The 59,126-nt window shown below is 36.5% G+C and overlaps 1 protein-coding gene and 1 non-coding gene across 2 annotated transcripts; both read left to right on the top strand.

The window, feature by feature from the left end:
• The first annotated feature begins 6,490 nt into the window (after positions 1 to 6,490).
• Positions 6,491 to 58,687, top strand: IPO7 (importin 7). Its single transcript, XM_087868048.1, has 25 exons — positions 6,491 to 6,742; positions 22,348 to 22,429; positions 26,059 to 26,212; positions 26,965 to 27,123; positions 30,996 to 31,152; positions 32,723 to 32,812; positions 35,284 to 35,378; positions 35,494 to 35,578; positions 38,120 to 38,254; positions 38,897 to 38,996; positions 39,739 to 39,815; positions 39,977 to 40,093; positions 42,733 to 42,822; positions 43,237 to 43,402; positions 43,588 to 43,748; positions 45,619 to 45,747; positions 48,608 to 48,674; positions 48,758 to 48,883; positions 49,335 to 49,432; positions 51,018 to 51,113; positions 51,778 to 51,998; positions 52,099 to 52,304; positions 53,292 to 53,498; positions 54,923 to 55,039; positions 55,899 to 58,687. Exons 1-25 carry the CDS (start codon positions 6,659 to 6,661, stop codon positions 55,994 to 55,996), a joined length of 3,117 nt encoding a protein of 1,038 aa, XP_087724174.1. The 5' UTR covers positions 6,491 to 6,658; the 3' UTR covers positions 55,997 to 58,687.
• LOC123786586 (small nucleolar RNA SNORA23) lies at positions 42,974 to 43,155 on the top strand. The gene has a single exon (XR_006778003.1). It is a non-coding gene; the product is annotated as a small nucleolar RNA SNORA23 (small nucleolar RNA).
• Positions 58,688 to 59,126: the final 439 nt, after the last annotated feature.

Below are 59,126 nucleotides of genomic sequence, written 5' to 3'. Positions count from 1 at the left end.
GACACTTAACTGACTGAACCACCCAGGCATCCTGAGAACACTAATTTTAAAAGATATATGCACCCCTATTTTTTTGTTATCTTGTTTTTATTTTGTTTTTTAAAGATTTATTTATTTATGTATTTGTCAGAGAGAGAGAGAGAGCACAAGCAGGGAGAGCAGCAGGCAGAGGGAGAAGCAGGCTCCTCCCTGAGCAAGGAGCCCAAGGCAAGACTTGATCCCAAGACCCTGGGATCATGACCTGAGCCGAAGTCAGATGCTTAAATGACTGAGCCACCCAGGTGTCCCTACACCCCTGTGTTTATTGCAGCATTATTTACAATAGCCAAGATAGGGAAGCAACCCAAGTGTTTGCTGATAGATGAATGGATAAAGAAGATGTGTACATAGGGGCGCCTGGGTGGCACAGCGGTTAAGCGTCTGCCTTCGGCTCAGGGCGTGATCCTGGCGTTATGGGATCAAGCCCCACATCAGGCTCCTCCGCTATGAGCCTGCTTCTTCCTCTCCCACTCCCCCTGCTTGTGTTCCCTCTCTCGCTGGCTGTCTCTATCTCTGTTGAATAAATAAATAAAATCTTAAAAAAAAAAAAAGAAGATGTGTACATAAATATATCTCAAAGGAACTGTACTCAGCCGTGAAAAAGAGGTGAGCACTATTGCCCTTTGCAACAGTGTGGATGGATCTGGGGGTATAATGCTAAGTGAGATAAGTCCGTCAGAGAAAGACAAATAACAGGATTTTGCTCATTGGTGGAATTTAAGAAACAGAACAAATGAACAAAGAAAAAAGGAGACAAAAAAGCAGACTCTTCAATTTAGAGAACAAGCTGGTGGTTACCAGATTGGAAGTGGGCGGGGCAGTGGGGAATGGGTGAAATAGGTGAAGGGGATTAAGAGTACACTTATTGTGATGAGCACCTGATAATGTACAGAACTACATTATCATAATTATCAACTACATAATGTTGCATCGCTGTATTGTACACCTGAAACTAATATAACTCTGTTCATTAATTAAAAAATAGTGCAGAAAAATCCTGTGTACCCTACACTCAGTTTCCCTGTTATATCCTAAGTAGCACAATATTAAAACCAGGACAGTGATGTACGTGCGTCGTTCTATGTCACATTATCACCTGAGTAGATTTGTGTAACCACCACTGCAATCAGGATATTTTTATCACCACATCTCCATTGTGCTACTCCCTTTATAGTTACCCAACTTTTTTTTTTAAAGATTATTTATTTATTTATTTGACAGAGAGAGAGAGACAGCCAGCGAGAGAGGGAACACAAGCAGGGGGAGTGGGAGAGGAAGAAGCAGGCTCATAGCAGAGGAGCCTGATGTGGGGCTCGATCCCATAACGCCGGGATCACGCCCTGAGCTGAAGGCAGACGCTTAACAGCTGTGCCACCCAGGCGCCCCTAGTTACCCAACTTCTTTTCCCCCTTCTCCATTACCATCTCTAACCCTTGATAACCACCAATTTGTTCTCCACTTATATAATTTTATCATTTTACCACTATTGATATAAATGCTAAAACTATAAAATTTCTAGAAGAAAACATAGTAGAAAATCTTTTTTTCTTTTTTTTTTAAGATTTTTTTTTTTAATTTGACAGAGAGAGAGAAGGCATGAGAGAGCACGCACGCACAGCAGGGGGGTAGCAGGCAGAGGGAGAGGGAGAAGCAGGCTCCCTGAGGAGCAGGGACCCTGACATGGGGCTCCATCCCAGGGCCCTGAGATCATGACCTGAGCCAAAGGTGGACTCTTAACCAAATGAGCCACCCAGCACCCGCGTAGGAGAAAATCTTTACAATCTTGAGGTGGGAAAGATTTCTTATATAGAAAACAAAAGGTGCGATTACAGAAGAAACAATAGATGAATTAGCCTTTATCAAAATGGGAAACTGCTTTTTGAAAGATAAATTAAGAAAATGAAAAGACACAGATTAAAAGAAGATATTCACAATACAGAAATCTGACCAAAAATATTGTGCACCCCCCAAAAAAAAGACAGAGTATCTTACAACTCAAGAGAAGTAAGGCAACAACCCAATTTAAAAAATGGGTGAAACACTTTCCAAAGATGATACAAATAGTTAATAGCATATGAAAAGATGCTCAATATTATTAATCATCAGAGAAATGCATACAGTGCATAATGTGCATAATGACATAACCACTACACATCCACTCTATTATATACACTTTAAAAGACTGAGCATTCAAACTGTTGTTGGAGATGTGGACAATGGAATGCCTATAAATTGCTGGTGGGAATGTAAAATTGTACAACCAATTTGAGAAGTGATTCGGCAGTTTCTTATAAAGTTACATATACGCTTACAATACAAACCAACCATTCCATTCTTAGCTATTTACCAGAGAAATGAAAACATATATCCACATTCAGATTTGTACATGAATGTACATATCGGCTTAATTCACAATAGTGAAAAACTATAAATGACCCGAATGTCCACCAACAGATACATGGAAAATTGTTGTACATCAGGTAACAGACTGCCATTTAGCAACAAGGAGGGAACTACTGATACCCTCAACATAATGGAAATAAAAACCAGACACAAAAGTACTTACTGCATGACTCCATTTATAGGAAACAGTAGGAAAGGCAAATCTAATTGATAGTGACAGAAAGCACATCAGTGGGTGTACGTGGCACGGAGCCGAACACCTAAGGTTTAACCGGGAAGGGCTGATGGAGATCACCTGTATGTTGGTTGTGCTAGTGTGACCTGAGTGTATAACTTTGAGAACACTCACTGAATTGTATGTAAATTATATGTTGATGAAGTTGATCTTTAAATTTGCTTATATGGTTTAGGGCATGAACTCCAATTTTGTGTAAGTCAGTGTACTTAAAAGAAATGCAATAAAGAATGGTCTTCATTTGACAATTTCGGTATGAGATTGTCTTTTACCTTTTCTTGCACATACTAAGCTTTACACACATTTATACCAAGCTGCTGAACGTGCAGAATTATAGCTGTTAGGAAGGATGCTCTGTAGAAAGTCCTCATTTCGTCACCTTCCGTAACTCTCCTTCCTTGCCCTCTGACTTTCCTTTCTTCTCAGCCCTTCCCTTAAAATACCAATAACAATTTACTTTTGTTCTGAGCTTTATAATTACAAAGCACTTCCCAACCTCATTTGATTCTCAGAATAATTTTGGGAGCCTAGGTAGGATTATTTACTCATTTTACAGGTGGAAACAAAAAATGAGTGCCAGTGAGACAAAAGTTTTACCCAAGGCAGCGTAGTTTGCACAGGCCTCAGAACATAATCAATCACTCTTTCTTTTTTAGCTTCCTTGTCTTTTCTTTAACCCCCATTTTTCCCCCATTGTGGTCCCAGGAGTGAGCAGACACCCGGGAAAGGATATTGCACAAGAAAGCTTAGTTTATTTATTTATTTTTAAAGTAAACTCTACCCCCAATGTCAGGCTTGAACTCACGACCCCAAGATCAAGAGTATCACGCTCTACCTGCCGACTGAGCCAGCCAGGCACCCCTAACCCCTACATTTTGAATTGTTTAGGGTAAAAATCTTGCCAAGGTATAAAAATGAATTTCATTAGCTACAAGTGTAATGATTACCATTATTGAAAACACTAGATTTCATAAAAATTTTGTCTAAAATGTTTTGGATATCTGAAATAGGCCTAACATAGGATGTATTGAATGTGGGGCTTCAGTGATTATGGAATGTCTTGGCAAAATCCAGTCACCTCAGACAGATCAGTCTAGGTCTTAAGATACTTTTGGGTGCTAGGTGTTTATCGTCGAGGCCTTATCGCTGGTGTTCACCCACAACAGCCTCCAATGGAGGTTTGTAAAGGGAAAATTGATTCTTTTTCTTCCTTTATATTGTAGCTGTATGGTCATTCCCTGAACCCCCCTTTTCTTTCATATCTGCAGAAGACATGTTTTGTGTTTGAACATGAGAACCATCATTTAGAAGATTAGTCAACTGAGTCACCCGTGCATTGTTCCGTATCTCTATTTTTGTCCAATTCCATTCTAGCTCAAAGTCAGCTCTGAAACCTTGCACTTTATACTTTTCTGAATTCCTCGGACTAATCTTGCCCAAGAAGGCATTATATCTATATTGGCTCTAGAGGTACTAGGAATTGGAATTGAGCAATGAGATAAAAAGTTTATATGTTTATGTTTACACTGGCCTAACGTAGCACTTTTTTTCTTTAATCTTCACACATTTATTTATTGAGCACATGTTCATTTCTGTGTTTGCCACAAAGAGATGGACATGGTCCCTGCCCTGGAGGAGCTCACACCTAAATTTCCAGTCGTATAGTCACATTCTCTGTGTCATCGGCTTGACAAAAAATAATAAACCTACAAATAAGTTGGGTGTACTAATCACACGCAGCTAAGCTTCTGAAGGGTCCTGGAGCCAAGCTCCTTGTGTGGATAAAGGAACTCTGGCTCCCCAGATGGTATCTAGCATCCTATGAGCTCTATTCTCTCTGAAGCGTGAGACATAGGCCCCACTTCAGCTTTAGCTCTGCAAAACTTGCTGGTTCTCAGTTCCCAGTACTGTAGCTTATAAACCCCATTTTCCACCACACTTCTCCCTTTCAGTTTCAGGGAAAGGGAATTAACACTTCCGGGGTAACTTTTATGTATCAGGTCTTTTACATACATTGTGCTATGCTATAATTGTCACAATTTCATAATGTACAAGTCAATTCTGGAATTTAATATAGATACATACTAGTGCAAAGAGGACTGCCTTTGGAATCATGAAGATTGAGGTTTCAATTCTGGCTCAGCCACCAAGTCATTAATAGGTCGTTCATTCCTTTCTTCATTTATTCTCTAAAATATTTATTGAACTCTTAGCAGACATTTAAGCTTCCAGGTAGAACATAAGGATACAAAAGTGAATAAAACATAATCCTTAATTTTTTTTAAGGCTCTCACAATTGAGGGATGGGTAGGGAGAGGAAATTCCTTTTTTTTTTTTTTTAAGTTTATTTATTTTTTAAGTAATCTCTAGGTGTTGACTCAATGTGGGGCCTGAACTCAGGACCCCAAGATCAATAGTTCATGACACCAAGATCAAGAGTTGCATGTTCTTGCTACTAAGCCAGTCAGAAGCCTTAGGGAGAGGAAATTATTAAACAGATTGTATCAGTACACTAATAGAGCTAACAACAGGTTGTATTATGGAAATTTTATGATCTTTTACAATTTAAGTAGCTCATGTGAGCCTTGGATTCTTCTTTTTTAAATTAGGAATAATTATATTTAAATTAGATTTAAATTTAATAAATTTAAATTATCGCTTAAATTATATTTAAATTTGATATATTTAAATTATATTGAAATTATCACTTCCAGGCACAATGGTTGGCATATAAGAGATATTAATATTGCAAAGTCCACTATTCCAGGGAAAGACCTTCGTGCCCCCCTTTCTCCTTTCTGCAAACTGAAAACAATAAGTGATCTTTTAACAAGTTGCATTTGAAGACTTATGATTCATTTTAAGTAAATATGTTTACATAACTTTATTACAAGGGTAACAAATATAAAAGGAAATTACTCAAAATCTCACCATCCTAGAAAATCAATTGATTTCATTTGCCCGCTTTGTTTCCCAGTTTTTGTCCATTTTACAAAGCCATAGCCTCACATAACTGTTTTTGTGTTGTTACAATGTATATAATATTGTCATTTTTAATGGCTGTGAAATATTTGATTGAATTCTTTTAATTTGCTTAACAATCCCCATATGGACATTTCTCTTGAAAGGCAGAGTGATTGAGTGAAGAGAATGAGAACTTCCAAAACAGGAACAATCTAGGATTTGAAATCCTAGGTTAACTTCTTACCAAGTGAACTTGGGCTACTTATTTAACCTTTCTGAAACTGTTTCTTTAACTGTTTTAAAGAAGGTGGGATTCTAATAGGGATTATGTCTTATTCTGCATTTACAGGTGATTTATATAAAGTTCCTACCAAAATTTGGATACTCAATAAAAACCCTATTTTTAGTATTTGGTAATCATAAATATGTAATGTTATAATACCTTTCACACGTAAAGCTCACTTAATCTTTTGTGTCATTTCCTGAGGGTACAGTCTCATGAATGGGAATTCTTGGGACAAAGATTATGAACATTTTTCTGGTATTTAGAAACACATCCCAAACTGCTTTTCAAAAGATTATCTTCAATTACAAAGCTGCTAGCAATGGATCGCATCACACATGGCATCAGATTCACCTCACGGTCACCATAGGTATATTACTATGGGAAATTTTTGCGTTTGATTGTTTTAAATTTTTTCTGCGCTGTTTGAACATTTTCCCTTTCTGAAAAGCAAGACTTGTCTGTAGGAGCGACAGTTCACGGCCACGTGGGCTGCGGAATGCTCTCGCGGACTACATCTCCCAAGGTGCCCCGCGCGCGCGCCGACAGGAAGTGGCTGGAGCATCTCCCGCCTCCACGCCGAGGAGAAGAGGTTCTATCCGGGGCCTTGGCGCTTCTCTTTCCTTTCGCGCCGGTTGCCGCTGCGGAGCGCGGCGGGTCCATGTGCGCAGTGAGCGGCGCTATTCCTGGCCCAGTAGCACCCGAGCCCCGGGTTTGACCGAGTCCGCGCTGCGATGGACCCCAACACCATTATCGAGGCCCTGCGGGGCACCATGGACCCAGCCCTGCGTGAGGCCGCGGAGCGCCAGCTCAATGAAGTAAGGACGCCGGGCGGGCGGCTGACGGTGGCAGGCCGAGCCCTCTGGGCCTGGCCAGAGGCGCGGACGGCGTCGCTGAGGGGCCCAGCTGGAGGGGTGGGGCGGGGACCTGACTGCGAGTGCCACGCCAGGGCGCCTCAGGCTGCGGCGGCGGTGGTGGCGGCCAAGGCAGCCTTCGCGTCGGATCCTGAGCTGGGCCTCTGGCTGCGGTCACGGCACGAGGAGCCGGCTGAGGCGAGGCGGGCGTGACGGGCTGGACACATGGCTGGCTCGGGCGGCCGGCCGCCCTCTGGCTCATTCCCAGCTCGTTCCTCGCGCCCAGGAGGGGGCGAGACTCGCTGGGAGGGTTTTCAGACGTTTCCGGGAGCAGTCTCGCTGGCGCCGGGTTCGGAGGGGCTCCTGGGAATGCAGCGCTGGCCTTTCGGGGGCCGCGCCTGTCAGCTTGTCACTTCACTGGGCTGATCGGCGATCGGCACAACTTTCTTCCTGCGCTGAGCGGCTGGAGGAAGCTTTCGGAGGCAAGCCCCCGCCTCTCCGGCAGGACGAGGGTAGTGTGGGCTCCCCAGTCAGTCTGATGCACTGTTCGACTCTGCTGATGCCTCATTCGGGGAGGCCGGGCATGTGCTAGTAAGTGTCAGGTGAAGTGCGCCCTTCTAGGTAGAGCCGAACCACTCATTTTCTTGACTGACCTTGGGCAAGTCGCTTAACCTTTTGATGCTGAGTTTCTCCCATTCATAAAATTAGGCCGCAAGGTTGCTGTGACGATCGAGTGGGACAGTGTAGGGCAGGGTGCCTTGAAACGTGCCAAGCTCCTTATCAACTCGTGGAGGATTGGTTCCCTTTTTCCCCTTTATTTTCGGGGGACCACCGAAAATAAACAGCCTTAATATGTGGGTATATTATTGTACTATCTTCAGTTTCATTATTTGTTTCTAAATTTCTGCAACTTTTTATATTTTAGTGAGTATTTTAAAGGCTTAAAAGGACCCCTGTAATTTCCTATGCCAGTTAATAATTGTCTTTTGGTATCCCACTGAGTCTGCAAGCTTTAGTGAAGTTCAGTGTACATTTATTTTTAAACGGAGAAAGAAGTCCCTCTTTAAAGTAGAACTTCATTTTATGCTCCTCTTAGCTGGTAGGAAACTCATTTAAAAACATTATTTATATTGACTTTACAAAAAGCAGCCACAGGACTATTCCTAATTGGACATCTTCAATGTACAATGCTCTTTTTAGAGATCTCTGCCCTCAAGGAACTTAAATTTTAAGACGACTACCCACAGAGTTTAGACAAATCAAGTGTAAAATTATTTTAAAATAAAAAAGTTAAATCTTGTATATATAAGTGCGACCGTCATTAGATCATACCAAGAGTGATGTTCAAAAAAATTTTTTTAAAGATTTTATGATTAAGTAACCTCTGCACCCAACGTGGGGCTCCCGCCCACAATTCCAGGATCATGAGCCCCAGCTCCACCCACTGAACCAGCCAGACCCCAGCCCCCCAGCCCCCATGCTCAAATTTTTAGGCTCAAAGTCACCTTGGGAGGAGTTTAGATTTCTTTTGGGTATAAAATAATGCACTGAAACAAATTCCCATTTTGAACCATTATGAAACTGTGGAGGAAGTTATGGGTCACTTTTTATTTTGATTTGTTTTGTGATAGACACAGGTTAAGATGAACATTATTTTGTTTATGAAGTATTAATACATGTGTAAGTTTAGGCACCCTGAAAGTTTAGTTACACTGATTTCTACAATGATTTTATTATTCGGACTAAACATGCCTTGTGTAATTATTAATTTTAAAAAATATTGAAAAAAAGAGTTGGTTCCCTTACAGAAAAATTTGAAATTCATTCATTCCTCAAGCAGGTATTGAATGTCTAGTTATATACACTGACATCTTGTAATTGAGACCGGGAATAAATATTTCACAAGCTGATTTTTAGAAGATGAATAATCAAAATAGTATTCATAGCATTTTTTACTTAACTCTTAAGCTTCCGTTAGGGTTTTGGAATACTCTGGAATAGTGAACGCTGCTTTTCTGTTAAAGAAAATTGGTGGTCTATCCTGTATTTTTGTGATTGTTAGCTATTTACATTTTGCAAATTTCTTTCAATTATTCCATCTTAATTTTTTAGTAATTCTCCTAAGGTAACTTTTCTCAGCTCTAGTCTTCATTCCATTTTAATGAAGTGCTTCCATTTGAATACTTACTTGCTTTGACTTTTTTTGTGGCAGAACCTTGATTTAGGAAATAGATCCCAGATAAGTCTTGATGAAGAAGCTTGACTGTAGTAAGAATGAGGAAGTAACATTTTATTTCCATCAGGCTCTTCTCACTTTGGATAAGACAGGATGAAGCAATCATTCCGTACTGTTTTTATTCAACTGAATTATATTTTGGTTCATTTAGTTAAAAGAAAAAGATGATTGACGTTTGAGTGAATCTCTTCAGCTAAGTGAAGTAATCACTAACTGTAAAAATTGTAAATGTTATCAAAGTATTATAGTGCAGATAGTTAAAAACAGAGTGCTCTTGCCTCACAGTGATTGCACTTAACTGTTCCATCTGCTTGGATCCGCTTTTACTCAGTGATCTCCCAGACTTGATCTCGCACTTCTGTCATCGTTCAGCTGTCTCCATATCACTGACGAGTTCCCCTGACTACAACACTCCAGACACTCTATATCTCCCTTCATTTAATTTTCTCTATAGCACTGGTTTATCATAAATATTTTATTTATTCTCACCAGTATAATTTTTGAGTTTCACAAGGTAAGGGATTTTTGTCTTTTGTTACTGCAATTCTTTGATTTGTCAGTATTAAGCTTTACTTAATTATAGCATATAATAATATAGCCTTTAGCTCTGTTATACCACCCCCAAATCAGGGATTTTTAGAGCATTTTTATATTTTTTATATTACATATAGATAAGGAAGTTCCATTAGACTGCTAGAGACCACAGTAAAGACTCTTTTTGGCAGATATTTTTGAGATAAATTTTAGTATTAGGGCGCCTGGGTGGCTCAGTCGGTTAAATGTCTGCTTTCAGCTCTGGTCAGGGTCCCAGGGTCCCAGGGTCCTGGGATCAAGCCTTGCATCGGGCTCCCTGCTCATCGGGGAGCTTGCTTCTCCCTCTCACTCTGCCTGCTGCTACCCGTGCTTCTGCCCCCCCTCAAGTAAATAAATAAAATCTTTTTAAAAAAAAAAAAAAAAGATTAACTTTGGTATTCCCCACTGACTTACTCTGTAGCATGGCACAAATTTTGATCCTTTTTTTTCCTAATTGCTGTTACATTTTTTTGATCACATTGTATTTCCCAATTTGAAATATCTTCATATAACAATCTTTGCCTCAAAGACTGGAGAAGACCAATAAAAAGTACAAGCTCTCTTGGAAATATAATTGAAAACCTCCATGGTTATTTGATTTTTTCTTTTTTTATGTAACTATGAAGCCTTCTGTACTAGCTGGGGATGTTAGGAAAGTTATTTAACTTGTAAGCATCATTTTCCTTATGTACAAAATAAAAGTAGTAATAGTATATATGTCATAGTGTCATGTGGGTTGGGTGAAATGATGCATGTAAAAAATTCAGGAAGGTATTTGGCACGTCCTAAGTTCTCTTCAGGTTATTTGAATTACTGCATAAGTGCCAATTGATTAACCCGTCTACCATGTCGTACCTTTTATTCCCTGTCTCAGTCTAACTATAGTAGTTGTATATTTCAGTGGAAAATGATCAGCAGTAATGGAGAAGGAATACAAGTGCCTATTTGAACACTGAGATCATTAGTAGATAGATTATTGTAATGTGAAAATTGGCACAATTATAAGCACAGTGCCTGGCACACTATGGACTCTGAGTAAATGCTTGTTGTATGCAAAGAGAAGAACTTACGTAATCGAAATGTCTTTCAGTCTTTAAAGTTGATGTGTGTGCAGGAATCTCATTTGTCATTTAAATTATATACTTTGAGATCAGTTGACTTCTGTATATCTAGAAGTACAGTTTTAAAATTTTTGGTTTTTGGGGCGCCTGGGTGGTTCAGTTTGGTTAAGTGTCTGCCTTCGGCTTGGGTCATGATCCCCGGGTCCTGGAATTGAACCCCGTGTTGGGCTCCCTGCTCAGCAGGAGAGTTTGCTTCTCCCTTTCCCTCTGCTCCTGTCCCTGCTTGTGCCCTTTCTCTTGCTCACTCTCTTTCTCAAGTAAATAAAATCTTTTAAAAAAAATTTTTTTAAGGAAATCTAAAATATATGATATTTGGTATTCATTCATTCAACATTGTTTATTATGTTTCCAGAGACTGCTACTTCCTACTCTCACTCACTCAGAAATACTTGTTTCTTCATTTATAAGATAAAGTTAAGACATCTCTGAAGGTTTTTGGCAGATTATTGTAATAGACAATAGTCTCTGCATTCTTCCTGATTTCGCTGCCAGTGTTTCACTGCCAGTATTCTTCAGGGGAAACCTTTCTATACAAACCTTTGCTCATGCTCCCCCCCCCCCTCCTTAAGCTCTTACCACCTAAAACTAAAAGTTTTCCTATTCACAAATCTCATTAATCCCATCTTAAATGCCATTTTTTCCTACTCTGACCTTCTGTGATACTTTGTAAACTGAAAACTCACCTTTTTAACACCTAGTTTTATGTATTCTTCCTTAGATTTTAACTATTTTTATTTGAACTAGGTGATTGCTGTCTCTTCTCTAAAAGTTCATGGACTTTGAACTTTTCTCCAATGGGAATAAAATCTGTAGATGAAGGGTTTTTTTTTTTTAATCTTGGAGTATTTGCTGAGAATGCACACTCAACAGCTAATTGTTTCTTGATTGTTTTCGGATATTTTCAAAACATTTGCCTGTCATGTGGCAAAATCTGTCTTTATACTGGGGATCTGATACTGTACACAAGACAGAGTCCTCTCACTTATGAAGCTTACGTTTGAACTAAAGTTTTCAAAATGTAATGTCAGGAGAGGCACCTGGGTGGCTCAGTCAGTTAAGCATCTGTCTTCGGCTCAGGTTATGAGCCCTGCATGGGGCTCCCTGCTCAGTGGGGAGTCTGCTTCTTCCTCTTCATGTCCTTTTGCTCCTCCACCCCCACTTGTGCACTCTCTCTCTCACTCTCAAATAAATAAATAAGCTATTTAAAAAAAAAATGTAATGTCGGGTGCCTGGGTGGTTCAGCTGGTTAAGTGTCTGACTTCAGCTCGGGTAGTGATCCCACAGTCCTGGGATCAAGCCCCACATGCTTTTCCCTCTCCCTCTGCCGCTCCCCCTGCTTGTGCTCTCTCTCTGTCTCAAATAAATAAAATCTTTAAATAAAAATAAATAAATAAAATGTAATGTCAGGGAAATTTTTTTGAAATGTTTATTCTGAATAACAGTTCCCAATCTGTTTTTTGTTTTTTTTTTTTAATTTTAGAGAAAGAGACAGAGAGCAAGGGAGGGGCAGAGGGAGAGAGACTCTTAAATTGACTGGTGCTCAGCGCAGAGCCTGATCCGGGATTCAATCTAATGACCCTGAGATCACCACCTGATCCAAAACCAAGAGTCGGCATTTCACCAACTGCACCACCCAGGCCCCCTTGGTTCATTTAATAGCAAATGTCTTTATGATAGGCACTGAGCTGAGTGGTTGATAAAAAGAAATTTATGATTTCCTGCCTTTCTGGAGTTTCAAAGTCAACACAGCCATCACAGATGCATGTGGTTGGGAGTTATAATAAAGCTATGTCTAAGTTTTGGGTACGGAGGCTATTAAATCTGACTTTGCTTAAGGCAGATGTGATCTCAGCATCAGTATTCCTTCCCCTCATATACTTGTAGCAAGAAAAATGCCCTAAGTAGAATTAGAAGGCTTATTACCTAGGAGCCTTTTTAAACCTTCAGTTCCTCAACTTAATGTGCTATAAAATGGTTATGTAGGTAGAAATGATGCTTTCTCAAATGCTTTATGTAGGGCACAAGGGAAAAGTAAGTGGACTTAGCTTTGCTAAGTTTCTTGATACTTGGTGTTTACCTTTTAAATTCATAAACTACCTAAATCACTTCTAGGATCTTCACAGATGATTACAATTACTGCTATAAGTGATATGTTTTATTTATAAGTGGTGAGTTTGATTTTGTTCTATTAAAGGACCTATGAAATGTTCAATTAATGAAAATGTTAGGTCTGAAAAAGTACAAAATGATGGCATGTTTATAGTACAATTTAGCATGTCTAGAAATTCGGTAAAATATTTATGAGAATATAATGTATATTTTTGGAAGACAGAATATTCTGTGGTCTGAGCAGGTAACGTTCCTTAATTAGGAATCTTTCTAAGTAGAGATTTTGTTTTGAATTTGGGAGAGGGAAAGTCCCTGGATACTTTGGCTGTTACACAGGAATTTATTCAGTGACAAAGCATGTTAAAGATCTGAAAGGTAACACCAGATTAACATAAGAAAATTTCTTTTTCAGATATAGTAGATGTATATATTATTTTACTTATTGTTTGTTTCTATCAGTGGCATATTAATGATGAGTTTCATTTAAAGTGGGCCTTTTCTTTTGGTTACTAAAGTAATTTGTAATTAAGTTATTTTAAACTCCTTGATTGAAAAATATTTATGTATTACCGCTATTTAAAGAAAAGCTGGAAGACATGAAGAGCCGCTGTGAAACAATTAAAAAAAAAAAAAAAGTTCCACATACTAGATCTTGATGTGGTCACAATTTACCTATTAGTTTTTGTCTTTCATTGTTGTCGTTCATTCTCTTACTAATCTTTTTAATATAACCCATACTTCCGGACCGAAGCCTGGGAGGCTCAGTCGGTTAAGCATCTATCTGCCTTTGACTCAGGTCATGTTCCCAGGGTCCTGGGACCAAATCCCACATCAGGCTCCTTGCTCAGCAGGGACCCTGCTTCTCCCTCTGCCTGCCACTGCCCCTGCTTGTGCTCTCTCTGACAAATAAGTCAAAGCAAATCTTAAAAAATATATCCCATACTTCTTTTTCCTTAAAAAAAATCTTTTCTCCCCATCTCTGTGGGCTTAAATCCTTTAGGACCTAACTCAAAATTTTACCGGTTAGTCCAATTAGAATTAGTAATACTCCAAGCTATCTTACAGTGATCTTTTATCTCTGTAGTGTCTGACACGTTTTAAGTACCGGAAGGTGGAGTGGAGGTAAAGGAAAGGCAGATGTAGTTGTAGCTGTTGAAGAATTTTGATGAAATGGATTAAGGGTGAATGTTGAATTATCTAGGTTAATGACAAATAATGAGAAGGTAAGAAGTTGTCTAGAAAGGTAGTTTTGTGTTGTGGTTAGCAGCCTTTAAACTTGAGTATTAGCAATTTTAGCTCTACTTAATGATGTATAATGACCCATTTGTTGCTTCATTTCTCCTGGTTTTCTGATTGCTGGAAACCAGGAACTGGAAGAAGGGCCTGTAATTAGTGTCAACATCTAGAGTGTACATTTATACTCTTAACTCATACTCTAAAAGATTTATTATAGCATCTTGAGGTCTATGTCAGTGTTTGCCAAACTGTTGGGAATAATACCATAATTACTCAGTTTTTTAGGAGTTTTTGTGATAAAGATGATGCTAAAGATATTTTTACTTACATTTATCTTTTAAATTACTCCAAAACGTGAAGGTCTTTTCAACGTGATAATAAATTTAATAGTTAATATGTGATAGAAATTCTTTTAAATATGTTATAGTTTGCTATACCCAAGAATGCCATAAAGTTATTAGAGATAACCTAGTGCTTAAAAGGATAAGTTTTCCTGTTTGAACAGCTAATGTGTATCTTTATTTGATCTGTTTTATAATTGTACCGATTCATGGTCTTTTTTTCTTCATTTTAAAACTTTATTTGCATGCCATAAAATATACCTGTTTTAAGTGAAACTCAGTGATTTTTAGTAGATCTAGCAAATTGCACCACAATTTAGTTTTTTATTTTTTAAGGTTTTATTTATTTATTTGTCGGAGAGAGAGAGAGAGTACATGCAGGGGGAGCAGCAGGCAGAGGGAGAAGCAGGCTCCCTGCTGAGCAAGGAGTTGGGTGCAGGACTTGATCCCAGAACCCTGGGATCATGACCTGAGTCAAAGCCAGACTCTTAACCCAACCCACTGAGCCACCCAGGCATCCCCACAATCTAGTTTTGTAATATTTATTTTCATTATCCCAGTAAGATCCCTCCTTCTAGTTTATTTTTTAATTTTTATTTATTAGAGAGAGTGAGAGCATGAGTCAGGGTGCAGAGGGAGAGGGAGAAGCAGGCTCCCCACTGAGCAGGGAGCCCAATGCGGGACTTGATCCCAGGACGCTGGGATCATGACCTGAGCTGAAGGCAGACACTTAACTGGTTGAGCCACCCACGTGCACTAATCCCTCCTTACAGTTTAATCTCATATCCCAGGCCTAGGTGATTGCTAATCTACTTTTCCTCAGAATTTTCTTGAGAATCTCATGTCTGATATTTAGTATTACTTTATGTCCATTTGTTACTTTCTTTGGGAGAATAGAAGGCATTAGGGATTTCAGCTGGATGGAAATTTGTATGGGGCAAGTAGATAGATACCCCAGGTTGAATTTACTTGTGTGATTTCTTTTTTCTTTTCTTTTTTTTTAAGATTTTATTTATTTATTTGACAGAGAGACAGCCAGTGAGAGAGGGAACACAGCAGGGGGAGTGTGAGAGGAAGAAGCAGGCTCCTAGCGGAGGAGGAGCCTCATGTGGGGCTCGATCCCAGAATGCTGGGATCATGCCCTGAGCCAAAGGCAGACGCTTAACGACTGCGCCACCCAGGCGCCCCTGCTTGTATGATTTCTTATGTCAGAAACATCCTTTCTTTCTTACCCCTTGATCTAGCTCAGCTGTCTGAAAGTAACATTTTTTCCTCAGTTGCACTTTTTAAATTTGTACTTGCGTATTTTTGAAGGCAAAGTGATTTAGAAGAGTAGCAAAATAAGTACTTATTTTCATAGTTCAGGGTTTTTTTTATAACTTTATTGAAATCAACCACTTAAAGTATCCAGTTTAGTGTTTTGTTTGTTTGTTTGTTTGTTTAAGATTTTATTGGGCATCTGGGTGACTCAGTCGATTAAACATCTGCCTTTGGCTCAGGTCATGATCCCAGGGTCCTGGGATGAGTCCTGTGTCTGCGTCCTTGCTCAGCAGGGAGCCTGCTTCTCCCTCTCCCTCTGCCTGCCACTCGCTGCTTGTGTGCTCTCTCTCTCTGGCTCGCTGTCAAATAAATAAAAATAATACAAAAAAAGATTGTATTTATTTGAGAGAGAGCATGAGAGCCTGGGTGCACAAGCTGGGGGCAGGGGCAGAGGGAGAAGCAGAGTCCCTGCTGAGGAGGGAGCCTGATGTGGTTCTCCATCCTGGGACCCTGGGATCATGACCTTGAGCCAAAGGCAGATGTTTAACTCACTGGTGCTCCCTCCAATTCAGTGGTTTTTAGTATATTCAGTTATGCGGCTATCACCACAAACTTTAGAACATTTTCATCACCCCAAAAAGAAACCCCATACCTGTTAGCAGTCCCCCTCTCTGCCCTCTGCACATCCCCAGTCCTTGAGTACTGGCTTCTTTCACATAGTGTATTTTTAAGGTTCACACATGTTGTAGCATCTATCAGTACTTCATTCTTTTTACTACAAAATAATATTTCATCGTGTGTATGGATATGCCACATTTTGCTTATCCAGTCGTCGGTTGGTGCACTTGGTGGGTTGTTTCCACTTTTGGGCTATTATGAATAATGCTGCTGTTAATGTTCAGGTAAAAGTAGTCTTGTTGATTTTTTTTTTTAATTGAGGGATAATTTACATATGATATGAAGCTCAAATATACGTACAGCTCAGTCCATTTTTACCTAGGTACCATTATCCAGATAAAAATTTTTTTTAAGATTTTTATTTATTAGAGAGAGATTGAGAGAACGAGTGGGAGGAAGGGCAGAGGGAGAAGCAGACCCCCCCCCCCACCCCGGAGCAGGGAGCCCAAGGCAGCACTCGATCCCAGGACCCCAGGACCATGACCCGAGCCAAAGGCATACGCTTAACTGACTGAGCCACCCAGGTGCCCCAGATGAAAATTTATATAACATCTCTATTGGCTTAGAACTTTCCCATGAGACTCTTCCCAATTAATACCTTTCCTCCTTCAGGTTACTGTTATTCTGACTTCTGTTAACTATAGATGAGATAGATTTGCCTGTCTTTGAACTTCATATATATAGGATCACATGGTATGTAGCCAAGTAGTCTAGCTTCTTAACATGTTTTTGAAATCCATATTATTGCTTGATTCCATAGTTAGGCTTTATTTTTTTTAAGTTATTGTATAGTATTTCACTGTGTGAATTGTACCACAGTTTATTTATACATTCACTTGTCAGTGGACAGGTATTACTGTGGACACAAGCACTTTTCTTACATATATAAAGCTGAAATTGCTAGGTTGTAAGGTAGGTGCATATTTGAAAATGCCAGTTTTCCAATATGGTTGTTCAGTTTTATGCATCTTCCAGCACTGTGTATGAGTTCCATAGTTTTCACATCCTCACTAGCACTTTGATGTATTGCGTACATTGTTTTCGGGTAGGACTATCTGCTTGTACTGATTGTTTTGTAATTTGCCTGCATGTATTTGCTAATTTTTGTTTTGGGGTGATTTTAACTCTTCCTCAGATGTTGCAGATATTTTCCTTTTTTTTTTTTTTAACACTTTATACTGATGGGGTGTGGAGCATTTACAATTTTTACTTTATCTACTTGAGACAAAAAACTATTTTATGGCTTTCAGTCTTTGGTGTCATGCTTAGGTTTTTTTCCAACAAGATGATAAAAATATTTACCGTGGTTTCCTTCAAGTACTATTGGGATTTTATTTATTTATTTTTTAAAAAATTTGATTTATTTATTGGAGAAGGGGAGAGAGCATGGGGCGGGGAGGGAGAACCAGACTCCCACTGAGCAGGGAGCCTGACATAGGGCTGGATCCCAGGATCCTGAGATCCTGACTTGAGCCAGAGGCAGATGCTTAACTGACTGAGCCACCCAGGTGCCCCTGGGGTTTTATTTTTTATTTTAAACCTTAAGTTAGAAATTGAAAAAGGTCCTTTGTTAATGTAATATTCATGGAGTACCTTTGTGCTTGTAGGAAGATATAGTTAGTGGCACATGCTCATTTTTAACTCATTTGTGGCTATATATGTGGCTAGCCAACAAAAACGGTGGTTGTGGTGGTTTTTGTTTTTGTTTTTTTTAAAGATTTTATTTATTTATTTGACAGAGAGACAGCCAGCGAGAGAGGGAACACAGCAGGGGGGAGTGGGAGAGGAAGAAGCAGGCTCCCAGCGGAGGAGCTCGATGTGGAGCTCGATGTGGGACTCGATCCCGGAACGCCGGGATCACGCCCTGAGCTGAAGGCAGACGCTTAACGACTGCGCCACCCGGGCGCCCCTGGTTTTTGTTATTTTAACATGACCCCTAAACATAATCCAACAACTTCATTTGTGGTTCCAATCATAGAAAGCAGTTCTTTTCAACTCAGAAGGAAAAACTGTGGTACTGGGACCTTGAGAGAACACTGTATATACAAAAAACACAAATGTTGTATTTTATAGGAGATTTAAAGAACTAAAGAACCATTTGGCAATATTCAGTTTATGTCCTACGTACTTTAGAACATACTCTGAGAAAGATGAGATTCTACTGTGTATGGAGATAAAAACAACATAACATTTGTTTTTTTTTTTAAGATTTTATTTATTCATTCGACAGAGAGAGACACAGCCAGTGAGAGAGGGAACACAAGCAGGGGGAGTGGGAGAGGAAGAAGCAGGCTCCCAGTGGAGGAGCCTGACGTGGGGCTCGATCCCAGAACGGCGGGACCACGCCCTGAGCCGAAGGCAGACGCTTAACCGCTGTGCCACCCAGGCGCCCCAACATAACATTTGTTATATCTGGACATTTACTATAATATTTTATATATTTCACTCCTATATTTTTTAAGATTTTATTTATTTATTTGAGAGAGAGAGCCAGTGAGAGCTAGAGAGCACAAGCTGGGGGGAGGGGCAGAAGGAGAGGGAGAAACAGACTCCCCACTGAGCAGGGAGCCCAACATTGGGCTCCATCCCAGGACCTTGGGATCATGACCCGAGCCACAGCAGATGCTCAACCGACTGAGCCATCCAGGTGCCTCTTTCACTTACTCCTTATAGCCATCCTATGAAGCAGATTTTGTTAAACTAATTTTGTAATTAAATGTTAGGTTTACTGAAGCAACTTGCTCAAGAGTTAAAAATGTCGAAAGTAACATCACTTGTATTTATCACTTGTCTGATTTTTGCTGTCCATTCCAGGGATTCATAATTTGATGCAGGAGATAAGATATATACTATAATATAAATGGCCTAAAAAGTGCCATACTAGTAGTGTGGATAGTAGTGTCCTTTGTGGGCTCATCTGTCTCTCCCTTTAATACAAATACTCTTTTATACTACACTACTCCTAGGTGATCACTGCTGCTTCCAAGGCATTTTTTTGTTGACTCATTTCAGTTCTTCATTTAATAAATTTGTTGAATACCTTAAATACCTAGCATCACGAGGAACTGGGTATACAAATAGTATAGTTCCTATCAGTGAAGCTTAAAATCTAATTAACAGAAGAGGCAGACATAAACCAGTCTATAAATATAATAATTACAAATATGTAATAAATGTTATGGGGAAAAAAACCCTGGAGATTATGAGCGTAATAGGGAGCTCTCCTTTAGCTTGAATGATCAGTCAGGAAAGCCTTCTCTAAATGTTTAATTAAGTGGAGACTCAAAGAATGTGAAGCTGTGAATCAGTTAACTCTGGTGGAGCACTGGAGAGAAGAGTGTTATAGGTAGACAGTCACAGCATGGACTGTGGAGTAATCATGTTTGTTGTTGAAAGAACTTAAAGGTGGCTGGTAAGGTGGGACAGTAGGAAGCAAGAAAGTTTCTTTAAATGAGACTGATGAAATAGGCACGGGCAAACTAATACAGGCCCTTCCTTATATAGCCTTTGGGAAGTAGTGTAGAAAGCTATCGGGACGCGTGGGTCGCTCAGTCAGTTAAGCATCTGCCTTCAGCTCAGGTTATGATCCCAGGATCCTGGGATCAAGTCCCACATAGGGCTCCTTGCTCAGCGGGGAGCCTGCTTCTTCCTCTGTCTGCAGCTCCCCCTGCTTTGTGTGCTCTCACTCTCTCTCTCTGACAAACAAATAAAATCTTTTTTTTTTGAAGCTTTTAAAAGTTGTTTTTTTTTTTTTAAGGGGATTGGTTTACAATTTTGAAGACCTTTGGCTGCTAAATGGAGAATGGTGGGGGTAGGGAATACTTACATTAAGAAAGATAATAGTCATTTGGGCTAGATTGATGTTAGTGGGAATGGAGAAAGTGGGTATATTATATAAGTATTTTGGTTATAGAATTGACAGGTCTTGACACATTGAATTGGGGTAAAAAAGAGGGAAGTATTAAAGATGTCATTCAGGTATTAAACGTAAGTGAGGATAGTGATGAAAAAGGTGGGGAGAAGTGGTATAAGAAAGTAGAAACCTAAGTTTTAGGGGAGAAGATACTTTGAACATAATAAATTTGAGAAGCCTGTGAAGGTAGGGATGTTAAAATAGGTCTCCTAAGAGTGACGTGAACTGGAAGTAATGTATCTGGCAAATAGTATTTAAAGATCCCGGTTGGATGAAATCAGCTGGGGAGTGTAAAAGATGACCTCTGACTGAGCAGTTATAATTTAAATAGGCTAAGAAACCAGCAAAGGAATCTGAGAAGGAAAAGTGGTCTGTGAATTGTGCAGTTGGAAGGATGTTTCAAGAAAGTGATAGTGGTTAATTGTGTTTAGAATACCAGAAAAGGCAAATACCTGCCTTCGATCCACTTAACTACTCCCATTCAGGTCTTAAATTTAAGTGTTATTTCTAGGTTAGAAGATTCTCCTTTTGATTCTCCCATGGTGTCTCTACCTCTTCTACTGTACTTTATTGTAATTACTTGTTTGATTATCTTCACTATCCTTTACATTAAACTCTTAAGTTTCCATGAGGTCATGGAACCTTATTGTTTGGTTTCAACCTTTTTTTTTTTTTTTAAGATTTTATTTATTCATTTGACAGAGATAGAGACAGCCAGCAAGAGAGGGAACACAAGCAGGGGGAGTGGGAGAGGAAGAAGCAGGCTCATAGCAGAGGAGCCTGATGTGGGGCTCGATCCCATAACGCCGGGATCACGCCCTGAGCCCAAGGCAGACGCTCAACCGCTGTGCCACCCAGGCGCCCCTGGTTTCAACCTTCTATTCTCAGCTCCTGGCATGGTGTCATGTACCAGGAACATTTAAATAATTTTTGGGGTAACAGAATTCCAGGTTCTGATGTAGAAGAAATTTTTTATATACGAAAGGAAATTTTTCTGTTTCTAAGAACGTATGGAATATTTGGTGTGAGAGGAAGTCTGTAAAGAAGAAACTAAAATAGGGGCCTGCTTCTTCCTCTCCCACTCCCCCTGCTTGTGTTCCCTCTCTCGCTGGCTGTCTCTGTCCTGTCGAATAAATAAATAAAATCTTAAAAAAAAAAAAAAAGAAGAAACTAAAATAAACTATTGTCCATGTGAACTTGTGCAGAAAAAATACTTAAACTTGGGCTGAAAGGACGAGATGACATAGATGGTAGTGGTATTGGGGGAGAGGAAATGCAACTGTGAAAGCATTCAAGAAGGGACACAGTTGTTTTTTTAAAAAAACCAGAAGCAAATATGACAAATTTAGGAATCATTAAGTAACTTTTTTATACTGTTAATGAAAGTGTCTGGGGTCTGTAGTATAAACTGGAAAGTAGAAAATGTGTGAAGAATAGCTCCTTTATAATCCCACCGCCCAAGAGATAACTATATTAACATTTTGGGTATATTTCATTATTTTCTGTATATGCTGCATGGGAATTTCATATAAATGTATTATCATATAGTTTGTATCCTACTTTTATTGTATGTTCAAAGCTATTGATTTTGAATTTTCTATTTAAATGTAACATACATACAGAATAGTCATTGTAAGGGTACAGTTGATTGATTTTCACAAACTGAACACCCTTTGGTAAAATAGCCATATTCAGAAATAAAACATTATTAGCACCTTGGAAACCACTTCCCAGGCTATTAATTTTTACTGATTTAGTTTGTTAGGTCACTTGGTAGAACATCTCTATGGAGAAATTATTACTAAATTGGGGCTAAATGGGTATTAAAGAGGATATTGTTCTTGAGCTGTTGGTGTAGGTTAAGAATGCTAGTTGGGATAAATGGGAAGTGGAGCAGTATGAAGGCAAATGCAAACATGCAAAGTATTTTAGAAGTTAGGTTATTAATTTTTTTTTTTTTTTATTTCATTGTTGGTGAGTGATGGGAAATAAGGCTGGGACCAACTTGAGGGTGGATAGCCTTTTGTGCCAGTCAAACAGTGGAACAGAGTACTGAGAATATTTATTTGCAGAAATTTAAAACCTATTTTTTTTGTTTGTAGGCACACAAGTCTCTGAATTTTGTTTCAACACTGCTTCAGATTACTATGTCGGAACAACTGGATTTACCTGTGAGACAGGCAGGCAAGTTACTGAATTCTTTTCTTGGGTTTATGTAAATCAGTTATTTAAAAGGTTCATAGTTGAATAGCAAAGGTATGTTGGGGTGGCCCTTCAGTGATTTTCTTCCCTGAAAATCCATTTGCCCTCATGTGTTTACTACAGATAGCTAGTGCTTTGTTATTGGTGGCAGAGTTAAAGGAATGTGGTATTTCGTTGAAAAGAGAAATTGATAGGGATTATTAAAAAATTCTGTGTGTTCTCTGTTTCCCTGCCCAGTGGATGATTCTAAGATACAAACCCCTGTGCAGTTGCTCCTTACAGCTTGTGCATTCACTGTTTTTAACCATTTAAAAAGTACTACAGTAGTCTCCCCCATCCATGACTGATAGATTTTAAGACCCTCAGTGGATGCCTGAAACTGTGCATAGTACCATGCTATATATACTATGTTTTTTCGTATACATACATACTTAAGATGAAATTTAATTTGTAAATTAGGCAAGTAAGAGTTTAACCACAGTAATTAATAATAAATTAGAACAAGTATAACTATACTGTAATAAGAGGTATGTGAACATGGTCTCTCTTAAAATATTTTACTGTACTCACCCTTGCGATGATATGAAGATCAAATGCCTGTGTAATGAGATGAGGGTGAGGTAAATGATGTAGGCATTTTGACATGGTGCTAGGCTACTGTTGACCTCTGATCATAGGTCAGAAAAGATCATCTGCTTCCTGACTGTGGGTGACCACGGGTAACTGAAACCACGAAAAGTGAAACAGTGCATGAGTGGGGAACTACTGTATTTCTTAGTTCCAGTTTCAACAAGATATTGAGCAATTCTCTCACTACCAAATGGTCTGTGAAAATGTGGTGGGTTACTTCTGATATTATCTGTTGGTCTGCAAAATAATGGAATTCATATCCTTAGTGTCCTGTTACTTAATTTATTTGCAGGTGTATTAATTTTGTTATAGGAAATATAAAGTAGTAATAATTTCACCATTCTAGAAAAACCAGTTATGTTCTGGTATTATTTCTTGCTGTTCTTTTTCCCTACATCAATTTTGTTAAAAAATTTTTTTTTCATTTAATGTGTAGTAAGTTCATCCCTTTTCTTTACATAGTGTTAGTATTAAAATTTCAGTGATTAAATACCATATATGGCATATATGAAGTGAACCATTTCCCAATTGTTAGCATTTAATCTTAGATTTGTTTCATTAACAGTTGTATTCACAGTACCTAAAATATTGCCTGACACACCAAATGTACTCTGTAAATAAATGAATGCATGTAAGTTTATTATTTTTCAAGATACTGGTATATAAATAAGTAGCACAATATTGGAATATTTTTTGGGCCTATAAAATATAGTAATTTCACTGGACACTGGTCAGCAGTAAATCTTTTTTTTTTTTTCTTTTCTAATTAAGTAGAAAAAAGTTGCTTTTATTATTTTAACTGTCATATCTCTTTTACTAATGAAGTTGGCATTTTCCCATTTGGTAATTTTGTAGATAAGAATCTTCGCCTCAAAGAGACAAATACCACATGATTTCACTCATATGTGGAATTTAAAAAACAAGACAGATGAACATTGAGGAAGGGAAGGAAAAATAAGATGAAAATTGAGAGGGAGGCAAACCATAAGAGGCACTGAACTCTAAGAACAAACTGAGGGTTGCTGGAGGGAGGTGCATGAGGGGAAGGGATAATTGGGTGATGGGCATTAAGGAGGGCTCTTGATGTAATGAGCACTGGGTGTTATTTACAACTGATGAGTCACTAGATTCTACCTCTGAAACTAAAAAGAATCTTTGCCTTTAAATCTCCAATTTTTACTAAGATGTTGAAAGTGGCATTTAGGAGGGACCTTAACATTTTGAGGCTTGATTATGTGCATTAGCAAAATTAAATTGTACTAGAAAGTTGTATGGTTAGTATGTGCAAAACCAGAAGCAGCCAAACTGTGGAATTAGTCAAAAATTTTAAAATCCAACCATTACTAAAAATTATATTATTTTAATAATTGAATGATGCTCTTTAGTGTATGGCATATGGTGATTTCATCTGCTAGACTTGAGAGAGGCATTCGGTCTTTGTAGCAGAGTCCAAGCATCCTGGATGGAATAGAATATGAATCACAATATTCTTACAGTGCAGTTCTCACTTGTTAATGTGTTTTGTAGACCAAACAACTGAAAATACTGAATCATAATTATACAAATAAAAATATATACCCATTCTTTTATGCATTACTATAGAAGGAAATACTCAAGAGTCTCAATGCAGAGGACTTAGGACTGTATCAAGGCTTAATTTTAATCTTTTCTGTTTTGGAGCTAAAGAATCAAAATTCTGGAAATAGTACTAATTTAAAATATGTTACATACACTGAGTCAGTGTTCTTTACTGTAGAGGTAGTTTTTCTTAAAACTTTTGTTGAAGGGTATTTTAACGTGTAGTCAATCTTTTTTGAAATACTGTAAGGTGGAGTATTATTTTAATTCCTGAGATAGAGCAAAGTAGAATATAAAAATCATAGATATATCAGTTATCCTTATTCATATAGGTGTAATATTCCAGGTAAGAGTTAATTACTAATCAGAGAAGGGCTGGTGTTTTGTAGAATTTAGTAATTGATTAATTTTGAATAATTTCCATTTCCTGTACATCATATACATTTGTGGTTGAGGGTTCTCCTTCTCATTTGGGGGTAGAGGACTGGATAAAAAACATTGTTAGCAATCTAGTTCATACTGTGTTAACTAGCAGTGTTCAAGATAGCAGTGTGATAGCTAACAGAAAATAGTAATCTGTAATTTTTGAACACACCACAATCTCCCATAAAATAACATGAATTTGAAGGAGTGTGATTGTGTTATATTAGTGACATGCTTAAATTTATAGACTAAAAATTTTTATGCTGTAATTTTTCTATGATAAAAATAACAGCTTTTGTGCACAAGTCTTAGTCAGTTTGGGTTCCTATAACAGAATATCATAGACTGAATGGTAGAAATATATTCCTCACAGTTCTGGAGGTTGAAAAGTCCAAAATCAAGAAGCAAGCAGAGTTGGTGTCTGATGGGGACCCACTTTCTGGTTCTTAGAACCCAACATGTTGGGAGGGGAGGAACCTTTTCAGGGTCTCTTCTGTGAAGACATTAATCACCTATGAAAGACCTCACCCCTGATGCCATCAACCTGGGGGTTTGGATTTCAATATGAATTTGAGGGGGCCACAAATATTCATTCTACAGTAGTGTTATTAATTGTGGGAGCAGTATCGGTATGTGTATGTGGTTTTGTCTTTAGAGACTTCATTTGGAAAATTGATATGAAAAAATTAATCCAAATAGTTTTCCTATAGAAAGCAAGATAAAAAGTATAAATGTGATATAAAAAGCCTTAATAGTTTTGTTTGTATAGTGTGTTTATTTGTACAGTTTCTTAGGCTGTGTGTTTAATAATAACTTCAGGGGTGATTACTGTAGCTAAGAATTAAACTTGTGTTTTGATTATCAACTTCGAAAATAATAGAATGCGCAGTATTTTAAATGTAGGTGTGAACAAACTTACAAGGGGTATTCACAGTGCTTTCACAGTAAATGCTCTTTTGTCAAATTGATCTACATTTTAGGTGTTATCTATTTGAAAAATATGATAACACAGTATTGGCCTGATCGGGAAACAGCACCGGGAGATATATCCCCTTATACTATTCCAGAAGAAGATCGACATTGTATTCGAGAAAATATTGTAGAAGCTATTATCCACTCTCCTGAGCTCATCAGGTATATGTATATTTTAAAACTTACCCATCGTTTCAGGTACATAGTTTGTGGAGTTTGGGAGGGGACAGCGCAGTGGGTCTTTTCAGAACATAAAAACCTGTCGTTTTTATAGCAGTAAATTTAATACATGCTGTTACTGGCAAATTCCTTTTATTTTCTTACTGCAGTTTTTACATTTATAAAAACTAAAAACTTCTAAACTTCATGTAAAATTTGTGAAACCGTATGATCAGGTGAAAGGGGGTAAAGAAAACTGTAGAATGCTGTTGTATACTTTGTATTATATGGTCTTGATATTTAAAAGTTCTTATTTTTATATGATTTTGTAGAATTTTTTTTAAAAGATTGTATTTATTTTAGATAGAGAGCAGAGGGGGAGGGAGGGACAAGCAGACTCTGCTGAACGTGAGCCTGATGGAGGGCTCAGTCTCAAAACTCCGAGATTATGACCTGACCCAAAATCAAGAGTCAGATGCATAACTGACTGAGCCACCCTAGCGCCCCTGATTTTGCAGAATTTTTAATGAAAATAGCTGTGTTCTAAATAAAACTCATCAGTTAATGATGGGGATGAAAAAATAAGGAAAAATAAAATCACCTACGTTTATAATATTTGTTGGGTTTCTTTTAAATCAGTAGGGACAGGTAGTTTTTTCTCAGTGACTTATTTATTTTTGTCTAAGCATTTTCTTTGTATGAGCAGAATTTTATCTAGGTAACAGTTCTTCCTTCTTATTATTTTTGACTTTCAGGGTACAGCTTACTACATGCATTCACCATATCATCAAACATGATTATCCAAGCCGCTGGACCGCCATTGTGGACAAAATTGGCTTCTATCTTCAGTCTGATAACAGTGCTTGTTGGCTAGGAATTCTTCTTTGCCTTTATCAGCTTGTGAAAAATTATGAGTAAGTGTCTCTCAATTCCTACAGAGATTTGAGAAGTAGGAAAAGTTTGGAAATTTAGGTATTTTATTTGAACATCTAAAATTACATTTGGTATATAAAAATTAATGAATTATATGTTGATTTTAATTCAGTATTTTCTTTTTAAAATAGCATTCTTTCTTTAATTCTGCAGTCGCTTCTGTTGATTCAACTGAGAAACTCGTTTTACCGTTTTTTCTTAATATCTGATCCCTATTAAAAACTGGGTTATCTCTAATTCCTCAATATGGGCTCCTCAATTTGTGCTGATAAAAGGCCTAAACATGAGCTTTTTTAAAATGTGAAGGGTATCAGAGTACTTTGAGCATTAGAGCTCTTTATTTAACTTCTGGCTTTCTGTGAATTTTTTATCTTAATTTGGGGTCTTGATAAGTTTCAAGAACCTACCTATAATTATTTAAAAAGGATATGTTGAAATTTCATATGATCATTTTTAATCATTGTGTTTTGAGGGATTCATAGTCACCTGTTTCAGTGTTTGCATATTTGAGCAAATCATAGTTCATATAACTAATTAGTATCAGTAAGAAAGATTTTAGGCCAAGGGATCATTTTAGATTTGGGTTTAGGAATGAGAAAAAAGACGTAACCTTGGAAGTTGAGGTATAGCATTAAGAGTGGTAAGCCATACATTGAAGGGATTATCTCAAGTGTGTAGTGAAAGTAATGAAATTTGTAGGCACTTGAAAGTTTTGATAACAGAAAATTTTGAGGAAGGCATGAGGAACGCTTACACCATGATGGTGGCTTTATTTCCAGTCCTACAGCTGCACAGATGCCATTGTGAGCCCTCTAATTCTGGGGCCTGTAGTTAGCCTCCGATACCCTTTTTGGGTCCCAACTGAAAGTAGCTGATGAACTGCTGCTTTTCTTCTGAGCAGGAGAGAAATATACCATTTACAGCATTGGTACTGGTGTTTTCTTGTGTTCCCACCAGCTACCCATCTTCCTGCTAAGGAATGTTCCAGCTGTTGCTCCAACTTCTATCAGAGTGCCAGTTGTTGTAGTTCTGGTAAGTGAGTGACTAAAATGAGAGAGAATAACAATAATAAGCTGTTATTGTCATTGAGGAGGTTAAGTCTCTCCTGTCCTATAATCTTAGCAGGAGAGAGTGTGACAGAGATTTTTTAAATGGGAGGCATAGGAGGCTGCTACAATATTGGAATTCCAGTTCATTTTCAGCCAGTGTTCGATTGTGGAGCACAAGGTGTTCACAAGGGATCTGTGTGGACTGAAGCAGTTCTAAGAAAATTCATGGAGAAATTGGAAGTTGTGGTGGTCTTCAGGAGCATAGATCCTCAGGAAATGCTTGTCAGTTGAAGGAGCACAGAAGGAGCATTTGAAGAGGAAGGCATGTCACACCATACGGAGTAGTATGAACAAAGAAAGAAAGGTACAGAGGTGGAAATGAGATCCTGTCTTTAGTGGGTAGTGAGGAGACCATTAAATGGTATGGATAATTTCTGTTTAGAGGTGGGGGATAAATTTGGACTGGTAAATTGGGACCATGTTAAAGAGGGTTTTGAATGCCACGATGGAGAATTTGGATGTAACCTTTTAGATACTAATATACCATTGAAGATGTTTTTGGTTTTTTAACAGTCAAATGATGGGCTAGTACTTAGGATTTCCTGTGAGCACGGCTCACCAGATTGGCACATTGTAGCCTTGTGGTAGTCCGCTTTTATTAGTGTCACATTTTCATGCTTTCAGGAACTTTCAGGTCTTATGGGTTAGAAATTTGTTTCCTACCGTAATTACTTTCATATACCAATTAGCGTAGATTAGCAACTAGTACCACTTAATTTCGAGTCCTTTCCTCAACGTAGAGAGGGAGCTGGAAAGAAGAATGTATAATATGGAATAGGTACTCAAGCCCTCTTAATGTGGGTAATCATCTGGGTTGGGTAAATGGAGAGAAGTGCATAATATAGTTGTACCTTTATTGTTAAAAGGAAATATTGTCTATAATCATTGTAGTTTATATAATCAGATTGGAGACTGCAAATGGCTTCCTTTCATAAGTTGTTAATTGTTTTTACTGACTGAAAGAACTGTACAGATTATTTTAATATGTATGCTAGGTGTAATTTCTCAGCACATTAAAACAGTATTTAAAATAATCTGTTACTTAATTGTCTAATAGTCTCGATCATTATTAGCACATTTGTCTTGGTGTTTTTTATTCTTGGCAATTTACTTCGGTTCTGATTTCACCTAGTAGGGAAAAAGAATCTAGTCTTTACCCTTTTTTTTTTTTTTTAAGATTTTACTTATTTTAGAGGGGGTGGGGGGGCGGGGGGCAGAGGGAGAGGGAGAGAATCTCAAGCAGACTCCTGCTGAGTGCAGAGCCAGACTTGGGGCTTGATCTCAGAACTCTGAGATCATGACCCAAGCTGAAATCAAGAGTCAGATGCTTAACCGACTGAGCCATCCAGGTGCCCCTTACCTTTACCTTTTAAAAATGTGCTCAGATACTCAATTCTTTTTCTTCCTTCAAGAAGGCTACCAGTAGATAAAACCGGAGTCTGGTAGGAAAAACAAGTTAAAAAACAGTCTAATCTAAAAAGATAAATTTTGTTTTTTAGAATAATGACTTAACCACTAGTCTGTATTTTTGTAAAGCTTTTCTGCCTATTGATAATGGAAGGTGGGTCATTCCTATAGTTCTTTTCTTTTTTCAAAGATTTTATTTATTTGAGAGAGAGAAGCAGGCTCCCTGCTGAGCAGGAAGCAGGGCCCCGGGTCCTGGGACAGGTGGGCTCTGTCCCAGGACCTGGAGCTCATGACCCGAGCCAAAGGCAGACGCTTAACCAACTGAGCCACCCAGGTGTCCCCCTGTAGTTCTAATCTGTTAATTCAGTTGTTTAAAGTTTTTTTTTCATTGAAACATAGTTGATAATGTGTTTTTTAAATTGAAGTACAGTTTAATTTAAAAAAATCAACAGACCTCTTTAAATAGTACTGTTAAAATGCTGAAGTGTATATGTGGAAATTTCTCACTTAGGTTAGCAATTCTTTACCCCCATCCTTGGAGCAAATGTGATTCAGAATTCAGGATTTTTTGGATTTTAGAAAGATAATAAGGTTCACATAATTCATGTTAAACACTCCTGTTGAAATTGAACCAGCATCCAGTAGTCAGACACATATTATCATATCTGCTACAAAATATGTGAATATCCACTCCAGATGGGATAAGTGAAGACCATAAATAGCCTGTTGAAGTCAGGTTTTGTTGCCAAATAGGTTACAAAAGAACTTCCCGTTTATAAAGTGCTTATTTTCTGCTTTCTAGATGCCACTTCTGCCTTAATGCTTTTGGTATATAAATAACTTAAGGATGGTAATATATAATCAATTTTATATCAATCAGCTGCCTTTATTTAAAAGCCAACTCATTGTAGCTCCTCAGTTGTTAAGTATGCACAATTAGAGACTGTGTAGTGAAGTGGTTAAGAGGGCAGACCTTGGATCTTGACTGCCGAAATTCATACCTAGATGAGTATGCTGGGAAAGATAACTTCTGTGCCTCAGTTTCCTCAAACTATTGAAGTGAGGATACTAATGGAGCCTTGAGGATTATTGACTTCATAATGAATGCTCAGAAAATTTTAGATGTTTTGTTATTTGAGGTTTTTCTTAAGTTGTTTTTGCTATGATTTGGTCCAATTGAATTTGCTTTTCTTTTTCTTTCTTGGAATCTAAAGTTGCTTAGGAAGTGTTTCCTTACTTTTATGTGAACAAACAAGCAGTTTAATTTTGTATCTCATACGTATAAATAAAATTGTGAAGTAAATTCTTACAGAATTAGTTTGTATTCCTACCCAAAGGTACAAGAAACCAGAGGAACGGAGTCCACTGGTAGCAGCAATGCAGCATTTCTTGCCAGTTCTAAAGGACCGCTTTATCCAGCTTCTTTCTGATCAGTCTGATCAATCTGTCCTCATCCAGAAACAGATTTTCAAGATCTTCTATGCTCTTGTTCAGGTAATTTTTATAAAGCAGTTTTTATATATGTGTCTGTCATTTGCTACATTGAAAGATAACAAAGAATTTCTGTGTCTTAATAATTTCATTTGAAAATCTAGATTAAATGGATGATTTGCTAGTCAAATATAAATTGCCAAAATTATAAGTGCATTAAAAGTCTAACCAAGCACACTTCCCTAAATACACAAACAGTCCCGATAAATCTTTATTATAACTGGTCAGTCTGAAGTTCTCTTAAACCATCTAACACTATTATGCCTTTCACCTTAAGAATTCACAAGTCTGAAAAACAATTACTGAAATAACAGTTTATATCTAGCATGAACCTGATTTGCCAAATATATGTGGATTGTCTCAGTAATTACAAAACCTATTCCTAAGCTTAACACAAAAATACTAATAACTGTGGCTTGACTGGCACACAATAATGGGCTTCATCATTTTTACATATTCTAAATCTTCCTGGGATAAAAGATATCTATTAAAAGGAAATGATTAATGATTTTAAAGTATTGAAATGATTGTGTGTTTTTCTTAGCGGGATGTAATTACTTATATGAAACAGTTTTTGATCAGGATTAAAATTCTAGTTCTTTTTGTGGCATATAGCCATAGAAGGATTCATCTCATCTGTTAGAACCTTCGGTCTTATTCATACCCTTATTTGACTTTAAAATCTCGTTTAAATAGACCTGTGACTCCCACTAAGATTGTAACTGGTTCACCACATTGGTTGGATTTTGCGTGTCTTTGCTAGATCAGTAAAGACAATCTATCATCTCCCAGTCTGAACCAAAGGGCACTTTAATGCTGTTCCATTGACTTCTTACAGAGCTTTTAAAAGTGATTTGGGTATATAATAGCTATACTGTTTTTGTTTGTTTTCTAATTAGTAAGATTATAACTTTTAGATTAAGTTATTTTTGTACATTGTTCTAGGGCATAGGGCAAAATATTTATCTTCCCAACTAATTTTTTGATGCTAGCGTACCCTGATAACAAATATAGCCCGGTCTCACTTATGAAAATAGATATCCTAAAATCCTGAAGAGGATATTGATTTTATGAGCCTATTAAGAGAGGATTTATCCAAGAAATGCAAGAGTGGATCAGTGGTAAGAGATCAGTTTCTGTAATTAACTCTTATATGAAAAAAAAGACCTGTAACGATCTCCAAGGATGCCAGATAAAACATTTGATAAGATTTAATAACCATTCCCACTTTAAAAAACAAAAACAAAAACAAAAAACAAACTAAGAGTCCTGGAATAGAAATTTTCTTCACTTGGTAACAGACGTTCACTAGAAGTCCACAGAATCACTCTTAAAGTAAAAATAAGATATATGCCCAGTAATTTGGGAATAGGAGAAGGATGTTCATTGTCAGTGCCACATTCCTCCATTGTAGGTAACTGACCAAATCAGCCAGATAAGAAATTTGCTTGTGTACAAAAATCGGGAAATGTGGATTGAATGAAATACTTTTTGTAGGTTTTGTGAGGAGTTAAAGGAAGTGGGATTTTCTTTTGTAAGGATTTTAAAGTATTGATTCTTGATTTTCATTTAGTATACACTACCGCTGGAGCTGATAAACCAACAGAACCTGACGGAATGGATAGAAATTTTAAAAACTGTTGTGAACAGAGATGTACCTAATGTAAGTCTCTGTGTGTTCTTATTTTACTAAAATATCTAATTATCTTTTGAATTTTAACTGATATTTTCTATAATATTTTTATGTGTTTATATAATTCGTGAGGCAAACTATTCTGAAGAGACCATTTTGTTTACATATTTGTGATATTAATAAAAAATTGTGCAGGGTTTTTAGGTACTTATATCTATCTCTTTATCCTAATGCTTCTGTTTCTTCTCAGTATGTATGTATGTATTTATTTATTAAGATTTTACTTATTTGAGAGAGAGAGAACGCATATGAGCGGGGGAGTGGAGGAAGCAGGCTCCCCAGTGAGCAAGGAGCCTATCGCAGGCCTGAGATCATGACCTGAGCCGAAGGCAGACATTCAACCAACTGAGCCACCCAGGGACCCCTTTATTTAAATTTTTGTTTAATTTTAAGATTTTATTTATTTATTTGAGAGAGAGAGGGAGCAGGGAGGACAGGGAGTTCCCTGCTGAGCAGGGATCCCAACGTGGGGCTTGATCCCAGGACCTCGGGACCATGACCTGAGCTAAAGGCAGATGCTCAACGAACTGAGCCACCCAAGTGCCCCTAAAAAAAAATTTTTTTTTTAAGTTTTATATATTTAAGTCATCTCTACACCTAACGTGGGGCTCAAATTCATGATCCCGATATCAAGAGTCATGCTTTTCTAACTGAGCCAGCCAGGCACACCCCATCTTATTGTCTTAGTTTTTAAATAATAGTTTGTAACATATATCACCTCACATAGTTACAAAATTCTTCTCTTATGATGAGAAGGTTTTTAAAAGATTTATTTATTTAATTTAGAGAAAGAGAAAAGGTGTGAATGGGTGAGCAGGGGGAGGACCAGAGTGGGGGAGAGAGAGAATTCTCAAGCAGGCTGCCCGCTGAGCATGGAGGCCCACGCAGGGCTCCATCTCAGGACCCTGGGATCATAACCTGAGCTGAAGGCAGCCGCTTAACTGACTGAGCCACCCAGGTATCCCTGAACTTATTTTAAATAGAGACATAGACGGGTTATATAATTTATCCCAAAAGTTTTATTAGTGGCATAAGTGAGACCAACCTCCTGTTTTGTGGTTTATTGCTTAAATTTCTATTTAAAAAGAAAAACTGTAGGGGCTTCTGGGTGGCTCAGTTGGTTGAGTGTCTGACTCTTGATCTCAGCTCAGTTCTTGATCTCACAGGGTTGTGAATTCAAGGGCAGTGTTGGGCTCTGCACTGGGTGTGGAGCCTACTTTAAAAAATGAAAACAAAAACAGTGTAGAAGAAATGAATAGAACATTTCTTCCACTCTGTAAGAAACTAGTTTGGTGTATAGTTTTCTGGACACATTTAATAGGTACAAAATAAAATTTTAAAAGTTTTCATTTATACACTCTGTACTTTTTGTGTATAATTCATAAACACACGTATTATAAATAGTCTAGTGAGTTATCCATTATATGTATACATGTAATCATCACTTAGAATATTTGCTGGTGGCTAGTTTTAGTCATTCCTGTCATCACCATTCTCATTTCTAGCACCATAGATTAGTTTTGCCTGTTCTCGAACTTATATATAAAAGTAATTTTTTGTATTTACCTTCTTTTGCATGATCTATTTATGAGATATACTCATGTTGTGTTGTAGTAGTTCCTTTTCATTACCAAGTAATATTTTATTGTGCGGATATACTACAGTTTACATTCACAAGGTGATGGACAACGGGGTGATTTCAGGATTTTAGTAGTACAAATAAAGCTGCTATGAATGTTACACAAACCTTTTTGTGATCACATATTTTCATTTTTCTTGAGTAAATTACCAAAGAGTGGAATTGGGTTATAGGGTAGGTATATGTTTAACTTTATCGGTAACTTCTAAAGTGATTTTCAAAGTGGTTGTACCATTGCTTTCACTTTTAGTTTAGTTTGGGGTTCCTCCAAAGTCTCACTTTCTCATTGTAAATTAAAAATATGTCGGGATGTTGTAGGTCAGTATGTAAGGATCCAGTCCATTCTTCTAGTGGTCGTATAGTAGTCTTTTATAGATGTTCTGTAATTAAGCATCTGCTTATTAGTGAATGTGTTTAGGTTCTTGGTAGTTTTTCACTATTGTTTTTAAATGAATGTCTTCATCTGTTTATCCTTTTGTGTTAATACTAATGTTTCTGAAACCAGATTTCTGAAATGGTGTTTCTCATGCCCTTTTGATTTGAGCTATACCAGTTTTTATTAAACTACATTCCATGGCCTTGACTTTACATTATTTGGATTTTGACTAAAGTGTTTGTGTTTGAGCTTGCTCTATAAGAATTTTAAAAAGCATATCCTTTGTAGCCAAGTAGTGAAGCAGGTTAAAGTGTTTTTATTACAAAAGGCCAACATTCATGTTTTTTGTGAGTTTCTACTCGCCTCATGCTGTTCCTCTTAGATTGTATCATCTTTTACTATCATTAAATAAATCTCTCTTTAAAGGAAACACTTCAGGTTGAAGAAGATGACAGACCAGAGTTACCGTGGTGGAAATGTAAGAAGTGGGCTTTACATATCTTAGCAAGGCTTTTTGAAAGGTAAGCTTCTCTCAGTATATGATGATTTAAGTTTGTTTTTTCAAGCCCTTAGTTTTATAAGTACCAATATATAAAGCATTATTAAAAAACAGTGGACATTTTAATGTTCTTTTAGATATGGAAGCCCTGGCAATGTGTCCAAGGAGTATAATGAATTTGCTGAAGTATTTCTGAAGGCGTTTGCTGTTGGTGTCCAGCAAGTAAGTCTAAGAATTTTTCTAATTTGAAAGATGACATCATTATTAGGTTAATTTCTGTCTTGCTTTTTTTCTGGTTTATTGGTACCCAAAGATTGCATGTAGCAGTCTTTAACATTTTGAACCCTTGTAGCAGTTCTCATTTTTTGGTCTTAGGTCTTCCTTATTCCCTTAAGTTTTTGAGAACCTCAGCAAGCTTCCATTTATGTGAATTATACCTATGATACTTATCATATTAGAAATTAAAATTTAAGAATATTATTTCATTTAAAAATAATAACAAGCCTAATATATAGTAACACAGAATATGTGTTTTTTTTTTAAATAACTGTTTCCCAAAATGAAAAGTTTTTAACAAAAGGAAATGGCATTGTTAAACATTTTTACTAAATTTTTAATGTATGGCTTAATAAAAGGCAGTTACATACTCATCTACCTATGTATTTAGTCTGTTTTAATTTATTTTGGTGGACATAAATACAGACAGTGTGGCCTCAGATAAGTTGGAAAAGGAAAGACTTCTAATAGACTTTTCACAAAATTATGGAAATTCTTTTAATATCACATCAGAATGTGATAATGATTGTTGTCTTTTTTGTTTTTTAAGTAAACTCTACACCCAATGTGGGGCTCAAACTCATGACCCCAAGATCAAGTCATATGCTCTACCAACTGAGCCACTCAATAGTGGTAGTTTCTTAAAGGTTAATTCCGTGTAGAGTTTGTTACCAACAAGCATTTTACATTCTGTTACATTAACACCCGTTGATCTGTACTGCACTTTGAATAGATCATTTATCCGTACGTGATTGTGTAACAGCCGGTCATTTGGAAAATGAGTTAATGAAGATTTTCCAAATGTTAATACATTTCATTATGCAATTTTATTTTATTTTATTTTTTAATGGGTTTAGTTTAGAGAGAGAGCGAGAGAGAGCATGCATGAGCAGGGGGAGGAGCAGAGGGAGAGGGAGGAAAGAAGCAGACTACCTGCTGAGCGCTGAGCTTACCCTGGGGCTCGATCTCATGACCCTGAGATCATGACCTGAGTGGAAAACAAGAGTTGGAGGCCTTTAACTGACTGAGCCACCCAGGTGCCCCTCATTATGCAATTTTAAAAAAGAAGTCACATTTGCTAATATTACCACTGATGTCATCAGAAATATCATTAAATATTGGAAAGCTAATTAAGTGGATCTAAGTCTTTGCAGCTAAGATTTTGAGAATTCTAATTTTTGTTTGAAAGCTCATATTTTAACACCAGTAACATACTGTTGGTTATTTTCCTTGAAGTGACAGGCTCATTTTATTCATTTCTGAGGAAAAATGTGCCATACACACAAGTCAAAATAGCCATAATTTGTCTGTCAGTTTTTCTTTCAAGCGTATGATAGCATTTGATGGGGAAAGCTACTATTTCAGGTTTTCTTCCAACCATTGTACTTTGGTGTGTAGAAGAAGTGCTACATGTATACTCCCCATTTAATAATATTTCTATTTCTGATTCATTAAGAGTGTTCTTAAGGAAAATTTTGCAGTTAATGTGGCTGTAAAGAATATGATGACTGCTGGTACACTTTGGTGCCACTCCTTGCTTGATTCATGTCAGGCACCAGAAGTTTTACCACCATTGCTTTTATACCATCGATGCAGATGTTAACACAGTAAAAAGGGCAAACAATGTCTTAGCCTTATTATGAAAATAGTTTTGACCTCACAGACCCTTCAGGAGGTCTGTGGGCCAAATCCTGACAATCGCTGTTCTGAAATACATAGAATTAGAGCTCGTGGCAGACATTAAATTGGTAAATGGTTTGGGTAAGATTTTTCTGGGAGGTAAATAACAATGCAGGGCTATCTCAAAAAATTGTGGCATGTTCAGTAAGTAACCTGTGGTTTTCTTTTTATACCTAATCAGAAACTAGTCCTTTGACATAGTATTAATTCAGTTTTTTTTATTTGAATACTTTGGGAATAAATATGGTTCTCTAATACATAATTTTCAAAATTACTTTCTTTTTAAAAGAATATGGTTGTTATTTTAGGATGATGATCTGGGTATTAAGATACGTGTCAAATGCGGCACTGGAGGAGATAATGCTTAGTGAAATAAGTCAAGCAGAGAAAGACAACTATCATATGATTTCTCTCATCTATGGAACATAAGAACTAGAATGATCAGTAGGGGAAGAAAGGGATAAAGAAAGGGGGGGTAATCAGAAGGGGGAATGAAACATGAGAGACTATGGACTATGAGAAACAAACTGAGGGCTACAGAGGGGAGGGGGGTGGGGGAATGGGATAGACCGGTGATGGGTAGTAAGGAGGGCACATATTGCATGGTGCACTGGGTGTTATACACAACTAATGAATCATCGAGCCTTACATCGAAAACTGGGGATGTACTGTATGGTGACTAACATAATAAAAAATCATTATTAATAAAAAAAAAAAAAAGATACGTGTCAAATGTTTTTGCTGACTTATAAAATGGTTAAAATTTCTATTTAACTTTTGGGTTTTGATCAAATATTTTTTTCAAAGGTTTTACTGAAGGTATTATATCAGTACAAGGAGAAACAATATATGGCTCCTCGAGTCTTACAACAGACATTAAATTATATTAATCAAGGAGTTTCTCATGCCCTCACCTGGAAGAATCTGAAGCCTCATATACAAGTAATAATTTTCTATCTGAAATGTTTTTCTGGAAAATATAATGGAAATAACATTAATTATCATAAAAGTTGAAAAAATGCATATTTTGTTGACTTGTGTTACTTAGTCTAGTGCTGTTGTTCTGATAGTATAGTAAGAAAATGAGAAAATACCTTGATGTAAACTTAATGAAAGGTATTTTGTGAATATTCAGATTACCTTTTAATCTAAAACTATTAAAATTTGCCTTTAAATTCTTAGTGCTAGCTTATGATTGTAATATTTTAGTCCTGTAATTTGGAATAAACCAAGGACTATTTCACCAGATTAGTTTTGAGGGTAATTAGCTTATGTACTATTTCGATGAGTAATTTATTTGCTTTATTTGGAACTGTAGGATTTGATGGACTAAAATTTCATAATGTATTTTCTCAGAATACTTATTTGCTACCTATATACACATATGTCTTATTTTATAATTATTTGTTGCACAAAGGCTAGTAGTATGTACCTTAATAGTTGATCTGAGAATCATTACCGAAGTTTGATATTAAGCTTTAAAGTACGTATTATTGGGTTGCTTTTGTTTTAGCACTTAACCGGAATTGAAGGTTTAAATTTGAAGACTGGCTTAAGGTTACTTTCTTAACTTTTAAATTGCAGGGCATTATCCAAGATGTTATTTTTCCATTGATGTGCTATACAGATGCTGATGAAGAACTTTGGCAAGAAGACCCTTATGAATATATACGCATGAAGTTTGGTAAATTTTCACTTTCATAGAAACAAAATATGTTAGTAGCTAAGTTTTTATATGGTATATATAGGGGTGTCTTAAGGCCTCACTTTTGGTGCTGAAAAATCTTTGTTGTTTTAATGTAATTTATCCTTTTTTTTTTTTAGACATTTGGGGTCTATTCATTAGGCATTTGATAATAATCTTCATTTTTAGTGGACACAACTAGTAGTGTTATTAAGTTAAAATTACTGGAGATATGGTTTTGGCACATGCTAAAACTTAGAAATTCAAGATTACACCTTAACACTAAGTGTCAGAACTATACTTCTGGATCCCATGTCAGTCATCATGTGTGGGACTGAGAAGTATATTGGAAGCTGGAGTCACATGGAGTCTCTGCATTGAACTAAAGGATTGTAATTTGACTATTAGTCCTTCTTCCTACCAAAATCTTTTGTATTTGTAGTAGATTGTACTTTTGTGACCATATTGTGAAAATTCTCACAGTAGTTGTGTTTTGTATGAAAGAAAATAATCATTAAGAGAAATTAATGGATTAAAATTTAATTTGTGCTGAAAAGACATGAAATTAGACTATTGCAGAATTATATAGGAGTCTGGGTTCCTTTTTATACCTTGAATGAACATTAAGCAAAATTTTAAGGTCTTTACTTTTTACAGAGTGTCATTTGTAAATTACATGAAAATGTTTGTTGAAGAAAGTGAAATTACTGGTTTTTGTATTAATTTTAAATTTATTCTCTAGATGTGTTTGAAGATTTCATTTCCCCTACCACTGCTGCCCAGACACTTTTGTTTACAGCTTGTAGCAAGAGGAAAGAGGTAGGTTATTTAACATAGAGAACTTTTGCTTTAATATTTAAAATTTGCTCAGATATACACTCAGCTTTTAATGTTAGCCATGTAAGTCATTTTGTCTTTTTGTTGCTGTTAAGGATTGTTCGGAAATCCAATAAAGTGGTAACTTTTCTTTTTTAATCTAGGTACTGCAAAAGACAATGGGATTTTGCTACCAGATTCTTACAGAACCAAATGCTGATCCTCGAAAAAAAGATGGAGCCCTGCATATGATTGGTTCTTTAGCTGAAATACTTCTGAAGGTATTTCTTCTTCTGTGTGCAAGTAGTGGTTTAATAACAGTTTTATTGAGATACAGTTGACATACCATACTGTGTACCCCTTGAAGTGAGTAACTCAGTGGTTTTTAATATAGTCACAGAGTTGTGCAGCCATCAACCCCAAAAGGAACTCTATTAGCAGTTACTTTCCATTCTCTTCCAAACTTCTCAGCCCTAGGCTACCCCTAATCTACTTTCTGTCTTTATGAATTTATCCATTTTGGACATTTCATGTAAAGAGAATGCTATATAACATGTGCTTCTTAAGGAATGGCTTTTTTCACTTAGCATAATATTTTCAAAGTTCATCCATGTTGTGGCACATGTCAGTACTTCATTTCTTTTTGGTGCCAAATAATGTTCCATTGTATTGATAATACTACATTTTATTTATGCATTCATCAGTTGGTGTACACTTGCATTGTTTCCATTTTTTGGCTATTATGAATACTGAAGCTATGATTGTTTATGTACACATCTTTGTCTGGACATAATATTTTCATTTCCCTTGGATAACATACCTAGGAGTCAAATTGCTGTCATATTTTGAGAAACTGCCAGACTGTTTTCCAAAGTGGCTATGTCGTTTTATATTTTTACGAGCAATGTGTGAGGCTTCCAGTTTCTATGTCCTCACCAACAATTATTACCTTTTTATTGTAGCCATCCTAGTTGGTGTCAGATAGTACCTCATTGTGGCTTTGATTTACATTTCCCTGGTGACTAATGTTACAGAGAAGCTTTTTTTTTTTTATGTGCATATTGGCTACTGTATATTTCTTTGGAGAAATGTATATTCAAATCCTTTGTTTTTTAGCTGGGTTATTTGTCCTTTCATTGTTGAATCGTTAAGAGTTTTTGTTAAGAGTATTTGTATCTTCTGAATGTTAGACCTTTTTCATATATATGATTTGAGGTATTTTGGGGGTTATCGTTTGACTTTCTTGATGTCCTTTTAAGTACAAGTTTTGATAAGATTCTGAAATTATGTCCAGTTTATATTTTCTTTTGCTGCTTTTGCTTAACGTACTTCTTTTGCATAAGTTATTTTCATGTCAGATAATTGTAAAATAGTGGTTTTTTCCTTCAAAAAATTTATCTTTAAGGAAATTTATAAACATGAATCAATCTATTCATAGCCTAGGAACATCATGCTTTTGTGACATAAATTTCTAGTAATGACCCTGGATAAGATTTATTGTTAGGAACCTCAACTTAATTGTGCACATTATGTCTGACTTGATAAATAAGATCTGAAATTTATTTTGCTTAAAAGTTAATAAATGGTAACAAAGTGTAAGTAAATATTTAGTCACAGAATCATCCAACTCCCAGGAACCTTGTTCCATATCACCATTAATCTGTAGGTATATTTTGTTTATATTTTAGTTTTTTTATATCTGTCCACCCATCCTTTTGTTAGTTTATAAGTTAAAGATAGTGATTCTTTGTTATATGGCAGGCGGGAATCTTTAGTGAGTTCTCTTGGCAAGTTCAGATTTTTCTGTTTTAACTCCTTATTTTTAAGTAATTCTGGACTTACAGAAAAATTGCAAAAATAGTTTCTGTTACTCTTCATCCACCTTCCCCTAATGTTAGCATCTTAGATAGCCATACTGCAATTCAAAAACCAAGAAATTAATATTGATAGCATACTTTTCACTAATCTTACAGACCCCTTTCACATTGTGCAAGATTTCCCACTAATGTCCTTTTTTATGGTCCATGATCCAGTCCAGGATCCCACATTGCATTTAGTTCACATGTCTCAGTCTTCAGTTTTTCAAGCATTTATTTTTAATGTTGATACAACATGCAGTTCCAAAAACTCTTCTTAAAAGCTTGTTACCACTTAGAAAAGACCCTACTTTAAGATTCATGAGAATATTTTTGTTCCTTAACCATGGCATTTTAAAAATTTTTAAGTTTTTAAAAATTTTTTTAAAGATTTCATTTATTAATTTGAGAGGGAGTGAGAGTGCATGAGCAAAGGTGGGGGGCAAGGGAGAGAAGGAGAACCAAACTCCCCGCTGAGCAGGGAGCCCAACACAGGCACGATCCCCAGACCCTGAGATTATGACTTGATCTGAGCTGAGATCAAAAGTCGGACACTTAACCCACCGAGCCACCAGGCGCCTCTGAGATTATGACTTGAGCCGAAGGCAGTCTCTTAATCGACTGAGCCACCCAGGTGCCCCAAGAATATCTTTTTAGATAACCACATTATTACCTTGTAAGCAGGGTCTTTTCTCAATCTGTGTTGTATTCATTTAGAACCTTTCCAGTGAGGCTTTTTTCATTATAATAGTTTTTTTTTTGTTATAATAGTTTTATAAGGTAAGGAATAAAATTAACCACCCTCCCATTACTCAGACATGATTGCCGTAAGATTTGGTGTAAATACTTTCTAAGAAAATGAGGTAAAAAGTTAAAAGATATTCAGTGTTTTTTGATGGTGAAGTTTGAGAATGAGAAAATTGGATAGTGGATCCTGAGGTACAAAGAATCAGAATAAATGTATGTTTTGGTAATAGTCATTTTTAACATTAGTGTATTTATTTGGCATTTGAGATGATTATATTTGGAATTCTCTCAAGAATAATTGTTGTTTATATTTACAGAAAAAGATCTACAAAGATCAGATGGAATACATGTTGCAGAATCACGTATTCCCTCTTTTCAGCAGTGAACTAGGCTATATGAGAGCGAGGGTATGTTTTAAACCTGTATTCAATTATACATTTATGTTTTGTAATGAATGACTGCTTATGTGGACTTCTGTGTGGAACCTTTTTAATGCTCACCTTAGTAAAAGCCTTATTTCATTTTAGACTTCTGTTTCATGTAAATATTTAAGTGGCTGCTGTAATGTGTGCATAGTTTTCATCTGTGTCTCATAGCAGTGTCTGTCTGTGTTTTGCATTCAGATCTTGCTATTCACACAAACATCATGCAGCCAAAGAGTAAGTTGGGATCATAGTACTGGTCTAGTGTTGTCTCTGGACATATCTACCACTGGCCAGCCTCCAAATTCCCACACACAGAACTTTGGAGTAGAGATACTGTAGCTTGGGGCATTTTAATGTAGGATATCTGTAGTAACTCACTGCATCTTTTAATAAAAGGCTTGCTGGGTCCTTCACTATTTTTGTGAAGTAAAGTTCAAAAGTGACCAGAACCTGCAAACGGCCTTAGAGCTGACGCGAAGATGTCTGATTGATGATAGGGAAATGCCTGTGAAAGTGGAAGCTGCCATTGCACTTCAAGTGTTGATCAGCAATCAAGAAAAAGGTAAAGGATTTATATCTCTAAACTAGTGCAGTGTTTTTACAAATAATTGTACAAGGCGTAATCCTAGAAAGTTGACACATTGTCTTCCCCTTTATGGGAAAGTATCAATTTTTTATTGTTTGATGTATGTTATATCAGGTTTTAGGAGGTTTTGGCCAAATTTTTTTTCTCTTTTTCTCTTACAGCTAAAGAATATATTACACCATTCATCAGACCTGTAATGCAGGCTCTTCTTCATATAATAAGAGAAACAGAAAATGATGATCTTACCAATGTAATTCAAAAAATGATCTGTGAATATAGTGAAGAAGTTACTCCTATCGCGGTAGAAATGACACAGCATTTGGTACGTTACTTGAACCAATCATTTATTCATTACTTAAAGCTTCTAACAAGTATTTTCATAGGGCTTCCTGTATATCAGGTACTGTTCTATGCCTTATATATATATTTGGTTCATATATCTAGCTCATTTAATTCTCACACAATCCTATATGAAGAATATTCATATACTGAGAGCAAATGTGAGCTATGAAAAGGTTAAGTAACCTGCCCAAGCTAGAATGGATGGAGCTAGGGATTCACACCTGAAATATATGCCTCCACAACACACATTCTTAACTACTATCTACGTTGATCATGACTGCTTTGTTTGTGTGATTTTCTGGGACTACTTTGGACAACCAACTTAAAGATGAAGTAGGGGGAAAAAAGATGAAATAGAGGTAATAGTTATTAATAGGGATTTTTTTCAAAAAATTTCTAAGTTTTTTTTTTTTTAAGATTTTATTTATTTATTTGACAGAGAGGGAGGGCACAAGCAGGGGGAACAGAGGGCAGAGGGAGAAGTCGGCTTCCTCTGAGTGGAGAGCCTGATGCAGGGGCTTGATCCCAGGACCCTGAGAACATGACCTGAGCTGAAGGCAGACGTTTAACCAACTGAGGTACCCAGGTGCCCTCAAAGATTTTATTTTTTTAAGCAATCTGTACACCCAATGTGGAACTTGAACTTACAACCCTGAGATCAAGAGTTACATGATGACTGAGCCAGCCAGATGCCCTAAATAGTTTTTTTAAAGAGAGAGCAGAGCGCAGGAGAGGGAGAGAGAATCTTTTTTTTTTTTTTCCAGATTGATTGATTGATTGATTTGCGAGAACACAAAAAAGGGGGGAGGGACAGAGGGAGAAGAAGACCCACTGAGCAGGGAGTGGGATTCAGGGCTTCATTCCAGGACCCCGGGATCATGACCTGAGCCAAAGGCAGAGGCTTAACAACTGATCCACCCAGGCGCGCAGGCAGAAATTATTTTAAGCAGGGTCCATACCCAGCGTGGAGCCTGGGTGCAGGGCTTGAACTCACCACCCTGAGATCATGACCTGAGCTGAAATCGAAGAGTCATATGCTTAACCGACTGAGCCATTCAGGCACCCCTAGATGTTTTGTGTGTGTTTTTTTTTAATGTAATTTATAAACGGTAGTTATTCAGTAGTTGACCTTTGTTTACTGTACATAGCCCCAAACTTCTGAGAATTAACAATGTAAATAATTTAAGGGTAATAGAAAGTATGAACATGTCCCCGACAATTACCATTCATAATACCCATACGGTAATTTATTTGATACAGTTTATATTCCTGCCGAGTATCAAGGTTTCAGGAATCTAGCTCTTGGTATTTGCTGTGGATTTAAGCAAAAGCAGAGCGTTTTGTGAAAAGCTGATTTTGAAATGGGGGAAGGATATTTGAATAATTATAGCAACATTCATTAAATGTGTATATTGCATTTAAAATAAGCTGATTATTAGTTAGGACTCCATCCTTCTCAGTAGTTTGAAAACAATTGAATTTTGTAACAAAAAACCTTGATTAATATACCTACCTGTATTTGGGCATTGTTGAATGTCAGCCAGTAATATTAATAAAAATATTCTTAATATTAAGCACTTTCTATGCCTTGCCTCATTTAAACCTCGAAGTATCTCTATGATAAGTTCTCATATGAAATGTCAGGGAACAGGTCAGGTAACTTAAGGTCACCTAGTAAGTGCCAGTACCATTTGATTGTAGAGCCCAGACTCTTAATTATTATTAATCAGTTTGGTGACATTGATTGGTTTTGCTGTCCCTGTGAGAACATTTTTAAAAATTAAGTTTTAGACCAGAATGTGTTTATATTGCTATAATGGCAAGCCTAAATTATATTCTCTTGAATCTAGGCAATGACATTTAATCAGGTAATCCAGACTGGGCCAGATGAAGAAGGAAGTGATGACAAAGCAGTCACTGCTATGGGAATCCTGAATACCATCGACACACTTCTGAGTGTAGTTGAAGATCATAAAGAGGTAAAGTGATTCAGTGTTATAAGGTTTTGATCCAGGTAATAATCCAAGTTTTAGGGAATTTAAAGCCATTTTTCAACAACTGTCCTAATGCTTTTTTGGAAGGCTCTGGCTTATCTAATTCTCTGGTTATCTTCGACATGCACCTTGATTGTGCCATCTTTTAACTAGTTCCCTTTTGTAAGGAGAAGATTGGTATCTTATGAATATTTTAGGTTCTTTAGTATTAGAAGGAATAGGAAGGAGGTATTTGTATTACCGTATCCTTACCTCAAGGCTCTAGATTCTGGCTGCCTCTTAGGTTGCCTTTCTCAGATCCAGGTCTAATAGTGTGGTGATTCCTAAGAAAAATCTTCTTCCTAGTTTTCCTTTTTTTTCTTTCCAAAGGGGATGTCAGAGGGAGAAAGATAATCTTATGTAGGCTCCTTGCCCAGCGCAGAGCCCAGTGGAGGGCTCGATCTCACAATCCTGAGATCTTTTTTTTTTTTTTTTTAAGATTTTATTTATTTGTTTGAGAGAGAACTAATGGAGGGAAGGGGCAGAGGGAGAAGCACATGCGGGGCTTGATCTTGGGACTCCAGGATCATGACCTGAGCCGAAGGCAGACACGTTAACTGACTGAGCCACCCACACGCCCCATCAAATCCCTGAGATCATGACCTGAGCCAGAAACAAGAGTTGGACGTTTAACTGTCTGAACCACCCAGGCACCTTTCTAGTTTTTCTTTTTAATTAAAAAAAATGTTTCTTAGTGATGGTAAACTACACATAACATAAAATTTACTATCTCACCCATTTTTAAGTGTAAAGGTCAGTGGTGTTAAGTATATATTATTGTGTTACCATTTCTATCATCTTTCTAATTTTCTCTTACAATTGTCTTTGAGAAAGAATTGTAATCGTGAATTTTTTAAAACGGAGAATTTTCTTTCTTTAATGTTTTTTTATTATATTATGTTAGTCACCATACAGTACATCCCTGGTTTCTGATGTAAAGTTCGATGATTCATTAGTTTCGTATAACACCCAGTGCATCATGCAATACGTGCCCTTCTTACTACCCATCACCGGTCTATCCCATTCCCCCACCCCCTCCCCTCTGAAGCCCGCAGTTTGTTTTTCAGAGTCCATAGTCTCTCATGCTTCATTCCCCCTTCTGATTACCCCCCCTTTCTTTATCCCTTTCTTCCCCTACCGATCTTCCTAGTTCTTATGTTCCATAGAGGAGAGAAACCATATGATAATTGTCTTTCTCTGCTTGACTTATTTCACTTAGCATTATCTCCTCCAGTGCCGTCCATGTTGTAGCAAATGTTGAGAGCTCGTTCTTTCTGATAGCTGAGTAATATTCCATTGTATATATGGACCACAACTTCTTAATCCAGTCATCTGTTGAAGGGCATCTCGTTTCCTTCCACGATTTGGCTATTGTGGACAATGCTGCTGTGAACATTGGGGTGCATATGGCCCTTCTCTTCACTACGTCTGTATCTTTGGGGTAAATACCCAGTAGTGCAATGGCTGGGTCATAGGGTAGCTCAATATTTAACTTTTTAAGGGACCTCCACACTGTTTTCCAGAGTGGCTGTACCAACTTGCATTCCCACCAACAATGTAGGAGGGATCCCCTTTCTCCACATCCTCTCCAGCAATTGTTGTTTCTTGCCTTGTCAATTTTTGCCATTCTAACTGGCGTAAAGTGGTATCTCAGTGTGGTTTTGATTTGAATTTCCCTGATGGCTAATGATTTTGAACAAAAAATGGAGAAATTTTAAAAATGGAGTAATCAAGACATAGAGAAAAGGATAAAGAACAGAAAACTATAACCAGTACCCTTTAACTACCACCTGAATTTATTAGATTTTTTACATTTTATAGTATATCCTTTAGACTTTATTTCCAGTAAGAAAAAAAAAGTTGAGATAAATATAATTAAAGCCCTTGCAGGACCACTTCCTAATCTCATTTCCCTACTTCTTTCCCTTAGAAGTAACCAGTGTATTGAATTTGGTGTTTATAATTCCAGTGTAGATATTTATATCCATAAATCATGTTTTCAGATTATCTGCAAATTGCCTTTTGCAACAGATTTTTGGTAAACTATTTATGTTCTGTGTTATAATTGGAGATAGGCAGAAGCCATGAGGAATTCTGTAGCTGTTTGTGGTTAACAAATCAGTTGTAATATATTTGAAGAGTTGAAAATGTTTTAAGTATATGTAATTGAAATGGATGTCCTGGTTCTATATCCAGTTAGTAAATTTTATCTTGTCTCCCTTCCCCACTTTTCAAACATTCTGATGGTTTCCAGGGTTTTGGGATCTGAATGAGGATCATACTGAAAATTGAAGAGGAATTTGTATTTTTGGTCTTGGGGTGTGGTTCACTATATCTAACAATTATATAAATAGAGGCGACTTAAGAATTAGTGGGAATGATATGAATAATGCCTTCTTTCAAGTAATTTTTCTGTAAGCCATTGACAGTGACTTTTCAATTCCATCTGGGCTGAGTTGATCTGTATTTAAACACAGAAAGGTCTGTAATCTATCTGCAGAATGATATGGCTCCTTTATTTTCATTATTATTTACATTTTCCAGGGTATTATTTTTCCTTTACTTTTTAGGTAAACTGTGCAAGTGATTCCTTGGGTGTGTTTCACTGTGAATGGTATTTCATTAAATCGTAATGGTATTTCATTAAATTTCAATTCCACATTGACCCACAATTTTGTAATGAGTCACTTCAAAACAAAGATTTAAAATGATTTAAGATATTGACTTTATATTTCAATAAGCAGTGAATTGCATTATACATTATTAATTCACTGGAGTTACATACAATGTTTTTCTTCTCTTTTAGATAACCCAGCAGCTTGAGGGAATCTGCTTACAGGTCATTGGAACTGTTTTACAACAGCATGTCTTAGGTATATACCTCTAATTGTGCTTAGAATTTCTTGCTTTTTCATATCAGCAATCATTGTCCTAATGACTCCATACTCTCTTTTAGAATTCTATGAGGAGATCTTCTCTTTAGCACATAGTTTGACGTGTCAACAAGTGTCTCCGCAAATGTGGCAGTTGCTACCTCTAGTATTTGAGGTTTTTCAGCAAGATGGCTTTGATTACTTTACAGGTAAGTCAAGTCAACATAGAACTACTGAAGATTTCCCTGTTTTGATTTATTTTTAGTATATCACTTGAACGTGTACTTTTGAATATTCTAAGTGCTTCTTTAGATGTTTTCACTTGTAGTTAATGCTCAAGGATGATAACATTGATTTCCATTATATATTTTGATTTAGTTATCCTTTTAGATTTGTTTCCTTTAACACATATTCTCACCCTCCTGCCCCTGTCAGTCTTTTGTATAATATATGATAATACTCTTTGCATTATATACACATAAACACACACACACACACACACACACTATTACAGACCAAACAATCTCATATTTGCTTTCTTTTTCTAAGGAGATTTTTCAGAAACAGCATTTATATTAGTAAAGATATTTAACTTTTATTACTTTTTTATTTTTTAGTTTAATTCATTTTTTAATACTTCTATGCTTTTTATTAATACAGATATGATGCCTCTGCTCCATAATTACGTAACAGTTGATACAGACACACTTCTGTCTGATACCAAGTATCTTGAAATGATATATAGTATGTGTAAGAAGGTAGGTCATTTTTAGTTAATACAAGGATATATGTCATGAGGCTGGTGTTGTGATAAGTATGAAATTGTGAAGATACATGACACATGGTGGTGAACACATTATATGGGTCTGACAGAATAAGGGCTTTAAAAGCTATAAATTAAAAGACTGATTCCTATATGCCACAGTAATGGCTTTGACAAATACTTGTCTTCTGTCTGCCCTGACTTTTTCTTTTTTCTTTTTTTTTTTTTTTTAGTTTTTATTTATTTACTTAAGAGAGAGAGAGAGGGCGGGCACTAGAGGAGCAGAGGGGGAAGCAGGACTCCCTGCTGAGCAAGGAGCCCAACTTGGTGCATGATCCCAGGGGGATCATGACCTGAGCTGACTGAGCCACACAGGTGCCCCTGTCTGCCCTGACATTTTATTAGCATTATAAGTGTTTTTGATTTTTAAAGTGCCTGGAGCTTATCTTAGCCTAGTTCTTTGCTAGCCATTGAATCAAAAGAAGGAAAGAATCAAGAACTTATTTGAAAGATATTTGAAAGGATCAGAAATAAAGATAATTTATAAAGAAAATTCTTAGAGGTTACAGGTTTATGGAGGCTTTACAGAAATTATTTAGTAAATAGCAAGATTGTAAAAACCAAGGGTTTACTTAAAATGAAAGTCAGAAATACTGTGCCATTTCTTGGAAAATCACAAGTAAATGTATGCCATATATATATATTTTTTTTTAATGATTTTCTTAACACAAGAGAGGATATAGTTGTTGAATTAGGGTCCTTTGATAATCAAAGTTAATATAATTGGGTAACATTTGCATTTCTAACAGTGCTGAGACACAGCTAGCTTTTTAACACTAGGCATTTAAAAAATAATTTTGCTCCATGGAGTTTTTAGAGGGGTTTGTCTTCATTGATATCTTTTCTTTCTGAACACTTAGTCACAAAATCATTATCTGGTACACTATTCATTATTTATTGTCAATTATATAATTTATGTTAATACTCTGGGAACAGTAATATCTATCTATACCATCTACTTTCTTTTCCAGAAGTTACCCATAACACTTTAGAGTTCTCTAAGTAGCAGGTCGAGTCCATGTTTTTTATTTCTTGTTTGGGAATAGCGTTTGCCATCAGCAAGCTGCCTCTTCCTCCTCTCCCAGTCCAATGACACTATTTTTTTATTTTATGAGACTTGTGTAGAGAAAGGGCTTGCCTAGCAATGTCAGCTTATTATTATTAATATTTTTTGTACTTCTTTACATAAGAGCCTGGTATCCCTAAGAAAGGTAGGGTACTTTAGCTACGATGGTTCTATGAGAAGATAGTGGTTTTCAACATGGCTGTAGTCCAGAATGGCACTTATAGGGGAGGTGATTCGATTATGTAGACCAAGATGTGCATTTGCTGAGATACAGCCAGGCAGCAACTTCAGATCCTCACAGTTGCTTTAGATTATAGTCTGTACAATGAATATTGTAATCATTTATATTAATTAGAATATCTTAACTCCAGAGACTATAGACAGAGGACAGATCTTCTCTGATTTAAAGGTTTCATGATGCCTCATTGCAGTTTTATATTTCTGTGTTGATCAGGTTCTTACAGGAGTTGCAGGAGAAGATGCAGAGTGCCACGCAGCAAAATTGTTAGAGGTCATCATTTTACAATGCAAAGGGCGTGGCATAGACCAGGTCAGTGAAGCTAACTATTAATGATTTCTTTTTGAGGCTTTGGAGAGACAGTCTTTCCCTCCACTTCTTTTCTTTTGGGGCAGTTGTGTATTTTGTATGTTACTGTTTGTTATGCACTAAATAACATTTTTTAATTGTTGGTTTAAAATTTAACCAATATAAAATGATCATGTGTTTAATATGTGAAAATATGACTGGCAAGTTTTTATGGCTCTTTGTTATCATGCAAGGTAAGATTTTTTTTTATAGTAGGCTGTGAGAGTATTGTTTGCCACATTATCACTTTGCAGTAAGATAGATTTAGTTGTTAAATTTCCATGGTCAGTTTCCAGCTTTATTGATATAACTGAAATATAACATTATATTAGCTTAAGGTGTATAATATGATGAATTGATACAGATGTATATATTGTGAAGTGATTACTACAATAAGGTTAGTCAGTAAGAACATTGTGAATCCAGCTGGCTATCTTGGTGAGGCTCTAATAGCCCAGTGAAGTCTTCTCTAAAGTTAGATTTCTCAGTGAATGCCTCAACAGTAAAAACTCTTAGGTCATCTGATGGAGAGAAAAAGAGGTTAGTTGAGGCAACAAGCTAATATAGGTAGGATTGTTACACTGCTGTTACTTAAGGTTTTGGAATATTTTGCTGTTTGTCTTTATAGTGCATTCCCTTATTTGTGGAAGCAGCTTTAGAGAGACTGACAAGAGAGGTGAAGACAAGTGAACTTCGGACAATGTGCCTGCAAGTTGCCATTGCAGCTCTGTATTATAATCCACACCTACTTCTCAACACCTTAGAAAATCTTCGTTTCCCTAATAATGTTGAACCAGTTACAAATCATTTTATTACCCAGTGGCTTAATGATGTTGATTGTTTCTTGGGGTAAGTGACATATATTGGATCTTTGCTTATTTAACTTTGTGAGAAACTCTGCTTATTAAAAAAAAAAAGAAGAAAATCTTTATTTTATTTTATTTTTTAGGCTTCATGACAGAAAGATGTGTGTTCTGGGCCTGTGTGCTCTTATTGATATGGAACAAATACCACAAGTTTTAAATCAGGTTTCTGGACAGATTTTGCCAGCTTTTATCCTTTTATTTAATGGATTAAAAAGAGCATATGCCTGCCATGCAGAACACGAGAATGATAGTGATGATGATGATGAAGCTGAAGATGATGATGAAACTGGTAAGGGATTTATGGTGGAGGAAGCCAAACTTACCTAGTTAGAAGTCAGTGGACTTGTTTTTTTAGCCCTTCTCCTAAAGAAATGTGGAATCATACCCAAATGCTTTCCTGTTTATTCATGCATAAAAAGAGTGCCTTATCTTCCTGCTAGAGCGTAAGGTCAGCAAAGGCAGGAACTTGGGCTAGATCTCCTGACATGTAAAGCAATTGTAGGCATTTATGGTTTTGCTGTTGGCAAACATCTATCTGATAGTGCTAAAACCCAAGTATATCTGCGCTATAAAATTAATTTGATGAGATGTTGGCTAATACATTTCACCTGTAGAACACTACAGACTACAAGAGTATAAATTTATGGAATGTTGGTTAAGAGAAATTATCATAATGGTTTCAGAATAAGAAAGGTATTGCCATTTTTGTCTTTTACCATTCACCAACTTAGCCTTTAAAAAAAACCTCACAAAAAGTGTTCTATGGGTATAACATAAACTATATATTATTTTACTGTTGGTGTTTGGTATATTCCATAAGGCCCAGAGCACAAGTGCTGAATCTCATATTATGTAATCCTTTTTCAGACCTCTGGTATTAGGAATTGTGGTTGGGTTTCTTGTATTTCTATGAGAAGTTTTTATTCTATTTATTGCTGAATATTGTATTTATTTAAATATTTATTTATTTATTTGAGAGAGAGAGAGCAGGAGTGGGAGGGGCAGAAAGAATCTCAGGCAGACTTTGTGCTGAGTATGGAGCCCGACGGGGATCTTGATCTCATGACCCCAAGATCACAACCTGAGCCGAAACCAAGAGTCACATGCTTAACTAACTGCACCAGCCAGGTGCCTCACTGAATATTATATTAAACACCAGTTCCTGGAACTTGAATTTATTCGGTTGTGATTTGTAATTTACTGGCTGATTTCTTGCCAGTTTGTTGAGTAAGAGGATACTTCGGTATTAACAAATGCACCTATTTATGGCTTGCAGAGGAACTGGGGAGTGATGAAGATGATATTGATGAAGATGGGCAAGAATATTTGGAGATTTTGGCTAAGCAAGCTGGTGAGGATGGAGATGATGAAGATTGGGAAGAGGATGATGCTGAGGAGACTGCTCTAGAAGGCTATTCCACAATCATTGATGATGAAGATAACCCTGTTGATGAGTATCAGATATTTAAAGCTATATTTCAAAGTAAGTCAACTTGTTATATGTAATTCAGATAGCTCTATATGATCCATTTCCCTGAACCTTTCTGTCCTTATTTGTGTCTGTCACTTAAAGAAGGAACCCAAACTTGACTATGATTGAGGGATTGGTAGCTGAAGTATCCAGAGTTACTACTGTTGCCATAGAGTTATAGAGTATTTCCTCATTTTATTATTTTACTTTTATTTAGATTGTCATATTGAAACGTGCACATTTTAGGAAAATAGTATAGTTCAAAATTTATACAGTCACAATTCCTCTTTCCACTTGACGTTAATGATCTTGGAATCCCTTTTCTTTTTTCCTGTAATACATTGTGTGTGGCTTTACCATCCTTTACTTGGACTTCAACAAAATATAACATCTTTGTTCTGTCCAGCTTAAGAAATTAAAATTGGCACTATATTTGAAACACCCTTTTCCCCACAGAGTTAACAACTGTGCTATCATTCCTATGTATTGTGAGAACTTTGATGTAGAATAAATTCTGTGATAACCAAGGCATTAGTCTTCCAAACCCATGACAAAGCAATTACGTTTCAAGGTTACAGAAACATAGAGAAGTGGTTTCTGAGCTACATGGCAAGCAACAAGAATTGATTGAGGTGCCAAGAAATACTGACTTGTTTTTGTCTGTGACTTTGTATTTTATAGACTTAAATACATGTTAATCCCAAAGGGTGGTTTATAGTAGAGGGCCTGTGCATAGGAATTGCAATAAAGTAGAAATAGAAAATCATGTGATTGGATGTCAGCTTCCCCCCCCCCCCAAACACCTGGCATCTGGTACATATGGAAATCAGTTTTCAGTCTTGGAATTACTGTGTTAAAAACTTTCGTGGAAAGTCTTTATAGAGAACTTTTTTCTCTCAACTCAGCACACACCTACCCCTTTGTATAGCTACTTAATTGAAATAGGGAAATACATGGTCAGACTTGGTACCCTTATATGTCAATATATCTAGTGCATGTTTTTATGAAACACTGAGATTTTAATACCTGGCCTTGTCACATGCTGGGAAAATTTGTTTTCCATTTATCACAGTTTGGGTTTGACCATTATTTTAGGCTATAATATAAAACGTGAGCATTTTAAGTATTACAGAGCTACCATTGGAAAAAGATAGTAGGTGTATTTAAGAAAAGAACTGGTTTCAGCTCTGATTTTTTATTTGCTAGAGATACGAAATACGAGAATAAAAAAATTTTGTAGCATAATGCCAAATCAGAATTTTTCTCCCTTTATCTTTTGTTTCACAAATAACTTAAAGTAACTTAAATTATTTTGGGGAAAGTAAAAAGTAGATCAGAATTTCAGTACTGGAGGCGAAGCAGATGGAACAGAATGGAAAGGAACTACCAAGCCTCTCATATTATTGCCCCTTTTCCCCTTGTTTTCTTTTTGATAGCTATACAAAATCGTAATCCTGTGTGGTATCAGGCTTTGACTCATGGTCTCAATGAAGAACAAAGAAAACAGTTACAGGATATAGCAACTCTGGCTGATCAAAGAAGAGCAGCCCATGGTATGTCAATTGATCGCAACCCCTCTTTAATGCAATTGATGACTTGATACAGCTTTAACTTTTTATATTAAATGATTTACAATTATGTAAAAGCTACAGTTGTTGCAGGTGATAGGAATTATGAAGGAATGAAATGAAGAAATGAATTGTTTTTGGCCATAGTTGACTGATTTTAAGTATAGTCGAAGACTACTTTCATTGTGCAGTAGCTTTAATAAAGTTGCTCAAGCTCATGGTGATGGCTTGATAGTAGAAAAGTCTATTAAAAGTGTAAAAAAATTTTTAGGTTATGAAACCTGTGCTTTTTCTTGGAAATATATTAAAGGAAATCCCAGACATCATCACTTCTTACCATCTTTAAACATTTCAGTATGCGTTTCAGGAAAGGACATTTTAGATAATAACACAGCCTAACAATTTTCTGTAGGTCTTAATACTATTAGTCAGATTAGTTTAATATTCACAAAAGTATCCTCCTTACAAAGAAGGTACAACTTTCTAAGGTATTTTACATTTGGATTTGCCAGCACTAGATTCATAGCTCTTACTCCCTTTGTTGAAGACTGAGTTCTGATTCAGTATTTGACTCAGAAATGTGTATTTAAAGATTTTTAACATCAAAAAGTGAAAGTTGGCTAAGAAGTCTACAGCATACAACATGGGGGTTTATCTTCTCTCTATAATGTACCCCTTCCCCTCTCTTACTCCTATACAAGAGGAGGAGAAGGAAGACAACTTTGGGACTTCTGGCTAATACCAGTGGGTTAAGCTTTTATTAATGTCTATCAGTTCCTTCTCTTCTCCAAAGTAGTAAGATGATCAAAAACTCTATTAAACTTTCACTTACTTGTTTTTTTAGAATCCAAAATGATTGAGAAGCATGGAGGATACAAGTTCAGTGCTCCAGTTGTGCCAAGTTCTTTCAATTTTGGAGGCCCGGCACCAGGGATGAATTGAGTTGTCACTTTCTTTCCTGCTGTGTGATTGTAGTGAAGAGCTTGTGTTCCTCCTAGTAGCGGTTCCAGAACTGGTTCATGTTATCTACTCTAAACTAATTGATCAATAGATGGACAAAAAAAACCCAGGAGGTGGGACCTGATCATGCAACTTGGCACTGAAAAAGAAACCAGAGGGATTTCAGGGGTGGGGGGAGGGTGGTAATTTGGGGGTGGTATTTTCTTTATTTTTTGAAGAAAGTAAGATTCTGACTGAAAGTTCAAGTGACACTGTGGAAATCTGAAACGAGGGGATGTCATGAAGGCAGCTTTTCTTTTTCTGAGGAAAAAATAGGCATGGGCTACAGGACTATTTAAAATGTCTCATTTACAGTATAAGCTCAAAGGTAGATGTAATTTTTACACCTATGAGTATTTGTCCAATTTCTGTCTCTTCCTCACCATTGGGTATCTATTCTTTATATGTAAATAAGATAAGGTAATTGATAGCCTTATTCAATCTTCATCATTTTCATTCATCAAAGATTGTTCCTATGTAGATTATTGGACATTTATTGTAGCACTACATAACTGATTAAAAAAAATCTGTAAATGAATTAGCACTTTCATATTGAAACAAGCCTGCTAGCCTATGTATAAAATAGCAAAATGTTTGCTGTTTATAAAAAGAAGGGATGTAATGGGGTGGGGGGCAGGGTAATTTCAAGTTATTAATTTAAAAATGAACTAGCAGTTTTGTACCTGGTGACTTTGTGGTGCACTCACCTCTGATAGTGACTTGAATTCGGTATGTTAAAAGGGGTTAGTGATATTTCATTGCTGCTAAAAAATGGCAACTCCCTCTGTGTCCTGTTTTTTCTTAAAGCTCTCAGTGTACAAGTGGAGACTTGAAAACAAGACCTTACTGTGTCATATACGAAAGGTGATATTTGAAGCATGTAAATTGGACATAGTTCTACTCTTAAAGAGTTGATCAAAGAGTATGGCTAAACATCTATATATGCAATCTATTAAAAGAACTTAATTCGGCTCTTATGTCTTGATTTGATTGCAGTTTTTTCCTCATTATAAAACTTTCCCCTCATTGGCCTGTTTTTATCCTGTACCTAGAAAGAGTGCAAAATGCACTCTCTTAAAATTTAACACCTGCCCATATTCTTCTCCCCCCATCTTCCCTACCCCTCTTGTTGATTGTGGTATCTGATCGCTAGGCTGAAGGCACACGGTTCCCTCCAAAAACCACTATTGATACCACTGCAAAAACAAGCCAGCAACAAAGACAATGTGGAGAGGTTGGCTTGCTTCCTTCTCTCCTAACTGCATGTTGAAAAATAAGCCTTTATTGATCTTAAACATCTGTCAGATGAGTCATACATTGGGTTATTTTTTTATATACCTGTATACACACAATATTTCAAATTGAAAGCAACATCTCAATGGATTCAAAACTATTAATGCTGTTGTCTATAACAGACTAGGAAATTTATAACTGTAAAAATGAAACAAATGCACATATTGATATTTAAAATGCATAATGAAGAAAACCCATTGGTGTTGTGTTTTTCTTGTATGCCAATAATTAAGCCACTACTGTTGGCACTGTTTGGTTTTCTATTTTAACACTGAAGGAGTGAAAGTATTTCCTATATTTATGAATTTACTATGAAAATCTTGGCAAAAAAAACAAAAAAAAATTGTCTGTCTAAAATGTGTGGGTGAAAACTGTTAATCAAGTGTGTTTCTACTTTTTTCCCCCCAAGTTGGACACCATCTGTATACCCTAGGTTGCTTAAGGGGATTTCACTATTATATAAAATCAATAAAATTAAAATGGAGTAGTTGTATATATGCAACATTGTGTACAGAGGGGATATATTGAATAGTATTAAACATTTTCATCTTCCTTTACCTTTTATCCCTTAATATCTAGTCTACTTTTTTAAATTTCAGACTTCAGTGCTCTTTGAATTGATAATTCCAATTTTCACATTGTTATTGGAAAACCATATCTAATAAAGGTTTTAGTTACTCCCATGCACAGTATGAAAATTCTCATTTGCTGAGCTTTTATTCTAAGAAAATGTATTGGTATGTCTTTGAGAATAAGTTTTATTGTCTCCTCTGTCATACAATCCAAACTAATCTCCATTTATAGATTTTAATTGAAATTAAAGACCTTAAAATTAAATCATATTAAATAGTATTCAAGTGTTAGTTTCTAATGTACCAAATATATATATCAGTTATTTATAGTATTCCCTTAAATTTAACATCAAATTATAGTTTCTTACAGATTATGCACCTTGATATTTGTTAAGTGCTTCTGGATAAGGTTGTAGGACTTTGGGTAAGAGTATTTACAGACTTGTAATTGGTTGCATGTAGATATTATTTAACATACAGTCTTTCCCACAGTTTCACAAACCTGTAACTTATTTAATTTATAGAAGTGAATTCTGATTTTGTTTGGGTTTCAATTTTTGTCAAATGGCTTACAGTGTAGAATCTTCACTTTTTGTTAAACTTAAGCCATCTATTTTTTTAAAAAACGTATTCATTTATCACTATTTAAGGAAGTTAATCTGTTTCTCTCCAGGTCATAAATGGTGATTACTAAGCTACACACCTTATCAAGATAGTGACTGCTGTGCTCTCCTCTGGAAGAGACCAGAGTGTAGAGCCGGGGTCACCAAACCACGCCCTATGATTGTATGCTTCTCTTCAGCCCTAGATGTAGGCCCTGAAGCAAGCATGAAGAGAAAATCGTTAAGAACTGTATTAATACGACTAAACCATGTCTTTGGGAAGATCTAACACAATGCCTTAAGCATAGTGGGCATTCCGTAAGTGTTTGTAAAATGAATGGCCTAAAATTACATTAAAACATCCATCACAAAAATGTCAGTTCTGTTTTATATAATTTAAATTTTGGTGAAGATTATCTGTGACTTTTTTTTTTTTTTAAGCATTCCTGAATTCCACGTTTTACCCTTGATGAGGTTGACCACTCTTGCAATAGCACTTTGGTGAATGTGGTTCTTACAAAGGGAAACTAGGTGTCCAGCTAGAAATCCAGAATTTTATTAATATGTAAGGAGAAAATGTCTTTTAAGTAATTATTTGTGAGATAG

The sequence above is a fragment of the Ursus americanus genome, chromosome 16 (assembly GCF_024610735.1).
Source record: "Ursus americanus isolate L20-20 chromosome 16, mUrsAme1.1.p, whole genome shotgun sequence".
Classification (NCBI taxonomy): domain Eukaryota; kingdom Metazoa; phylum Chordata; class Mammalia; order Carnivora; family Ursidae; genus Ursus; species Ursus americanus.
The sequence above is the reverse complement of the archived record's forward strand: the minus strand, read 5'-3'. Positions and strand labels throughout refer to the sequence as shown.

Bases quoted from the DNA above. Each gene is read 5' to 3' on its own strand.
- IPO7 (XM_087868048.1), top strand. From the start codon at position 6,659: ATGGACCCCAACACCATTATCGAGGCCCTGCGGGGCACCATGGACCCA. The intron at 26,213-26,964 runs GTATATGTATAT...TTTGACTTTCAG, and splicing joins CACTCTCCTGAGCTCATCAG to GGTACAGCTTACTACATGCA. The intron at 52,305-53,291 runs GTAAGGGATTTA...TATGGCTTGCAG, and splicing joins TGAAGATGATGATGAAACTG to AGGAACTGGGGAGTGATGAA.